The sequence below is a fragment of the Salvelinus fontinalis genome, chromosome 22, assembly GCF_029448725.1.
Source record: "Salvelinus fontinalis isolate EN_2023a chromosome 22, ASM2944872v1, whole genome shotgun sequence".
NCBI classification, from domain to species: Eukaryota; Metazoa; Chordata; class Actinopteri; order Salmoniformes; family Salmonidae; genus Salvelinus; species Salvelinus fontinalis.
In genome coordinates, this window is record NC_074686.1 from 1,138,320 (window position 1) to 1,210,408 (window position 72,089).

Consider the following 72,089-nt stretch of genomic DNA (forward strand, 5'->3'; position numbering starts at 1 on the left):
GCAAGCAATGCAGGTGTAGAAGCACGGTGGCTAGGAAAAAATACCTGAAAGGCCAAAACCTAGGAAGAAACCTAGAGAGGAACCAGGCTATTAGGGGTGGCCAGTCCTCTTCTGGCTGTGCCGGGTGGAGATTATAACAGAACATGGCCAAGATGTTCAAATGTTCATAAATGACCAGCATGGTCAAATAATAATAATCACAGTAGTTGTTGAGGTTGCAGCACCTCAGGAGTAAATGTCAGTTGGCTTTTCATAGCCGATCATTAAGAGTATCTCTACCGCTCCTGCGGTCTCTAGAGAGTTGAAAACAGCAGGTCTCGGACAGGTAGCACGTCGGGTGAACAGGTCAGGGTTCCACAGCCGCAGAACAGTTGAAACTGGAGCAGCAGCACGGCCAGGTGGACTGGGAACAGCAAGGAGTCATCATGTCAGGTCGCCCTGAGGCATGGTCCTAGGGCTCAGGTCCTCCGAGAGAGAGAAAGAAAGAGAGAATTAGAGAGAGCATACTTAAATTCACACAGGACACCGGATAAGACAGAAGTACTCCAGATATAACAAACTGACCCTAGCCCCCCGACACATAAATGAATGCAGCATAAATACTGGAGGCTGAGACAGGAGGGGTCAGGAGACATTGTGGCCCCATCCGATGATACCCCCGGACAGGGCCAAACAGGAAGGATATAACCCCACCCACTTTGCCAAGGCACAGCCCCCACACCACTAGAGGGATATCTTCAACCACCAACTTACCATCCTGAGACAAGGCCGAGTATAGCCCACAAAGATCTCCGCCACGGCACAACCCAAGGGGGGGCGCCAACCCAGACAGGAAGATCACGTCAGTGACTCAACCCACTCAAGTGACGCACCCCTTCTAGGGACGGCATGAAAGAGCACCAGTAAGCCAGTGACCCAGCCCCTGTAATAGGGTTAGAGGCAGAGAATCCCAGTGGAGAGAGGGGAACCGGCCAGGCAGAGACAGCAAGGGTGGTTCGTTGCTCCAGAGCCTTTCCGTTCACCTTCACACTCCTGGGCCAGACTACACTCAATCATAGGACCTACTGAAGAGATGAGTCTTCAATAAAGACTTAAAGGTTGAGACCGAGTCTGCGTCTCTCACATGGGTAGGCAGACCATTCCATAAAAATTGAGATCTATAGGAGAAAGCCCTGCCTCCAGCTGTTTGCTTAGAAATTCTAGGGACAATTAGGAGGCCTGCGTCTTGTGACCGTAGCGTACGTGTAGGTATGTACGGCAGGACCAACTCGGAAAGATAAGAGGCTTATTTGAACTTTCGTTTGTGACGGAGACTTGTAAAAGTGTGCTTTAAACAATGTATATTTCTTGATACATTTCAAACAAGGACTAGTTGTGGAGAAGATTGTGATCAGCTCTTGGCAGAATGCATTGCTTGATTACCGTGAGAGTGATAAGCAAAATATCGTTAGCGAACTGCAGCACCCCAAATGATTCGTTCTCGATGTCGAATTTGTTGAGAAAAGGATGTGTGTATGTATTTGTTCTACAAAGATGTGTCCATCATAACATTCAATAGTCAATTAATTGCATTCATTCTTGAACAATGCTATCAATAATCAGTTGTAAACATGTAGTTTTCTTCTATATGCTGTCTGCAGCATGATCTATTTTCCTGCGAGCATATATGACAAAACGCTCTTGGTCGGAGCACTTGTCTGGGAGCTATAGAAACGTGTACTAATCCCAAAGAAGACTTCATAGCGGTCAGCCTATGGAAAGCCAAAAGGTTCAAATCGTCTTACACTTGTAATTATCACTTTTCAGTTGCTCATTTCAAGTGTCAAATGTTTTTTTTTTTTTTACACGTGTTTTTTTTCACCTGTCCAGTGTGCATATCACCCATATCACCAGTTACAGGTGATTCGTATGCTTGTTATGATAATTTTTCACAAGCTTTTTTCAGTGCACATTTGCAGGTGATGTCTAGATTCTCGCTCCAGAGACTGGGTAGATGGGGACCCCTGGGGATGGGGAAACGCTGGGTGACACCCCGCAGCTGAACAAAGGGGGCGTCACAACATCCAGCCAATATGGGGAAGAGGGCCAGAGGGCTGAGGCTGACCCAGGGAGGGGGGCCGACACCCTGAGAGAGGTGCCTACCACCGTCCATGGCCACCAGGGGGCACCAGTACATCCAGCCAGCTCCCTGCACCAGGAAGATGTGGGATGAGGTCGACCGAGGGAGAGGGGCCGTCCCACAGAGAGGGGCCCGACCCCCACCCACGCAACCAGGGGGCGCCAATAGATCCACCCAGCTCCCTTCCCCAAGGAGGTTGCCTGACCCACGCCAGCGGCCACCAGAGGGCGCCACTACATTCAGCCAGCTCTCTGCCCCAGGGATATGGGGGGAGAGGGCCAGAGACTGCTGATGCCGACCCAGGGAGGGGGCCGACCCCCACCCAGGACCACCAGGGTGAACACATCCACCTAGCTCCCTGCACTAGAGAGATTGGGGGAGAGAGCCAGAGAGGGATGAGGCCGACCCAGGGAGAGGGGGGCCAACACCCGGAGAGTGGGAACGACCCCCACACACGGCCACCAGGGGATGGCACTACATCTAGCCAGCTCCCTGCCCCAGGGAATGGGGGGAGAGGGCCGGAGAGTGCTGGGGCCAACCCAGTAAGGGCGGCTAACTCCCGGAGAGGGGGCCCAACCCATGGCCACAACGGGGCTTCACTCCATCTAGCTAGCTCCTTGCTCTAGCTATAGGCCTCAGCCTGCCCTCCACACAACAGAGGCCCCAAAAGGGTGACAGAGCAGGCAACCTCCACAGACGACCATTTGGAACGCTCCGTCGCACCTTTTGCATAGTGTGTAGAGCCCTCAACCCTAAACCTCTTTTCAATGCAATTTCAAAGTATGATTATGTTGAAAATAGATTGTTGTAACAACCTGTTAGTCAGGTTAAGTCATTTTATTGCAGTTGAAGTTTTACCCTAATTTCAATGTTTACAACGCTGGTTGAAATGAGATGAACACCGCCCTGGTTAATAACTTTTTGCAAATCCAAATGTGTTTTCAACGTGATTCCACACATTAGGTTGAGAATGACGTTGAAACAACGTTGATTCAACCAGTGTGTGCTCAGTGGGATGGAACTGGTTGGCGACCATCTTGGAAGTTGTGTACGCTATGATTAAATCAGTAATAGCTAGGCATTATTGTTTAGATTTTGCCTAGCTCCATGTAAAATTTGGTGCACTCATTATAAAGGCATTTTGTGAAAATGGGTTACCTGTACCTCTTTGCTGGATGTAATGCCTTCTTATGGGATTGAACATAGGGTGCAATGACATTGAATTTCTAAATGTTAACACAAGTTATAGAATCATATTGCAAAACTGTGAATGCTTCTAGAACATTTTCTAATTGTTTAAATGTAATCAATTCAGTTCCTCCACATTTAAATTAATGTCGGCTAACTTGGAAATGGGCAGCTGTGACTGATTTTACACTAAATCTATGATTCTATGAAACTTTTCCAATGGGTCTTGTTCTGTGGAAAATGTGGTGTAGTTATCATCTAGGGTATCATGTGATAATGAAGCACATCCCAATACTGCCCATTCTGTCTCAATATACCCCAAAATGCATACAGGTATGACCTTTGGCCCGCCCAAGGTGGGCCCATCGAGATGTCATTAACATTCCAATTATTTCAAACCTTATTATATACCTCAAGTTAATAACATATCAATTGCCTTATATTTCCCATTCTCAGTCCTGTTGGCCCAAATAACCAATGCCAGTGACAACCACATTTAGCTACCTCCTATAAGTGGTTATCATACCAAAATACAACCCACTGACATGGACCTTAGTGAAAATCGCCATTAGACTTTGCCACATCAAAGTGGAAAAAGGTGTGAAATTTGTCCCTCTGGTCCATGGATTAATTTGGGATACATACAGTGTTTTCAATCATTGTGTAATGGGCTGCTGTTTCTCCTAGTGTGTTTTTCTTAGCAAATTTTTATTGTGTTAATTCAGAATGTATATTTTTTTTTACTGTGAGCAATAAAACCAAATTCTGTTGTCATTGATATCAGAAAAGTGTTCTACAGATTGTAGCTGGTCTCCCGGGTGGCGCAGTGGTCTAGGGCACTGCATCGCAGTGCTAGTTGCGCCACCAGAGTCTCTGGGTTCGCGCCCAGGCTGGGCTAGGTTCGCGCCCAGGCTCTGTCGCAGCCGGCCGCAACCGGGAGGTCCTTGGGGCGACGCACAATTGGCCTAGCGTCGTCCGGGTTAGGGAGGGTTTGGCCGGTAGGGATATTCTTGTCTCAGTATGTAAAAAAAAAAAATGTAATAAAATGTATGCACTCTACTGTAAGTCGCTCTGGATAAGAGCGTCTGCTAAATGACTAAAATGTAAATGTGAAATGTAGCTGAGGGTCTGACAGACTCCCTGTGATGACAAACAAATGCAATTCTAGAGCTCAATGCCACGATTAGATTCAATCTTTTTTCATTTCTATTGTTTGGATATCAACAATTTTGCCTTTGAAGTAACAAGATCCAACATTTATGCATTCTTTTATAGAAACACCAGTCTCAACGTCAACAGTGAAGAGGCAACTCCGGGATGCTGGCCTTCTAGGTAGAGTTGCAAAGAAAAAGCTATATCTCAGACTAGCCATTAAAAAGAAAAGATTAAGATTGGAAAAAGAACACAGACACTGGACAGAGGAACTCTGCCTAGAAGGCCAGCATCGCCTCTTCACTGTGGATGTTGAGACTGGTGTTTTGTGGGTACTATTTAAAGAAGCTGCCAGTTGAGGACTTGTGAGGTGTCTGTTTCTCAAACTAGACACTAATGTACTTGTCCTCTTGCTCAGTTGTGCACCGGGGCCTCCCACTCCTCTTTCAATTCTGGTTAGAGACAGTTTGCGCTGTTCGGTGAAGGGAGTAGTACACAGCATTGTACGAGATCTTCAGTTACTTGGCAATTTCTCGCATGGAATAGCCTTCATTTCTCAGAACAAGAATAGACTGATGAGTTTCAGAAGACAGGTCTTTGTTTCTGGCCGTTTTGAGCCTGTAATCAAACCCACAAATGTAAGAAATGACACTGGAGAATAGAAGCAGGCACGGACATGCAACAGGACAGGAACAGTGATACAAAGATAGATGACTAACAATGCAACAGCGGGGAACAGAGCTGGGTAACTTACAAATATAGGGGAGGTAATAAACAGGTGATTGAGTGAGTCCAGGTGAGTCCAATAGCACTGAAGCGCGTGATGAGGGAAGGCAGGTGTGCGTAAATGATGGTGGCAGTAGTGCGTAATGCAGGGTAGCCTAGCGCCCTCGACCACCAGGGGGGAAGAGCGGGAGCAGGCGTGACTACAAAATGCTGATGCTCCAGATGCTCAACTAGTCTAAAGTTTTATTGCTTCTTTAATCAGGACAACAGTTTTCAGCAGTACTAACATAATTTCAAAAGGATTGTCTAATGATCAATTAGCCTTTTAAAATGATAAACTTGGATTAGCTAACACAACGTGCCATTGGGACACAGGAGTGACGGTTGCTGATAATGGGCCTCTGTACGCCTATGTAGATATTCCATAAAAAAATCTGCCGTTTCCAGCTACAATAGTAATTTACAACATTAACAATGTCTACACTGTATTTCTGATCAATTTGATGTTATTTTAATAGACATAAAACATGTGCTTTTCTTTCAAAAACAAGGACATTTCGAAGTGACCCCAAACTTTTGAATGGCAGTGTATATGTCCTGAGCAAATTATTCAAGCCATTGCACAAAATAAAAATAGGGAATAGGGAAATTTTTTATTATTCATGGGAGACTAATAAGCCCAAGTGGAAGGCTAGGCCATGACATATGTTATACAATATTTAACATGTGTAAATAAAAAAAGTCAAAATGGGGAAAATAAGTAGTGTGTACACATTGTCACTGGTGTAAAATACCAAATGCACTCAAGTTCAAACGACAAAAAATGTCCTGTAGCACTCTGGTGCACTGCAAATCATGACCCATTCTGTATCTTACACACTGTCAAATGTAAATGGAGTGTGTTAAACGGTTGTTGTTCATACAAGGACATGTATATAGCTAGACATGACCGCCTCAATGACCAGATAGCCATAGAGGTGAGAAATGTAGCCTTACCAACAGCAAACACACCTGATAAATATTCTTGTGTAAGCAAAAGTCGGTTTGATGATGATATGGTTTCCTCTGTATCAAATATTGTTATTGGGGGAAGGGGGGGAGGGGGGGGAGTGCGCTGCTACACTGTTAAATGGAACAGGCCTTTCCTGACCAGCATATGAAATACCATAACCTTGTATCACGCTTGGACAGCCTTGGATATACAGTGGCAAGAAGTAGTACGTGAACCCTATGGAAATACCTGGATTTCTGCATAAATTTGATCTGATCTTCGTCTAGGTCACAGCAATAGACAAACACAGTCTGCTTAAGCTAATAACACACAATAAATTATACATTTTCATGTCTTTATTGAACACACCGTGGAAACATTCACAGTGCAGGGTGGCACAAGTATGTGAACCCTTCGATTTAATAACTGGTTGACCCTTCTTTGGCAGCAATAACCTCTACCAAACATTTTCTGTAGTTGAGGATCAGACCTGCACAACAGTCAGGAGGAATTTTGGACCATTCCTCTTTACAAAACTGTTTCAGTTCAGCAATATTCTTGGGATGTCTGGTGTGAACTGCTCTCGAGGTCATGCCACAGCATATCAATCGGGTTGAGGTCAGGACTATGACTGGGCCACTCCAGAAGGCGTATTTTCTGGTGTTGAAGCCATTCTGTTCTTGATTTACTTCTGTGTTTTGGGTCGTTGTCCTGTTCCATCTCCCAACGTCTGTTGAGCTTCAATTGGCGGACAGATAGCCTAACATTCTCCTGCTAAATGTCATGATAAACTTGGGAATTCATTTTTCTGTCGGTGATAACAAGCTGTCCAGGCACTGAGGCAGCAAAGCAGCCCCAAACCATGATGCTCCCTCCACCATAATTTACAGTTGGGATGAGGCTTTGATGTTGGTGTGCAGTGACTTTTTTTCTCCACGCATAGTGTTATGTGTTCCTTCCAAACAACTGAGCTGTAGTTTCATCTGTCGTTTTAGAACATTTGTCAGTAGCGCTGTGGAACATCCAGGTGCAATCCAGGTGCAACAGTGCTAAACTTTCTCCATTTATATTTAATTTGTCTTACTGTGGATTGATGAAAATCAAGGCTTTTAGAGATATTTTTGTAACCCTTTCCAGCTTTATGCAAGTCAACAATTCTTAGATCTGAGATCTCTTTTGTTTGAGGCATGGTTCACATCAGGCAATTCTTCTCGTGAATATAAATTTTTGTGAGTGTGTTTTATAGGGCAAGGCAGTTCTAAAGAACATCTCCAATCTCATCTCATTGATTAGACTCCAGGTTAGCTGATTCCTGACTACAATTAGCTTTTGTTGAAGTCATCAGCCTAGGTCTTTACATACTTTTTCCAACCTACACTGTGAATGTTTAAACGATGTATTCAATATAGACAATAAAAATACAATAATTTGTGTGTTGTTAGTTTAAGCACACTACGTTTGTCTATTGTTGTGACTTAGATAAAGATCAGATCAAATTTGATGACCAATCTATGCAGAAATCCAGGTAATTCCTGTAACGTTCGTCTTGTGGTGCATGAACGGACCAAGGCGCAGCGGGTGATGAATACATACTGAATTTATTTACAACAATGCGAAAACTCTAACGAACACTAGAACAAACTACAAAACAATAAACGAAGTCAACAGACTTGAAACAAATGAACTTACATATAGACGAAGAACGCACGAAACAGGAACAGACTACCTAAAACGAACGAACAAACGAAACAGTCCCATGTGGTATACACTGACACAGGAACAATCACCCACAAACAAACAGTATGAACAACCTACCTTAATATGGCTCTCAATCAGAGGAAACATAAAACACCTGACCTCTAATTGAGAACCATACCAGGCAAACCATTAACCCAACATAGAAAACACATAACAGACTACCCACCCCAACTCACGCCCTGACCAACTAAACACATACCAAACAGAAAACAGGTCAGGAACGTGACAGAACCCCCCCCTCAAGGTGCGAACTCCGGGCGCACCCCTAAAACTCAAGGGGAGGGTCTGGGTGGGCATCTGTCCGCGGTGGCGGCTCCGGCGGTGGACGAGGACACCACTCCACCACTGTCTTTGTCCACCTCCTTAGCGTCCCTTGAGTGGCGACCCTCGCCCCCGACCATGGTCCAGGAACCTTCACCAACGCCTCTCCTAAATAGAGGAGACAACTCAGGACAGAGAGGTAGCTCAGGACAAAGAGGTAGCTCAGGACAGAAGGACAACTCTGGACTAGTGGCAGCTCCGGACTGGGTGGCAGCTCCGGACTGGGTGGCAGCTCCGGACTGTAGGGCAGCTCCGGACTGTAGGGCAGTTCATGACTGGAAGGCGGCTCATGACTGGAAGGCGGCTCATGACTGGAAGGCGGCTCATGACTGGAAGGCGGCTCATGACTGGAAGGCGGCTCATGACTGGAGGGCGGCTCATGACTGGAGGGCGGCTCATGACTGGAGGGCGGCTCATGACTGGAGGGCGGCTCATGACTGTAGGGCGGCTCTGGCAGCTCCTGACTGGCTGGCGGCTCTGGCAGCTCCTGACTGGCTGGCGGCTCTGGCAGCTCCTGACTGGCTGGCGGCTCTGGCAGCTCCTGACTGGCTGGCGGCTCTGGCAGCTCCTGACTGGCTGGCGGCTCTGGCAGCTCCTGACTGGCTGGCGGCTCTGGCAGCTCCTGACTGACCGACGGCTCTAGCGGCTCGTGGCAGACGGATGGCTCAGATGGCGCTGGGCAGACGGATGGCTCAGACGGCGCTGGGCAGACGGATGGCTCAGACGGCGCTGGGCAGACGGATGGCTCAGACGGCGCTGGGCAGACGGATGGCTCAGACGGCGCTGGGCAGACGGATGGCTCAGACGGCGCTGGGCAGACGGATGGCTCAGACGGCGCTGGGCAGACGGATGGCTCAGACGGCGCTGGGCAGACGGATGGCTCAGATGGCGCTGGGCAGACGGATGGCTCAGACGGCGCTGGGCAGACGGATGGCTCAGACGGCGCTGGGCAGACGAGCAGTACAGGCGGCGTTGGGCAGACGGCCGACTCTGACCTGCTGAGGCGCACAGTAGGCCTGGTGCCGGAACTGGTGGTACCGGACTGGAGACACGCACCTCAAGGCTAGTGCAGGGAGCAGGAACAGGGCACACTGGACTCTCGATGCGCACTTTAGGCCTGGTGCGTGGTACCGGAACTGGAGGTACCGGGCTGAGGGCACGCACCTCAGGGCGAGTGCGGGGAGAAGGAACAGTGCGTACAGGGCTCTGGAGACGCACAGGAGGCTTGGTGCGTGGTGCCGGAACTGGTGGTACCGGGCTGGAGACACGCACCATAGGGCTAGTGCGTGGAGGAGGAACAGGGCTCTGGAGACGCACTGGAAGCTTGGTGCGTAGTGCCGGAACTGGAGGTACTGGGCTGGGGCGGGAAGGTGGCGCCGGATATACCGGACCGTGCAGGCGTACTGGCTCCCTTGAGCACTGAGCCTGCCCAACCTTACCTGGTTGAATGCTCCCCGTAGCCTGTCCAGTGCGGGTAGGTGGAATAACCCGCACTGGGCTGTGTTGGCGAACCGGGGACACCATGCGTAAGGCTGGTGCCATGTACACCGGCCCGAGGAGACGTACTGGAGGCCAGATATGTAGAGCCGGCTTCATGGCACTTGGTTCAATGCTCACTCTAGCCCGCCCAGTGCGGGAAGGTGGAATAACCCGCACCGGGCTATGCACCCATACAGGAGACACCGTGCGCTCTTCCGCATAACACGGTGTCTGCCCGTACTCCCGCTCCCCACGGTAAGCATGGGAAGTGGGCGCAGGTTTCCTACCTGCCCTCGCCACACTACCCTTTAGCCCCCCCAGGACATTTTTGGGTGAGCCTCTCGGGCTTCCGTGCTAGACGTGTCCCCTCATAACGCCGGTTCCTCTCTCCGGTTTCCTCCGCTCTCCGAGCTGCCTCCAGCTGTTCCCATGGGAGGCGATCCTTTCCAGCCAGGATCTCCTCCCATGTGTAGCAACCCTTGCCGTCCAAAACATCCTCCCATGTCCATTCCTCCTTCGTGCGCTGTCTCTCTCTCCCGTTACACCGCTGCTTGATCCTTTGTTGGTGGGTGATTCTGTAACGTTCGTCTTGTGGTGCATGAACGGACCAAGGCGCAGCGGGTGATGAATACATACTGAATTTATTTACAACAATACGAAAACACTAACGAACACTAGAACAAACTACAAAACAATAAACGAAGTCAACAGACTTGAAACAAATGAACTTACATATAGAAGAAGAACGCATGAACAGGAACAGACTACCTAAAACGAACGAACAAACGAAACAGTCCCATGTGGTATACACTGACACAGGAACAATCACCCACAAACAAACAGTGAGAACAACCTACCTTAATATGGCTCTCAATCAGAGGAAACATAAAACACCTGACCTCTAATTGAGAACCATACCAGGCAAATCATTAACTCAACATAGAAAACACATAACATAGACTACCCACCCCAACTCACGCCCTGACCAACTAAACACATACCAAACAGAAAACAGGTCAGGAACGTGACAATTCCAAAGGGTTCACATACTTTTTCTTGCCACTGTGCAAGTTGCATGTCACTGATATAGTTGATGTCACTGATATTTTTTAAAATGTTATTTAACCTTAATTTAACGAGGCAAGTCAGTTAAGAACAAATTCTGGTTTACAATGACGGTCTACATTGGCCAAACCCGAACGACACTGGGCCAATTATGTGCCACCCTATGGGACTCCCAATCACGGCCGGTTGTGATACAGCCTGGAATAAAACCAGGGTGTCTGTAGTGACGCCTCTAGCACTGAGATGCAGTGCCTTAGATCGCTGTGCCACCCAGGAGTACATAGGCTTACGGTATGTGGCCTTCTGATTGAGGCCTGTCTAAGAGTAGAGCAAATGCAACTGGTGAAGTACTGCTCTGTTTTAGCTGTTATATAATCTTAAATTAAATGTGTGAATGTGTGTGTGGTTTAAGTGAGGGATCAACAGCGTGGCTGTATTGATTGTTTGGCTTTATTGAAGAAATCTCACAATGAAAGCAGTATGTGTGTTCCCTCCGATACAGCATGTCAGAGGTTGGCAAACCTGGCCCTGGAGTGCTGCAGGCACTTCATGTTTTTGATTAACCGACCTGGAAGACCAGGTGTGTTGAATTAAGGCAATAACTGAACTGATCAATTAGCTCTGTAGCTCAGGGTTTGGGGTAGAACAATGGGGATGGGGAACGAGAAACAAGGGTTAGGGGAAAGACTGTGGCGAGCAGAGGCAAATAGGCCAAACGCTTTATACAAAGAGACATGGCCAAATAATTTATAGCAAGTTGTGATGCCTTGAGGAAGCTTCTGTCTACCTTTTACACTCAACAATGTCTATGTGTTTATGCATATACATGAAAGGCGTGTTGTGGTATTCATATAATTACCTGATAGTTGTCTGTCCACCAAGATCCCACACCAGGTTCTTGTAAGTCAGATACTCCACACTGAAGCCGATTGCTGTACAACACAATGACAGAGATGAAACACCTTGAGCTATGAGCACGTCACAGAAAGGAATGCCATTTAAACCTCTTCGGGCTAGGTGGGACGCTAGCGCCCCAAATCGACAACATCCGGTGAAATTGCAGAGCGCGAAATTCAAAATACAAAAAACGTAATATTAAATATCTACTAATAATATGCATATCTTAGTTTCTGGGCATGAGTAGCAGGCAGTTTAGTTTGGGCACGTTTTTCATTCAATTTCCGAATGCTGCCCCCTATCCTAAGAGAGGGTCTGATCTACTACCATATTACAGATATATGTTCAATTCTGTCAGGTGTACACTTACTGTTTAGGTGTTGAACCTAAATGAAATTCTCAACAGAACTTTACCAATCTGGGCTTTATACAAGAGTGGCCAGACAGATGCCACCCTTGAGAAAAAGGGACTAGTACTACAGTGGTTTATGTTCATTTAAAACTGTATTGTACGGTCCTGCTATCCAGAATTTGCCCCGTCTATCAAGGTCCATTCAGATAAGCATTATTCTCAAGGTGAAGGCTTTTGTTGGCTTTTGTGGGCGTGTACCAGAACCTCTCATGTTGTACTAATAAGGGAATAAGGTGCCAATTGAGGACGCACCCTCAGTCCTCCCTACCAAATCAACAGAGCCCCAGGACACTGCTGTATGGAGGATCCACAGACAGGTCAAACAGGTTCCTGTTTTCTATCATATTTTTTGCAGAGTACAAGAAGCACTTGTCCCTCCTACTGCACAAAGTAACTCACTATATAGCCCTATATGACCTATAATAGTGTTTGTGACAATCTTTCATAGAGTATATGTGAGGGACGTAGAAATGTATTGTATAGAAGGGCCATCACCTTTTGAAAAGCAATGTTGGATGGATGCCAGTCAGATGGCTAATGAACTTGGAGTAGTAGTGGTTTGATGAAATATTTAAGTAATTGTCGATTTTTTTTGTTTTGTTTCAGCACTTTGTGTAATTCACACACTATCTGATCTGTTCAATTGTGTGTCTATATTGTTAAGGTTAGGGTTCAGTTTAGGCATTAACCCTCAAAATCTTAAGGTTAGGCATTAAGTCCAAAGGGTTAAGGTAAGGGTTAATGTCAGAGTTGTGTGTATAGGTGGCAGGGAAGTCAGGCGCAGGAGAGTCTAAATGGAGTGTAATGGAGTCTATTTAACCTTTCACGAGTATCTACCCCGGGTCCGGGATCACCCCCCACCCCCCCCACACTGAGTAGCATAGCCTAGCATAGCGTCACAATTAAATAGTAGCATCTAAATATCATTAAATCACAAGTTCAAGACACCTAATGAAAGATACAGATCTTGTGAATAAAGCCACCTTTTCAGATTTTTAAAATGTTTTACAGGGAAGAAAAAATATGTAAATCTATTAGCTAACCACGTTAGCAAAAGACACCACTTTTCTAACTCCATCAGTTTCTTACTCCATCAGGTGCTATCACCAATTCGGCTAAACTAAGATATTGATAGCCACTAACCAAGAAAAAAACTCATCAGATGACAGTCTGATAACATATTTATGGTATAGGATAGGTTTTGTTAGAAAAATGTGCATATTTCAGGTAGATATCATAGTTTACAATTGCACCCACCGTCACAAATGGACTAGAATAAATACATAGAGCAACGTGTTTACCTAATTACTAATCATCAAACATTTCGTAAAAATACACAGCATACACTAATCGAAAGACACAGATCCTGTGAATACAGACAATATTTCAGATTTTCTAAGTGTCTTACAGCGAAAACACAATAAATCGTTATATTAGCATACCACATATGCAAACGTTACCAGAGCATTGATTCTAGCCAAAGAGAGCGATAACGTAAACATCGCCAAAATATATAAATTTTTTCACTAATCTTCTCAGAATTCTTCAGATGACACTCCTGTAACATCACATTACAACATACATATACAGTTTGTTCGAAAATGTGCATATTTAGCCACCAAAATCATGGTTAGACAATGACAAAAGTTGCCCAGCTGGTCAGACAATGTCGTGCGCCATATTAGACAGTGATCTAGTCGTATACATAAATACTCATAAACGTGACAAAAAAATATAGGGTGGACAGCGATTGATAGACAATTTAATTCTTTGTTGCCTCCCGGGTGGCGCAGTGGTCTAGGGCACTGCATCGCAGTGCTAGCTGCGCCACCAGAGTCTCTGGGTTAGCGCCCAGGCTCTGTCGCAGCCGGCCGCAACCGGGAGGTCCGTGGGGCGACGCACAATTGGCATAGCGTCGTCCGGGTTAGGGTTAGGGAGGGTTTGGCCGGTAGGGATATCCTTGTCTCAGTATGTAAAATGTAATAAAATGTATGCACCCTATTGTAAGTCGCTCTGGATAAGAGCGTCTGCTAAATGACAAAAATGTAAATGTAAATGTAAATTCTTAATACAATCGCTGATTTACATTTTTTAAATTATCCTTACTTTTCAATACAGTTTGCGCCAAGCGAAGCTACGTCAAACAAAATGGCGTCATAAGCGATTAACATTTCTCGACAGAAACACGATTTATCATAATAAATTGTTCCTACTTTGAGCTGTTCTTCCATCAGAATCTTGGGCAAAGAATCCTTTCTTGGGTCTAATCGTCTTTTGGTCGAAAGCTGTCCTCTTGCCATGTAGAAATGCCCATTGCGTTCGGCATGAACTGGAACCGTGCCCAGAGATTCACAGTGTCTCAGAAATAAATGTCCCAAAATCGCACTAAACGGATATAAATTGCTATAAAACGGTTTAAATTAACTACCTTATGATGTTTTTAACTCCTATAACGAGTAGAAACATGACCGGAGAAATATAACTGGCTACACTAATGCTAGGAAAAAGAGCAGGTCGGTGTCCACCGCGCGCCCGACGCATCTGGAAAAGAGTTCCTACCTACACGTGTTTTTGTTTTATAGGGGCTGTGATTGCGCAATCGATACCATTCAAATCGTCATCACGTAAAGGCATCCAGGGGAAGACGTAAGCAGTGTCCGTATCCTGATAGCGTTCACAGTGGCCTTTAAACTGACTCCAGATCAGGGGCCAAAATGTGTGAAATCTGACTCCATGTCAGGGAAATTGCTGTAGAATGAGTTCTGTTCCACTCAGAGACAAAATTCCAACGCCTATAGAAACTAGAGAGTGTTTTCTATCCAATAATAGTAATAATATGCATATTGTACAAGCAAGAATTTAGTAGGAAGCCGTTTAATCTGTAATGCAATTATGCTAATGTGAAAACAGCACCCCCTGTAGTCGCAAGAAGTTAATAGCAGTCCACTAAACATACTCCAAACACTAAAACGTACATCAAATACAAAAGTGGGTACAAGGACCCGTCGCACACCTATATATATATATATATATATATATATATATATATATATATATATATATATATATATATATATATATAACACTGACATAAAAACAATCTCTGACAAAGACATGAGGGGAAACAGAGGGTTAAATACACAACAAGTAATGAATGAGATTGAAACCAGGTGTGTAGGAAGACAAGACAAAACCAATGGAAAATGAAAAATGGATCAATGATGGCTAGAAGACCGGTGACGTCGACCGCCGAACACCGCCCGAACAAGGAGAGGCAACAACTTCGGCAGAAGTCGTGACAGTTAAGGTTTAGGATAGGCTTAAAACAAAAATCTCAAAAACAACCTTTGACACCAAAGGCAGACGCCTATGCCTACCCACCATCCCTGTCTACAATGCCTAAGCAAAACCAAAAACCCCTTAAATTTAACAGCGCTCACTGTAGCCTCTAGTGGCCAGTTTCCATGCCATATCAGATATTGATGGATGTTGAATATTTACTTGTATCACAGGGTGACCTGGCTGGTAATTATACAGCATCACATTGCTTTGCCTTCTGGGAAGGTTAGTGAAATACATGGCAAGGATGATTGGTTGCGTCCAAATGGCAAACTATTTATTTTAAAGTGTACAACTTTGGGCCTTGGTCAAAAGGCACGTTTCCTTTGAAGGGAAATGTGCCTTTTGGGACGTAGACATTTACTTGCTGATACTACTGTACAAGGTGTCATCTCTGTAATAATGATGGCAATGGGCGATCATAGAGATGCAAAACCATCGTCAACATCAGCTTTATCTATGGCATCATGGGGTAATGGATGACCATTGATATTTCGTGAGAGGAATTAACACTTTTGATACCCAATTCCCTATATAGTGCACTACCTATGCCCTGGTCAAAAGTATTTCACTATGTAAGGAATAGGGTGCCATTTGGGACTTAGACTTAGTTGACCATGACGCTTAGTAATACTCCCATATGGGTCCATAGATAGGACAGTCTGTCTATGTGCAGTGGAAACTTACTTGCTCACTATTTTCACAAATCAACACTTTTTCAATTTTCATGTCAATCTTGCTGAGGTGTCTTTTTTCTTAATATCTCTGAATATGCTTGGAAGACGAGGAAAGGGGTTGGGTTAGCTTGATACTTGAGCACAAACTGAAACTGCAGACCATGTGATGAGTAGAGGGAATTTGGGGGAAGATGTAAACTGAAACTGCATTCAAACCGAGCTTTTAGCACATCAAAACTACTGATCTATAATCTCTAGATCTAGATGTAAAATACCAATAACACCAGATGATACCAGCTGGAGAGTTGTGGAGATATAAGGGATGTCTGACCTGCTCGCTAAGCCTCTGATTAAAATGAATGGCTATTTATCTTCAGAAAGGAGAAGGAACACTGTAACTGACTGGACTGGTTGAACTTTGATCTCTATCGGACTTCTTCCACTGACTGGGTTGTTCTTGATACATTTTTATTTCACCTTTTGGTTTATTTCAATGAAACATGATAATTACATGCGTTAAGACGTATTCCGTGTAAGACGATTTGAACCTTTTGGCTTTCCCTACCATCCAGCAGGTCAAAGAACAGCTGCACATAACGAGTCACTCAGAAAAACGAATCGTGACTCTCGGAGAGGCGAGAGGACGCAGGACGCAGGTGAATACAAATCTAATTGATAAAAGGCCTATCTTTAAAAGTTCAGACAATCACAGTCCTATCTCAACCAAAACTACAAGGAAAAATGATGCATCCATGACAAAGTGAGTACAGCAATCTTGTTATAATAGGCGATTGTATATGCTTCCTTAACGCAGTTTCTGATCGCATTTAGGCAACCACTGCCATTGTGGTAACAAGAGCAAGCAAATTAAGGGCAAGTAGGCTACAAGCCAACTTTTGGTTAACAATTCCTTTTAACTCCCGTGATTGAGGTGCAACAATTTAATTGATATTCTGTTTACATTAAGATATCTATATTATTTATATGATTATTATTTACACCGGAAGATTTGTGCATTTATTTATGTTAGCTATCATAGGGGAACAGATGCACGTTTTAAACGCCACTTAACGGTTAATCGCCATGTTTTCTTGCTAATATTATTATTAATTAACCTGGACAAACAATTTGGCACAGACACAAAGTCAAAATTGCCGTGTCGTAAAAATGTATGGAAACAAAAATGACTTTTTGGTCATAGTTTAATGTTAGCAGTGTTAGGGTTAAAGTTGAGTTTAAAATCACATTTTAGAAGATAAATTGTAGAAATAGGCAGGGTTTGTGGATGTGGTAACTAGTGACAACCTTTTGGAGTGTTGATTTATGATGGTCTGTAATGCTGTTGCAGGTCATTTCTATTTTTCTAATGGGTAAGTAACTCTTTTGGAGATTATTTTTCACTGATCTCTCTGCCTGTCCATTGTGTTGATCCTGTCATTGCAACAATGTATCAAGTCATTACCAGTTAATTTAGCCTATGCTGTATTTTACATTCAGCAAGCAAGAGCGCGGTTACTTCTTGCCTCGAATAGGCTAGCAGTAATAAAAAATCAAAATAAGTGACCAACAATTTGTAGCATAGTTTCTTTTCAGAGTCATGGAGTTTTATAGAGGAATAGCTGAAAGGCCATGTCACGTTCCTGACCTATTTCTGTTAGTTTGTTGTATGTGTTAGTTGGTCAGGACGTGAGTTTGGGTGGGCATTCTATGTTTTCTGTTTCTATGTTGGTTTATGGGTTGCCTGGTATGGCTCTTAATTAGAGGCAGGTGTTTGGCGTTCCTCTAATTAAGAGTCATATTTAGGTAGGTTGTTTCACAGTGTTCGTTGTGGGTGGTTGTCTCCTGTGTCAGTGTTTTGTCGCACCATACGGGACTGTTCGGTTTGTTTGTTCATCGTCATTTATGTGTAGGCTATTTTCCCTGTTCGTGCGTTCTTCGTGTTATGTGAGTCCGTCGTCCAGGTCTGTCTACTCCGTTTGTTATCTTGTTAGTTTTAGTCAAGTTCGTGTTTTCGTTAATAAATTATCTGTTCACAACCCGCTGTGCCTTGGTTCCATCACTACTCCTCCTTTTCGGTTGAAGAGGAGGAGGACCACCGTTACAGAACCACCCACCAATCCAGAATCAAGCAGCGGTGTAAACGGAGTAAGGGACAGCGCAAGAAGGAGGAATGGACTTGGGACGATGTATTGGACGGTAAAGGTTGCTACACATGGGAGGAGATCCTGGCTGGAAGGGTTCGCCTCCCATGGGAACAGCTGGAGGCACTGAGGAGAGCAGAGGCAACCGGAGAAGGGAACCGGAGTTATGAGGGGAGCACGGAAGCCCGAAAAGCCTGTGAGTACCACCCAAAAATTTCTTGGGGGGGCGGGGGCTAAGAGGTAGTGGGCCAAGGGCAGGTAGGAGACCTGCGCCACTTCCCAGGCTAACCGTGGAGAGCGGGAGTACGGGCAGACGCCGTGTTACGCAGTAGAGCGCACGGTGTCTCCTGTACGAGTGCATAGCCCAGTGCGGGTTATTCCACCTCCCCGCACTGGTGGGGCTAGATTGAGCATTGAGCCAAGTGCCATGAAGCCGGCTCTACATATCTGGCCACCAGTACGTCTCCTTGGGCCGGCTTACATGGCACCAGCCTTACGCATGGTGTCCCCGTTTCGCCTACATAGCCCGGTGCGGGTTATTCCACCTCCCCGCACTGGTCGGGCGACAGGGAGCATTCAACCAGGTAAGGTTGGGCAGGCTCGGTGCTCAAGGGAGCCAGTACGCCTGCACGGTCCGGTATTTCCGGCACTACCTCCCCGCCCCAGCCCAGTACCACCAGTGCCTACACCACGCACCAGGCTTCCAGTGCGTTTCCAGAGCCCTGTTCCTCCTCCACGCACTCTCTCTATGGTGCGTGTCTCCAGCCCGGTGCCTCCAGTTCCGGCACCACGCACTAAGCCACCTGTGCGTCTCCAGAGCCCTGTACACACTGTTCCTTCTCCCCGTACTCGTCCTGATGTGCGTGCACTCAGCCCGGTGCCACCAGTGCCGGTACCATGCACCAGGAATATAGCACGCTTTGAGAGTCCAGTGTGCCCTGTCCCTGCTCCCCGCACTAGGCTTGAAGTGCATGTCCCCAGTCCGGTGCCTCCAGTTCCGGCACCACGCACCAGGCCTACAGTGCGTCTCAGGCGGCCAGAGTCTGCCGTCTGCCCAACAGCGCATGAACTGCCTGTCTGCCATGAGCCTGCAAAGCTGCCCGTCTGCCATGAGCCTACAGAGCCTTCTGCCAGACAGGAGCAGCCAAAGCCTTCCGCCAGACAGGAGCAGTCTGAGCCATCCGTCTCCGCAGCGCCGTCTGAGCCATCCGTCTCCGCAGCGCCGTCTGAGCCATCCGTCTCCGCAGCGCCGTCTGAGCCATCCGTCTCCGCAGCGCCGTCTGAGCCATCCGTCTCCGCAGCGCCGTCTGAGCCATCCGTCTCCGCAGCGCCGTCTGAGCCATCCGTCTCCGCAGCGCCGTCTGAGCCATCCGTCTCCCCAGCGACGTCTGAGCCATCCGTCTCCCCAGCGCCGTCTGAGCCATCCGTCTCCCCAGCGACGTCTGAGCCATCCGTCTCCCCAGCGACGTCTGAGCCATCCGTTTCCCCAGCGCCGTCTGAGCCATCCGTCTGTCCTGAGCCGTCAGAGCCGCCCGTCTGTCCCGAGCCGTCAGAGCCGATAGTCAGTCAGGAGCCGCTAGAGCCAGTAGTCAGTCAGGAGCCGCTAGAGCCAGTCGTCAGTCAGGATCTGCCAGAGCCGCCAACCAGACAGGATCTGCCAGAGCCGCCAACCAGACAGGATCTGCCAGAGCCGCCAACCAGACAGGATCTGCCAGAGCCGCCAACCAGACAGGATCTGCCAGAGCCGCCAACCAGACAGGATCTGCCAGAGCCGCCAGCGAGCCATGAGCGTCCAGAGCCGTCAGCCAGCCATGAGCGTCCAGAGCCGTCAGCCAGTCATGAGCTGTCCCTCAGCCCAGAGCGGCTATTTATTCAGAACTGCCCCTCAGTCCAGAGCTGTCTCTCTGTCCGGAGCTGCCTTTCAGTCCGGAGCTGCCTTTCAGTCCGGAGTTGCCCCTCTATCCTGAGTTGCCCCTCTATCCTGAGTTGCCCCTCTATCCTGAGTTGCCCCTCTATCCTGAGTTGCCCCTCTATCCTGAGTTGCCCCTCTATCCTGAGTTGCCCCTCTATCCTGAGTTGCCCCTCTATCCTGAGTTGCCCCTCTATCCTGAGTTGCCCCTCTATCCTGAGTTGCCCCTCTATCCTGAGTTGCCCCTCTATCCTGAGTTGCCCCTCTATCCTGAGTTGCCCCTCTATCCTGAGTTGCCCCTCTATCCTGAGTTGCCCCTCTATCCTGAGTTGCCCCTCTATCCTGAGTTGCCCCTCTATCCTGAGTTGCCCCTCTATCCTGAGTTGCCCCTCTATCCTGAGTTGCCCCTCTATCCTGAGTTGCCCCTCTATCCTGAGTTGCCCCTCTATCCTGAGTTGCCCCTCTATCCTGAGTTGCCCCTCTATCCTGAGTTGCCCCTCTATCCTGAGTTGCCCCTCTATCCTGAGTTGCCCCTCTATCCTGAGTTGCCCCTCTATCCTGAGTTGCCCCTCTGTCCTGAGTTGCCCCTCTGTCCTGAGTTGCCCCTCTGTCCTGAGTTGCCCCTCTGTCCTGAGTTGCCCCTCTGTCCTGAGTTGCCCCTCTGTCCTGAGTTGCCCCTCTGTCCTGAGTTGCCCCTCTGTCCTGAGTTGCCCCTCTGTCCTGAGTTGCCCCTCTGTCCTGAGTTGCCCCTCTGTCCTGAGTTGCCCCTCTGTCCTGAGTTGCCCCTCTGTCCTGAGTTGCCCCTCTGTCCTGAGTTGCCCCTCTGTCCTGAGTTGCCCCTCTGTCCTGAGTTGCCCCTCTGTCCTGAGTTGCCCCTCTGTCCTGAGTTGCCCCTCTGTCCTGAGTTGCCCCTCTGTCCTGAGTTGCCCCTCTGTCCTGAGTTGCCCCTCTGTCCTGAGTTGCCCCTCTGTCCTGAGTTGCCCCTCTGTCCTGAGTTGCCCCTCTGTCCTGAGTTGCCCCTCTGTCCTGAGTTGCCCCTCTGTCCTGAGTTGCCCCTCTGTCCTGAGTTGCCCCTCTGTCCTGAGTTGCCCCTCTGTCCTGAGTTGCCCCTCTGTCCTGAGTTGCCCCTCTGTCCTGAGTTGCCCCTCTGTCCTGAGTTGCCCCTCTGTCCTGAGTTGCCCCTCTGTCCTGAGTTGCCCCTCTGTCCTGAGTTGCCCCTCTGTCCTGAGTTACCCCTCTGTCCTGAGCTGCCCCTCTGTCCTGAGTTACCCCTCTGTCCTGAGCTATCCCTCTGTCCTGAGCTATCCCTCTGTCCTGAGCTATCCCTCTGTCCTGAGCTATCCCTCTGTCCTGAGCTATCCCTCTGTCCTGAGCTATCCCTCTGTCCCGGTGCTGCCCCTGGTGTCGATGTTACCTAAAAGATTTAGTGGATGTAAGATGAGGATGGTCATTTGTAGGGGGAAATGTAAGCTGGGATTGACTATGGTGGGATGGGTACCTCGCCCTGAGCCTGAGCCACCACTGTGGTCAGATGCCCACCCAGACCCTTCCCTAGACTTTGTGCTGGTGCGCCCGGAGTTCGCACCTTATGTCACGTTCCTGACCTATTTCTGTTAGTTTGTTGTATGTGTTAGTTGGTCAGGACGTGAGTTTGGGTGGGCATTCTATGTTTTCCGTTTTTATGTTGGTTTATGGGTTGCCTGGTATGGCTCTTAATTAGAGGCAGGTGTTTGGCGTTCCTCTAATTAAGAGTCATATTTAGGTAGGTTGTTTCACAGTGTTCGTTGTGGGTGGTTGTCTCCTGTGTCAGTGTTTTGTCGCACCATACAGGACTGTTCGGTTTGTTTGTTCATCGTCATTTATGTGTAGGCTATTTTCCCTGTTCGTGCGTTCTTCGTGTTTATGTGAGTTCGTCGTCCAGGTCTGTCTACACCGTTTGTTGTTTTGTTAGTTTTAGTCAAGTTCGTGTGTTAGTGTTTTCTTTAATAAATTATAGTGATGGAACCCGCTGCGCCTTGGTTCCATCACTACTCCTCCTTTCGGTTGAAGAGGAGGAGGACCACCATTACAGGCCAGCAAAGAGGCAAGCGTGTGTGCGGTATTGCACAGGACAACAGTGAAGTTTGGCTAAAGATGTAGGCTCATTCATAGCCATCATTTTGTAGGCTAAATATAAGGCCTAGTACTGCAGTGAATTTAGAACTACCACTCGTGCTTTGCAAGACGGAACAAATCTCTGCTGGTTTCCAGAGTTTATGCTCTCGAAGTCAAATGGTGTCAGCATTGAACTGCGTCACTCAAATGTATCAATCGTTAAACATCTAGGTGACGGGTTGCGTGTCTTTTCTATTTTAGGTTGTCAATTTTGCAACCTAAAATACTCTCCCTATCAATTTATTTTATAGCCTATATTGTCTTTCTATTATCCTACACAATGTTATTTCTGATATTTTGCAAGGTGTTTAAAACCGTAGGCTACATAGCAGCGCCAGCTAATTTCACTAGAAGAAACAATCAGCTATAGGGATGACAGGTGCAATGTCCGCTTCGCAGGCACGCAGCCACCCTCCACCTTCCCGTGCAGTAGAATTATACACCAATGTTGCTTTTCGACGGTAACACCAGTGTTATACCCTGATGTTACATTAGAGAAATTGTTTTCCAAAGGATTATTTTGGTCCCTGCCAATAATTGTAGCTCTAACTTTTGAATGGTAGGAGCTATCAGCTCTTATGACCTCATCAATGACCCCATCTTTAGAAGGGACAGTGACACAACCACATTTGATTGCAATACAGATCTTATTTTCTACACACACAATTCCTTCCTGATGATTTTCCCCTGATGTTTATGTGAACTTTGCAAAAAATTTCGAATGCATTACAGACACTTTGGGATGCATTTTTTTTTTAATGTTATCAAATTGTGACCCATCTTTCTTCAGGCAGCTTAGTTATGAACCCCCCCACCCCTGGAAATATCACATTTACATAAGTATTCAGACCCTGTACTTTGTTGAAACACCTTTGGCAGCGATTACAGCCTCAAGTCGTCTTGGGTATGATGCTACAAGCTTGGCACACCTGTATTTGGGGAGTTTCTCCTATTATACTCTGCAGATCCTCTCAAGGTCTGTCCGGTTGGATGGCGAGTGTCGCTGCACATATATTTTCAGGTCTCTCCAGAGATGCTAGATTGGATTCAAGTCCGGGCTCTGGCTGGGCCACTCAAGGACATTCAGAGACTTGTCCCGAAGCCACTCCTGGGTTGTCTTGGCTGTGTGCTTAGGGTCTTTGCCCTGTTGGAATTTGAACCATCACCCCAGTCTGAGGTCCTGATCGCTCTGGAGCAGATTTTCATCAAGGATCTCTCTGTGCCTTGCTCCGTTCATCTTTCCTTCTATCCTGACTAGTCTCGCTGTCTCTGCCGCTGAGAAACATCCCCACAGCATGATGCTGCCACCACCATGCTTCACCGTAAGGATGGTGCCAGGTTTCCTCCAGGCGTGATGCTTGGCATTCAGGCCAAAGAGTTCCATCTTGGTTTCATCGGACCACAGAATCTTGTTTCTCATGGTCTGAGAGTCCTTTAGATGCCTTTTGGCAAACTCCAAACGGGCTGTCGTGCTTTTTACTGAGGAGTGGCTTCGGTCTGGCCACTCTCCCATAAAGGCCTGATTGGTGGAGTGCTGCAGAGATGGTTGTACATCTGGAAGGTTCTGCCATCTTCACAGAGGAGCTCTGTTAGAGTGACCATCGGGTTCTTGGTCACCTCCCTGACCAAGGCCTTCCTCCCCCAGATTTCCTAGAGCTGGCCGCCCGGCCAAACTGAGCAGAGTCTTGGTAGTTCCAAACTTCTTCCATTTTAAGAATGATGGAGGCCACTGTGTTCTTGGGGACCTTCAATGCTAATTTTATTGGTACCCTTACCCAGATTTGTGCCTCGACACAATCCTGTCTCGGAGCTCTACAGACAATTCCTTTGACCTCATGACTTGGTTTTTGCTCTGACATGCACTGTCAACCATTATCGCAATGATCCACCAGAGGGCCACAGAATAATACCGGACCTGATAAAACCCTGAGATGACTTGTAAACGGTGTTGTGACTTGACTTTACCATTAATATGAAGACTGTTATTTATCTAATTACCTATATATGTAACATTTTTACGCAATTTAAATTAATAATTTAACAATTAACTAATTTGGATCTGGGGCACCACGAGAGTGGTTCTTTTAGAGTTACCATTTCCCAAATTAAACTCTAAAGATCTTTACATATCACATCTATAAACAGTCAACTTATTAATTTTAACCTCGTATCATATCATCATTCTGAACAGTAGTAACCTCCTTGCATCGGCAAAAGGCCCGAGCCTTGCTTATGATTCAGTACTACACAAATTGGTTTAATAATTTATTTCCTAGGTAATTAAATGTTAACAGAGGATAAACATATACACCTAATATGTTAAAAACAGGTCCGTAGTGGACTGAGAACAATATGGCTGCTTGTTACAAAAGACATGGAGAGGGTGAGAGAGTGACAGAGACACTTAACGTTGGTATATTTAGAAACTACTCTCACTTAAAGTACTCCTATACTTTGCACACAGACTGCCATCCGCTTAGAGTAAGCAATCATGAATGTAAACTCCGCAATAAAAGAAACTTCCTCTCACTGTCAACTGCGTTTATTTTCAACAAATTTAACTATGTAAATATTTGTATGAACATAACAAGATTCGACAACTGAGACATGAACTGAACAAGTTCCACAGACATGTGACTAACAAATGGAATAATGTGCCCCTGAACAAAGGGGGGGGGGGTTCAAAATCAAAAGTAAGTCAGTATCTGGTGTGGCCACCAGCTGCATTAAGTACTGCAGTGCATCTTTTCCTCATGGACTGCACCAGATTTGCCAGTTCTTGCTGTGAGATGCTACCCCACTCTTCCACCAAGGCACCTGCAAGTTCCCAGACATTTCTCGGGGGAATGGCCCTAGCCCTCACAATCCGATCCAACAGGTCCCAGATGTGCTCAGGTCCCAGATCCCAGATTGAGATCCGGGCTCTTTGCTGGCCATGAACACTGACATTCCTGTCTCAAGGGCACATCCAACAGGTGTTTTACCTCTTCTGCTCTGGGATTTGAACTTTCAGTACATATACCATATACCCCTTAAAATATCCCTCGGGGATAATAAGTCATGTCAAACTGTGTAGAATTGCAGGAAATGCATTTTTAAAATGTCCCCAAAAAGTATGGAGGAGTACCATTATAGCTACTGACTGTGTGCAAGACAACAGAGTGGAAAATCAGGTCATGATTTAAGATGGCTATTGTCAAGGTGAGTCTAGCTCAGAAACCAGCTATTCTAGCTATCTAGGTCTACACTTTTTGAAATATATTCCATTGGTTATAGTGCTAGATCTCTATAAATATGCTGCTTGTTAGCCGTTTAATTGATAAAACCAACAGTAGTCTAACATGTAGGCCTAATGTCCTAAAAAATGTTGCAGCATAGGCCTACACAATGATTTCTATAGGCCTATGCAATTATTGCAAATGGCAGACGAACGCTCCTCATATCAAAGCCACAGGCCTACAAATACTTTAGTTGAACGTTGATTAATAATAAGGTACTGCCTCCTCTCCATGATATGGAGCCCCCCATCTATAGGCACGAGCCAGTTAGAGCCAAATATTTCTGTCCAGTCAATGACGTAGCAGTTCATGTCGTTACCATAGCACATTTAATGAAGGCTATTGCTTATCATTATAGCACAGAGTTTCTAAACCCAGAGGTGCAACATCGCAAGACTTCCTGGAATGTTTGCGAAATGGACCAAGCAGACCAGGCTGGGGTTTGAGAAGTCAATGAGAAAAGTGAAACATTCTTAATTAGTTGTTAATTTTCTCAAAATCTAAAAGCACAACCTAGTTTCGACCAGGTCTTTAAATAATAAATAAAAAATGTGGACCCCTTTTTCATGATGTCCAATTGGTAGTTAGTCTTGTCCCATCGCTGCAACTACCGTACAGACTCTGGAGAGGTAAAGGTGCTCTGAAGGTGAAGGTGCGACATGCGTGCTCTGAAACACGACCCTGCCAAGCAACACTGCTTCTTGACATACTGCTCGCTTAACCCGGAGCCAGCCGCACCAATGTGTCGGAGGAAACGCATTCCAACTGGTGACCGTGTCAGCATGCATTCGCGCGGCCCGCCACAGGAGTCGCTAGAGCCCGAAAGGACAAGGACATCCCGGATGACGCTGGGCCAATTGTGCTCCGCCTCATGGGTCTCCCAGTTGCGACCGGCTGCGACACAGCCCGGGATCAAACCCAGATCTGTAGTGACACCTCTAGCACTGCGATGCAGTGCCTTAGACCGCTGCGCCACTCTGGAGGTCCTCAAGCTAATATCTTAAGAAGTTGAACATATTATTACTCCAACCTCATGAAAGTGACAAACTAAAACATTTCAATTTTTCGTCAAAAACAACTTTGTATCGAAGGAGTGCCTTTGACTTGATGGCCTGCACATGCACAGTTCAGCGCGAGACGACCGTTAGACCTGATGACGTGTTTCTGTGCATGAGCTTAGCTAGCCAACATTGCCATGACATTTCCTACAAGTGTGATCGGGAATTTCTATCGGCGAAGCGGTTTCTGCTATCTTCATACTCTACTGTCTTTGATTTTACATTTCATTTAACTATGCAATTTATGCTTTGATGAACAATCAAATGTATTATTGTCTCTCCATGTCTCTTTGTAGATTCCATACTCAACGCCATCCTCACTTCATGACCTAAACTGGTAGGATAGATGACATCTTTGAACTGTGCTGGTCACACAATTGTGCAATTGGCCACAACCTTAGATCTACAAGCAACTATCTTCGCTGAATGTATCATCCTCACTTGAAAAGACTATATTAAGAAGCCTAAACTGCATCTCTATCTCTCTCCACTCTTAACCAGAGTGTATAATGTCTAAAGTGTGTTTACAGATTCTTCCCAATGCCAAGTGCTTATTCGATGAGCCAGTGCAGTTAAAGGTGGACAGGCTGAAACCAAGACAGCAGGTGGATCTGAGGGCAGAAGTAACAGATGACAAAGGCATTGTATTCAGGTCCTCAGCTACCTATGAGGCCAACTCCAGTGGAACGATTGATCTAACAACTGCGTCATCACTAGGTGGCAGCTACACTGGAGTAGAACCTATGGGGCTTTTGTGGTCTCTGAAACCAAACACCTTACACACTAAGTTTGTTAAGAAGGTTGTATCAGCGCCTTGCCTTGTCAATTTCAGTGTACATTCCAAGGATAGTCCAGGGATACTGGCGGAAGTAATCAATGAAAGAAGTCTGCTTGCAGAGGGAGTAAGAAGAATTCCTGTCAATGAGGGGAAGATTCGTGGAGTTCTATTTGTACCCCCTGGTTGGTGTTACTGTTTACCCTTTGGTCTACTATGTAAACTCAGCAAAAAAAGAAATGTCCTCTCACTGTCAACTGCGTTTATTTTCAGCAAACTTAACGTGTAAATATTTGTATGAACATAACAACATCCAACAACTGAGACATGAACTGAACGAGTTCCACAGACATGTGACTAACAGAAATAGAATAATGTGTCCCTGAACAAAGGGGGGGGGGGGGGGGGTCAAAATCAAAAGTAACAGTCAGTATCTGGTGTGGCCACCAGCTGCATTAAGTACTGCAGTGCATCACCTCCTCCTCATGGACTGCACCAGATTTGCCAGTTCTTGCTTTGAGATGTTGCCTCACTCTTCCACCAAGGCACCTGCAAGTTCCCAGACATTTCTGGGGGCGGGCGGGCGGTGGCCCTCACCCTCCGATCCAACAGGTCCCAGACGTGCTCAATGGGATTGCGATCTTCGCTGGCCATGGCAGAACACTGACATTCCTGTCTTGCAGGAACGCACAGAATGAGCAGTATGGCTCGTGGCATTGTCATGCTAGAGGGTCATGTCAGGATGAGCTTGCAGGAAGGGTACCACATGAGGGAGGAGGATGTCTTCCCTGTAACACACAGCGTTGAGATTGCCTGCAATGACAACAAGCTCAGTCCGATGATGCTATGACACACCGCCCCAGACCAGGACGGACCTTCCACCTCCAAATCAATCCTGCTCCAGAGTGCAGGCCTCGGTGTAACGCTCATTCCTTCGACGAGAAACGCAAATCCGACTATCACCCCTGGTGAGATAAAACCGCGACTCGTCAGTGAAGAGCACTTTTTGCCAGTCCTATCTGGGCCAGCGACGGTAGGTTTGTGCCCATAGGCGACGTTGTTGCCGGTGATGTCTGGTGAGGACCTGCCTTACAACAGACCTACAAGCCCTCAGTCCAGCCTGTCTCAGCCTATTGCGGACAGTCTGAGCACTAATGGAGGGATTGTGCGTTCCTGGTGTAACTTGGGCAATTGTGGTTGCCATCCTGTACCTGTCCCGCAGGTGTGATGTTCGGATGCACCGATCCTGTGCAGGTGTTGTTACAAGTGGTCTGCCACTGAGGACGATCAGCTGTCCGTCCTGTCTCCCTGTAGTGCTGTTATAGGCGTCTCACAGTACGGACATTGCAATTTATTGCCCTGGCCACATCTGCAGTCCTCATGCCTCCTTGCAGCATGCCTGAGGCATGTTCATGCAGATGAGCAGGGACCCTGGGCATCTTTCTTTTGGTGTTTTTCAGTAGAAAGGCCTCTCTAGTGTCCTAAGTTTTCTTAAATAACTGACCTTAATTGCCTACCGTCTGTAAGCTGTTAGTGTCTTAACGACCGTTCCACAGGTGCATGTTCATTAATTGTTTATGGTTCATTGAACAAGCATGGAAACAGTGTTTAAACCCGTTACAATGAAGATCTGGGAAGTTATTTGGATTTTTACGAATTATCTTTGAAAGGACAGGGTTCTAAAAAAAGGGACGTTTCTTTTTTTGCTGAGTTTATTAGGAGTTGGTATTTACCATCAATGTGATGTGTGCTGATTTTCAATGTTTTAAAGTGTATATTTCCTTCTTTACAGAAATGGGTCCACACCCAGCTGTTTTAGACCTACATACATTTGGAAGAGGTCTATCTGAAACTAGAGCTTCTCTTCTTGCCAACAGAGGTTTTGTGGTCTTTACAGTGTCATTATATGGGCATGAGGATAATCCTAAAAACGTGACCAAGATCCATCTGGAGTATTTTGAGGAGGCGATTCAGTTCTTGAAAAATCAGCCGCAGGTCAGCATTAAATAATCCTCTGGTTTGATTTTATTTCCATATTACATTTTTGATATTACTTTACAGCACAAATTAAAGGGGTAAGAACACGGCAATAATGTGAAAATGAGTTCTAATTGCTTACAGCTTATTCATTGACTTGTAATTACTTCAATGTTACTTCAAATCACTCGTATTTCATGGAAATAGTGCTACCCGAATGTCTTATGGCCGTTGCTTTATTTGCTGTCCCTTTATCTTTTAAGGTTTGCGGCTCTGGAGTAGGTTTGTTATCACTGTCCAAAAGTGGTGATTTAGCACTGTCCATTGCCACTTTTGTGCCAGGCATCGCCGCTACCGTATGGATCAATGGCTGCAATGCCAATGCCATGATTCCTCTTCACAACAAAGGCACAGTCATACCTCCCCTAATGATTGATACCAAAAGAGTCTTTGGTACCAAGTCAGGGGCCTTAAATGTCAAAGATGTCATTAATGACCCCATGGCAGTGGAGAATCAGGCAACACTCATCCCAATTGAGAGAGCCAATGGATGGTTTCTCTTTGTGGCGGCAGAGGGGGACCAGAACTGGGACAGTTGTTATTTTGCAGATCAGGCAATGCAACAACTGAAGCGTCATGGGAAGGATAATTACGAGTCAGTATTTTACCCTGGGGCAGGACACTACTTAGAGACACCCTACATGCCCTTCTGCCCGTCCAGTATTCATGGTGTTATCGGAAAGCCTGTGGTGTGGGGAGGTGTGCCCAGGTCCCACGCAGCAGCAGAGGTCGACCTTTGGAGGAGGATTCAGGAGTTCTTTAGAACTAACCTGGCAAACGATAGCAACTTGAGTAAAGCCAAGTTATAAAATGTTGAAATGAGAATTGGATAAATGTGTGGCGCTTAATGTTTTGCTGTGTAGTAGAGCTTAACTCATAATGAACATATTTTACATGAGCTTAACTCACAACTTCAAAATGCCTTGATAATCCATGCCTGACACATTGCCCCCCCCCACAAAAAAAACACCTACTACAATGAAACCCTTCCTTTGGAAGAAGGATATCAGGAATATTGGCACAGAGCTGTTGTCCTGCCTTTTATAATGACAAGTTATCCAGACTGTGTTTAAACTGTTTAATTGCAACATGAAGAGAAACACATAATTTAGTTTATGTATATTGTTACGATGGTTTGTGCCTTTTCAGAGTGGATTGGCTGTGAAAGAACAGACATTCATGTATTTAGATGCCAATCCTTTGTTTCTTGCTACTATTGTTCACTTTTCATGAATGTATTACATATAATTGAAGTTACCACTAGCAAGTGGTGTACCAGGGGCAGCAAAGCAACCCCACAGAATGATCACACCTCCCCCGTATTTGATTGAAGGGTGTTCATTTCTTTGAATTCTTAAGTTGGTCTTTGGTAAACATAGGAAGACCCCACCTCTGAAAGAGACAGACAAAACCCTGATTGAACTTATGAAAAAAAAAACACCCAAACAAGCCTGAATCCTGGGGGAAATGTTCTTTGGACTGATGAAACAGAATTAGAACTATTTGGCAATACAAATCAGTGCTAGGTTTCCTGACGACCAATGGAAGCATTCAAAGGGGTTGCTTTGCTGCCTCTGGTACTGGGGGCCTTGCACGTGTGCAAGGCGTCATGAAATCAGAGGAGTATCAAGGTGTTTCGGAGTCCAATGTTAAACCCAGTGTACAAAAAGTGGGTTTCCTTCGAAGGTTGTGGGTCTTCCAGCAGGACAACAACCGCAAACACACATCAAAATGCATGGAATGGTTCAAGAAAAATACACGGAACTGTTCTGGAGTGGCCAGCATTGATCCTGTGTGGCTCAGTTTGTAGATCATGGTGCTGGCAACACCAGGGTTATGGGTTTGAGTAATTTAGCTAGGCAAGTCAGTTAATTAAGAACAAATTCTTATTTACAATTACGGCCTACTCCGGCAATGCTGTGCCAATTGTGCGCCACCCAATCACAGCCAGATGTGACACCTCCTGCACTGAGATGCAGTGCCTTAGGGGAGACCGAGTGAATTGGAGTGGCCAACATTGATTCCCTGTCTGAATCCCATCAAAAACCTATGGCGACATCTGAAAACAGCAGTTGGTCGAAGGCACCCATCAAACATTTCAAAATTGGAGCAGTCTGCAGCTGGTAAGTTTGTCAAACTTCCAGTAGAAAGGTGCAGCAAGCTCATACTACAATAAACATTTGTGGGCAGTTATTTTGACCAAAGGCTGTGTAAAGGCTGTGTTAGCTCTTTGATGGGAATACTTTTGTCCATTAAGTCCATGCCATTTTCTTTTTCTTTTCTAAATTTTTCTTTTCTAAATTGTATACTTAAGTTTCAAAAATAAAAAGTGTTTCTACAATGCTGAAAATCCAATAAAAAGGTGTTGAGGCCAACATAAAAATATATATATTTAAGAAAAGTGCAAGGGTGTCAATATATTTCACCGGAATGTAATTTGAAAAAGTTGGGATATGTTTTACATATTGGCTTTATTTATCTGCATGGACTGGCTCTGAATACACTGCGATCTGGTAACATATTTTCAATATAAAGGTAGATGTGAATGAGGGAAACTTGAGTCCATCTATGTAACTCACTTCCTAATAATGCATTTCAAAAGTTTGCAAGATTGTAATGAACTTAACATTGGTCAATCATATTCTTCGGGCTTCTTTTCTATTCCTATGGTACTGCTAAAAGTCAATGTATTGTAAACTGTCCTGGGTTGTCCATAGTAGGCTACATGAATGACTGATCTGGCCATCAGGCTGTATTAAAAACATTGGTAGCACTTTACATAACAACACAAAATAAAGTGGTTATAAGATGGTAACGAGTTCTAGTTACCAAACACAATTTGCTCGGATACCCCTTCATTTCAGTAAAATTGTTGTTGCAGGACAGTTACAACACATACTTTGTGCCATAGTGTACACAAGAACTTTGATACAGAAATGCAATATCTTCTCTAGTAAATTTGATCGTATGCTTGTTCTTACACAGGTAGCCTCTAGAGGGCAGCAATGGCTAGTTCAATGCACAGTAGGCTTTAAATGATAAGATGAAAATACTGTGTTAGGTTCTGTGATATTTTAAATGGCAAGTGGCAACAATGGGTAAATCTCATCCGATAGATGTACAAGGAATGTGTTACCCTTCATTAACCAGTCAATAAATTAGTCACTGTGAACATTTTGTGTTTCTCTGTCATGTTTCTGTCTTCAACTACCAATCTCTGAATACTAACGAACCACATGCACCAATAGGGTTCAACCTGCACCGACATCAAGCGCCATATTAAAAGTAATACAATGTTTGATCTTCATGATTGAAAAAGCAGGATATCCCTAATCTAGAACAACGATGAGGGTAATTCCAAGCACAGTGTTTTATTGAGGACTGCAGTTCGCTGGTCACTTTTCATTCACCTGCCACAACAGACGGGTTGGCTGACAACATCACGAAAATGATGCACGCGCTTCGATGTGGCAGGAAGGCGGGTGGTGTTTTGATTTTGAAGGTTATGATTCTGAGCGGTCAAATAGCTAGCAACAATGACAAGAAGCTGCCATATGGGGAATCGTATAGTGCATTCGGGAAAGTATTCAGACCCCTTCCCTTTTACCACATTTTGTTACGTTACAGCCTCACTCTAAAATGTATTAAAATAATATCCTCAACAATCTACACACAATACCCCATAATGACAAAACAAACAGGTTTTTGGATATGTTTGCAAATGTATAACAAAAACGATCAAATCTACATAAGTAGTCAGACCCAGTATTCAAACATCTCAAGGATGATCAATGGAAACAGAATGCACCGGAGCTCAATTTTGGTTCTCTTAGCAAAGGGTCTGAATAGTTATGTAAATAAGGGTTCTGTTTAAAAAAAATGTAAACACATTTGCAGACATTTTTAAAAACCAGTTTTTACTTTGTTATTATGGCGTGTTGTGTATAGATTGAGGGGGAAAAGCTATTTAATCCATTTTAGAATAAGGCTGTAACATGTGGAAAATGTGGAAAATGTCAAGGGGTCTGAATACTTTCCGAATGCACTGTAGGTGGCTCTTTTCAGCTCGTTATATCTTGTTATTGAGACCATGTCTTATTTTGACTGATGTCATGTCTATGCTAATATGGATACCATTTGCTAGCGAGCTAAACAACAACTGCAGCAATGTATTTAAGAGACACGTGCTCATTGTGCAAACGTATTTATGTTTTCAATACACATTTGGAGACTAAATAGTGTACATGTTGTCAACACTCAAAGCCAACCCTGTCTGTTTTGCCCCATAGTTGTGCACACACCGGTTTTGTTGTTAAACAACTAACCCATCTATAGCACAGAGAACTAGATGCACAGTGAATACAAACTAAGTATTAAGGATAGTATACAGTGCCTTCGGGGAGTATTCAGACCCCTTGACTTTTTCCACGTTTTGTTACGATTTTAGAATAAGACTGTAATGTATTAAATACATTTTTTCCTCATCAATCAGTACCCCATAATGACAAAAGAAAACCGTTTTTTAGAAATGTATTAACATTTTAAAAAACATACCTTTGTTATGAGACTTGAAATTGAGCTCAGGTGCATACTGTTTACATTGATCGTCCTTGAGGTGTTTCTACAACTTGATTGGAGTCCACATGTGGTAAATTCAGTTGATTGGCCATGATTTGGAAAGGCACACACCTGTCTATATAACGTCCCACAGTTGACAGTGCATGTCAGAGCCAAAACCAAGCCATGAGGTTGAAGGAATTGTCCGTAGATCTCAGTGACCGTGTCAAGGCACAGATGTGGGGAAGAGTACCAAAAAATATATGCAGTATTGAAGAACACAGTGGCCTCCATCAATCTTAAATGAAAGAACTTTAGAGTTACCAAGACTCTACCCAGAGCTGGCCGCCCGGCCAAACTGAGCAATCGGGGGAGAAGGGCCTTGGATGGGGAGGTGACCAAGAACCCGATGGTCACTCTGACAGAGCTCTAGAGTTCCTCTGTGGAGATGGGAGAACCTTACAGATGGACAATCATCTCTGCAGTACTCCACCAATCAGGCCTTTATGGTAGTGGCCAGACGGAAGCCACTCAGTAAAAGGCACATGACAGCCCACTTGGAGTTTGCCAAAAGGCACCTAAAGACTCTCAGACCATGAGAAACAAGATTCTCTGGTTTGATGAAACCAAGATTGAACTCTTTGGCCTGAATGCCTAGCGTCACGTCTGGAGGAAACCGGACATCATCCCTACGGTGAAGCATGGTGGTGGCAGCATCATGCTGTGGGGATGTTTTTCAGCAGCAGGGATTGGGAGACTAGTCAGGATCGAGGCATAGATGAACGGAGCAAGGTACAGAGAGATCCTTGATGAAAACCTGCTCCACTGCTCTCAGGACCCCAGGCTGGGGCAAAGGTTCACCTTTCATCAGGACAACGCCCCTAAGCACACAGCCAAGAAAACACAGGAGTGGCTTGGGACAAGTCTCTGAATGTCCTTGAGTGGCCCAGCAAGAGCCCGGACTTTAACCCAATCGAACATCGCTGTTGATACCTGAAAATAGCTATGCAGCGACGCTCCCCATCCAATCTGACAGAGCTTGAGAGGATCTGCAGAGAGGAATGGGAGAAACTCCCCAAATACAGCTGTGCCAAGATTGTAGCGTCATACCCAAGAAGCGGTTTCTGCTATCTTCATACTCTACTGTCTTTGATTTATAAATTTCATTTAACTATGCAATTTGTGCTTTGATGAACAATCAAATGTATTATTGTCTCGCCATGTCTCTTTGTAGATTCCATACTCAACGCCATCCTCACTTCATGACCTAAACTGGTAGGATAGATGACATCTTTGAACTGTGCTGGTCACACAATTGTGCAATTGGCCACAACCTTAGATCTACAAGCAACTATCTTCGCTGAATGTATCATCCTCACTTGAAAAGACTACATTAAGAAGCCTAAACTGCATCTCTATCTCTCTCCACTCTTAACCAGAGTGTATAATGTCTAAAGTGTGTTTACAGATTCTTCCCAATGCCAAGTGCTTATTCGATGAGCCAGTGCAGTTAAAGGTGGACAGGCTGAAACCAAGACAGCAGGTGGATCTGAGGGCAGAAGTAACAGATGACAAAGGCATTGTATTCAGGTCCTCAGCTACCTATGAGGCCAACTCCAGTGGAACGATTGATCTAACAACTGCGTCATCACTAGGTGGCAGCTACACTGGAGTAGAACCTATGGGGCTTTTGTGGTCTCTGAAACCAAACACCTTACACACTAAGTTTGTTAAGAAGGTTGTATCAGCGCCTTGCCTTGTCAATTTCAGTGTACATTCCAAGGATAGTCCAGGGATACTGGCGGAAGTAATCAATGAAAGAAGTCTGCTTGCAGAGGGAGTAAGAAGAATTCCTGTCAATGAGGGGAAGATTCGTGGAGTTCTATTTGTACCCCCTGGTTGGTGTTACTGTTTACCCTTTGGTCTACTATGTAAACTCAGCAAAAAAAGAAATGTCCTCTCACTGTCAACTGCGTTTATTTTCAGCAAACTTAACGTGTAAATATTTGTATGAACATAACAACATCCAACAACTGAGACATGAACTGAACGAGTTCCACAGACATGTGACTAACAGAAATAGAATAATGTGTCCCTGAACAAAGGGGGGGGGGGGGGGGGGGTCAAAATCAAAAGTAACAGTCAGTATCTGGTGTGGCCACCAGCTGCATTAAGTACTGCAGTGCATCACCTCCTCCTCATGGACTGCACCAGATTTGCCAGTTCTTGCTTTGAGATGTTGCCTCACTCTTCCACCAAGGCACCTGCAAGTTCCCAGACATTTCTGGGGGCGGGCGGGCGGTGGCCCTCACCCTCCGATCCAACAGGTCCCAGACGTGCTCAATGGGATTGCGATCTTCGCTGGCCATGGCAGAACACTGACATTCCTGTCTTGCAGGAACGCACAGAATGAGCAGTATGGCTCGTGGCATTGTCATGCTAGAGGGTCATGTCAGGATGAGCTTGCAGGAAGGGTACCACATGAGGGAGGAGGATGTCTTCCCTGTAACACACAGCGTTGAGATTGCCTGCAATGACAACAAGCTCAGTCCGATGATGCTATGACACACCGCCCCAGACCAGGACGGACCTTCCACCTCCAAATCAATCCTGCTCCAGAGTGCAGGCCTCGGTGTAACGCTCATTCCTTCGACGAGAAACGCAAATCCGACTATCACCCCTGGTGAGATAAAACCGCGACTCGTCAGTGAAGAGCACTTTTTGCCAGTCCTATCTGGGCCAGCGACGGTAGGTTTGTGCCCATAGGCGACGTTGTTGCCGGTGATGTCTGGTGAGGACCTGCCTTACAACAGACCTACAAGCCCTCAGTCCAGCCTGTCTCAGCCTATTGCGGACAGTCTGAGCACTAATGGAGGGATTGTGCGTTCCTGGTGTAACTTGGGCAATTGTGGTTGCCATCCTGTACCTGTCCCGCAGGTGTGATGTTCGGATGCACCGATCCTGTGCAGGTGTTGTTACAAGTGGTCTGCCACTGAGGACGATCAGCTGTCCGTCCTGTCTCCCTGTAGTGCTGTTATAGGCGTCTCACAGTACGGACATTGCAATTTATTGCCCTGGCCACATCTGCAGTCCTCATGCCTCCTTGCAGCATGCCTGAGGCATGTTCATGCAGATGAGCAGGGACCCTGGGCATCTTTCTTTTGGTGTTTTTCAGTAGAAAGGCCTCTCTAGTGTCCTAAGTTTTCTTAAATAACTGACCTTAATTGCCTACCGTCTGTAAGCTGTTAGTGTCTTAACGACCGTTCCACAGGTGCATGTTCATTAATTGTTTATGGTTCATTGAACAAGCATGGAAACAGTGTTTAAACCCGTTACAATGAAGATCTGGGAAGTTATTTGGATTTTTACGAATTATCTTTGAAAGGACAGGGTTCTAAAAAAAGGGACGTTTCTTTTTTTGCTGAGTTTATTAGGAGTTGGTATTTACCATCAATGTGATGTGTGCTGATTTTCAATGTTTTAAAGTGTATATTTCCTTCTTTACAGAAATGGGTCCACACCCAGCTGTTTTAGACCTACATACATTTGGAAGAGGTCTATCTGAAACTAGAGCTTCTCTTCTTGCCAACAGAGGTTTTGTGGTCTTTACAGTGTCATTATATGGGCATGAGGATAATCCTAAAAACGTGACCAAGATCCATCTGGAGTATTTTGAGGAGGCGATTCAGTTCTTGAAAAATCAGCCGCAGGTCAGCATTAAATAATCCTCTGGTTTGATTTTATTTCCATATTACATTTTTGATATTACTTTACAGCACAAATTAAAGGGGTAAGAACACGGCAATAATGTGAAAATGAGTTCTAATTGCTTACAGCTTATTCATTGACTTGTAATTACTTCAATGTTACTTCAAATCACTCGTATTTCATGGAAATAGTGCTACCCGAATGTCTTATGGCCGTTGCTTTATTTGCTGTCCCTTTATCTTTTAAGGTTTGCGGCTCTGGAGTAGGTTTGTTATCACTGTCCAAAAGTGGTGATTTAGCACTGTCCATTGCCACTTTTGTGCCAGGCATCGCCGCTACCGTATGGATCAATGGCTGCAATGCCAATGCCATGATTCCTCTTCACAACAAAGGCACAGTCATACCTCCCCTAATGATTGATACCAAAAGAGTCTTTGCTACCAAGTCAGGGGCCTTAAATGTCAAATATGTCATTAATGACCCCATGGCAGTGGAGAATCAGGCAACACTCATCCCAATTGAGAGAGCCAATGGAAGGTTTCTCTTTGTGGCGGCAGAGGGGGACCAGAACTGGGACAGTTGTTATTTTGCAGATCAGGCAATGCAACAACTGAAGCGTCATGGGAAGGATAATTACGAGTCAGTATTTTACCCTGGGGCAGGACACTACTTAGAGACACCCTACATGCCCTTCTGCCCGTCCAGTATTCATGGTGTTATCGGAAAGCCTGTGGTGTGGGGAGGTGTGCCCAGGTCCCACGCAGCAGCAGAGGTCGACCTTTGGAGGAGGATTCAGGAGTTCTTTAGAACTAACCTGGCAAACGATAGCAACTTGAGTAAAGCCAAGTTATAAAATGTTGAAATGAGAATTGGATAAATGTGTGGCGCTTAATGTTTTGCTGTGTAGTAGAGCTTAACTCATAATGAACATATTTTACATGAGCTTAACTCACAACTTCAAAATGCCTTGATAATCCATGCCTGACACATTGCCCCCCCCCACAAAAAAAACACCTACTACAATGAAACCCTTCCTTTGGAAGAAGGATATCAGGAATATTGGCACAGAGCTGTTGTCCTGCCTTTTATAATGACAAGTTATCCAGACTGTGTTTAAACTGTTTAATTGCAACATGAAGAGAAACACATAATTTAGTTTATGTATATTGTTATGATGGTTTGTGCCTTTTCAGAGTGGATTGGCTGTGAAAGAACAGACATTCATGTATTTAGATGCCAATCCTTTGTTTCTTGCTACTATTGTTCACTTTTCATGAATGTATTACATATAATTGAAGTTACCACTAGCAAGTGGTGTACCAGGGGCAGCAAAGCAACCCCACAGAATGATCACACCTCCCCCGTATTTGATTGAAGGGTGTTCATTTCTTTGAATTCTTAAGTTGGTCTTTGGTAAACATAGGAAGACCCCACCTCTGAAAGAGACAGACAAAACCCTGATTGAACTTATGAAAAAAAAAACACCCAAACAAGCCTGAATCCTGGGGGAAATGTTCTTTGGACTGATGAAACAGAATTAGAACTATTTGGCAATACAAATCAGTGCTAGGTTTCCTGACGACCAATTGAAGCATTCAAAGGGGTTGCTCTGCTGCCTCTGGTACTGGGGGCCTTGCACGTGTGCAAGGCGTCATGAAATCAGAAGAGTATCAAGGTGTTTCGGAGTCCAATGTTAAACCCAGTGTACAAAAAGTGGGTCTCCTTCGAAGGTTGTGGGTCTTCCAGCAGGACAACGACCGCAAACACACATCAAAATGCATGGAATGGTTCAAGAAAAATACACGGAACTGTTCTGGAGTGGCCAGCATTGATCCCGTGTGGCTCAGTTTGTAGATCATGGTGCTGGCAACACCAGGGTTATGGGTTTGAGTAATTTAGCTAGGCAAGTCAGTTAATTAAGAACAAATTCTTATTTACAATTACGGCCTACTCCGGCAATGCTGTGCCAATTGTGCGCCACCCAATCACAGCCAGATGTGACACCTCCTGCACTGAGATGCAGTGCCTTAGGGGAGCCCGAGTGAATTGGAGTGGCCAACATAGATTCCCTGTCTGAATCCCATCAAAAACCTATGGCGACATCTGAAAACAGCAGTTGGTCGAAGGCACCCATCAAACATTTCAGAATTGGAGCAGTCTGCAGCTGGTAAGTTTGTCAAACTTCCAGTAGAAAGGTGCAGCAAGCTCATACTACCATAAACATTTGTGGGCAGTTATTTTGACCAAAGGCTGTGTAAAGGCTGTGTTAGCTCTTTGATGGGAATACTTTTGTCCATTAAGTCCATGCCATTTTCTTTTTCTTTTCTAAATTTTTATTTTCTAAATTGTATACTTAAGTTTCAAAAATAAAAAGTGTTTCTACAAAATCCAATAAAAAGGTGTTGAGGCCAACATAAAAAAATATATATATTTAAGAAAAGTGCAAGGGTGTCAATATATTTCACCGGAATGTAATTTGAAAAAGCTATTCAAAGTTGGGATATGTTTTACATATTGGCTTTATTTATCTGCATGGACTGGCTCTGAATACACTGTGATCTGGTAACATATTTTCAATATAAAGGTAGATGTGAATGAGGGAAACTTGAGTCCATCTATGTAACTCACTTCCTAATAATGCATTTCAAAAGTTTGCAAGATTGTAATGAACTTAACATTGGTCAATCATATTCTTCGGGCTTCTTTTCTATTCCTATGGTACTGCTAAAAGTCAATGTATTGTAAACTGTCCTGGGTTGTCCATAGTAGGCTACATGAATGACTGATCTGGCCATCAGGCTGTATTAAAAACATTGGTAGCACTTTACATAACAACACAAAATAAAGTGGTTATAAGATGGTAACGAGTTCTAGTTACCAAACACAATTTGCTCGGATACCCCTTCATTTCAGTAAAATTGTTGTTGCAGGACAGTTACAACACATACTTTGTGCCATAGTGTACACAAGAACTTTGATACAGAAATGCAATATCTTCTCTAGTAAATTTGATCGTATGCTTGTTCTTACACAGGTAGCCTCTAGAGGGCAGCAATGGATAGTTCAATGCACAGTAGGCTTTAAATGATAAGATGAAAATACTGTGTTAGGTTCTGTGATATTTTAAATGGCAAGTGGCAACAATGGGTAAATCTCATTCGATAGATGTACAAGGAATGTGTTACCCTTCATTAACCAGTAAATAAATTAGTCACTGTGAACATTTTGTGTTTCTCTGTCATGTTTCTGTCTTCAACTACCAATCTCTGAATACTAACGAACCACATGCACCAATAGGGTTCAACCTGCACCGACATCAAGCGCCATATTAAAAGTAATACAATGTTTGATCTTCATGATTGAAAAAGCAGGATATCCCTAATCTAGAACAACGATGAGGGTAATTCCAAGCACAGTGTTTTATTGAGGACTGCAGTTCGCTGGTCACTTTTCATTCACCTGCCACAACAGACGGGTTGGCTGACAACATCACGAAAATGATGCACGCGCTTCGATGTGGCAGGAAGGCGGGTGGTGTTTTGATTTTGAAGGTTATGATTCTGAGCGGTCAAATAGCTAGCAACAATGACAAGAAGCTGCCATATGGGGAATCGTATAGTGCATTCGGGAAAGTATTCAGACCCCTTCCCTTTTACCACATTTTGTTACGTTACAGCCTCACTCTAAAATGTATTAAAATAATATCCTCAACAATCTACACACAATACCCCATAATGACAAAACAAACAGGTTTTTGGATATGTTTGCAAATGTATAACAAAAACGATCAAATCTACATAAGTAGTCAGACCCAGTATTCAAACATCTCAAGGATGATCAATGGAAACAGAATGCACCGGAGCTCAATTTTGGTTCTCTTAGCAAAGGGTCTGAATAGTTATGTAAATAAGGGTTCTGTTTAAAAAAAATGTAAACACGTTTGCAGACATTTTTAAAAAACAGTTTTTACTTTGTTATTATGGTGTGTTGTGTATAGATTGAGGGGGAAAAGCTATTTAATCCATTTTAAAATAAGGCTGTAACATTAAAAAAATGTGGAAAATGTCAAGGGGTCTGAATACTTTCCGAATGCACTGTAGGTGGCTCGTTTCAGCTCGTTATATCTTGTTATTGAGACCATGTCTTGTTTTGACTGATGTCATGTCTATGCTAATTTGGATACCATTTGCTAGCGAGCTAAACAACAACTGCAGCAAAGTATTTAAGAGACACGTGCTCATTGTGCAAACGTATTTATGTTTTCAATACACATTTGGAGACTAAATAGTGTACATGTTGTCAACACTCAAAGCCAACCCTGTCTGTTTTGCCCCATAGTTGTGCACACACCGGTTTTGTTGTTAAACAACTAACCCATCTATAGCACAGAGAACTAGATGCACAGTGAATACAAACTAAGTATTAAGGATAGTATACAGTGCCTTCGGGGAGTATTCAGACCCCTTGACTTTTTCCACGTTTTGTTACGATTTTAGAATAAGACTGTAATGTATTAAATACATTTTTTCCTCATCAATCAGTACCCCATAATGACAAAAGAAAACCGTTTTTTAGAAATGTATTAACATTTTAAAAAACATACCTTTGTTATGAGACTTGAAATTGAGCTCAGGTGCATACTGTTTACATTGATCGTCCTTGAGGTGTTTCTACAACTTGATTGGAGTCCACCTGTGGTAAATTCAGTTTATTGGACATGATTTGGAAAGGCACACACCTGTCTATATAACGTCCCACAGTTAACAGTGCATGTCAGAGCTAAAACCAAGCCATGAGGTTGAAGGAATTGTCCGTAGATCTCAGTGACCGTGTCAAGGCACAGATGTGGGGAAGAGTACCAAAAAATATCTGCAGCATTGAAGAACACAGTGGCCTCCATCAATCTTAAATGAAAGAAGTTTAGAGTTACCAAGACTCTACCTAGAGCTGGCCGCCCGGCCAAACTGAACAATCGGGGGAGAAGGGCCTTGGATGGGGAGGTGACCAAGAACCCGATGGTCACTCTGACAGAGCTCTAGAGTTCCTCTGTGGAGATGGGAGAACCTTACAGATGGACAACCATCTCTGCAGTACTCCACCAATCAGGCCTTTATGGTAGTGGCCAGACGGAAGCCACTCAGTAAAAGGCACATGACAGCCCACTTGGAGTTTGCCAAAAGGCACCTAAAGACTCTCAGACCATGAGAAACAAGATTCTCTGGTCTGATGAAACCAAGATTGAACTCTTTGGCCTGAATGCCAAGCGTCACGTCTGGAGGAAACCTGACATCATCCCTACGGTGAAGCATGGTGGTGGCAGCATCATGCTGTGGGGATGTTTTTCAGCAGCAGGGATTGGGAGACTAGTCAGGATCGAGGCATAGATGAACGGAGCAAGGTACAGAGAGATCCTTGATGAAAACCTGCTCCAGTGCTCAGGACCCCAGACTGGGGCGAAGGTTCACCTTTCAACAGGACAACGCCCCTAAGCACACAGCCAAGACAACACAGGAGTGGCTTGGGACAAGTCTCTGAATGTCCTTGAGTGGCCCAGCAAGAGCCCGGACTTTAACCCAATCGAACATCCCCGTCTGAGGCCTTGAAAATAGCTATGCAGCGACGCTCCCCATCCAACCTGACAGAGCTTGAGAGGATCTGCAGAGAGGAATGGGAGAAATTCCCCAAATACAGCTGTGCCAAGCTTGTAGCGTCATACCCAAGAAGACTCGAGTCTGTAATCGCTGCCAAAGGTGCTTCAACAAAGTACTGAGTGAAAGGGTCTGAATACTTATGTAAATGTGATATTTGTTTTTAATTTTTAATAAATTGGCCAAAAATTCGAAACAGTTTTTTATTTTTCAATTATGGGGTATTGTGTGTAGATTGAGGGGGGGAAATAATTTAATGAATTGTAGAATAAGGCACTGTATGATAAGATACCTAAGTCTCAACATCTGGAGTTCTTTGGCACTGATTTAGTTAACAGTTTACTGTAGACAGGACAGCAGTTACACCATAGGTTTATGATACACCACTTTGGAAAATATGGATAATGGGAAAACAAAATATTTTAGATATCACAGAGGGAGATTTCTATAAAAACGTTTTGGAAGGCTACAATCTCCTGGGTGGTGATGGTGTAAGTCAGCCATTATGAGCCACTGCTGAGATGCTGAGTGTGGTTAGTTGTAAGGTTGGGCAGTTTGACTCCAAATGTAGAAAAAGTATCTGTAGCCACACAGAGATACTGTATCTGTGACTCATCCTGGTCTAGACCTCTGTGTTATCATTACAAATCTGTATCTCTAAGGCTGCATTTACACAGGCAGCCCAATTCTGATGTTTTTCCAGTAATTGATCTTTTGACCAGTCAGATCAGATATTTTCCCAAAAGTTGGGCCAAGATCAGGATTGGGCTGCTTGTGTAAACGCAGCCTAACAGGTGCAGTAAAATAGGATTATCACTAATATCCAAATCTGTAACTCTATACGTGTGTAGGTCGGTGGAAATCCCCATCAACTGAGGACGAGTGACCATTTATAATTCGGCGGAAATGATCCAATCATTATGATGAAGACATGATGTTGTAATAATAATATACTACATTCATCAATCTGACTCCAACATTTCGTAAATAAATGCAGCAGGCACTGTGTGTCTCTGGAGAAGTCTAGTCAAGGTAGCAAACCTTGCGTCACCACTTAGTATGACTATAATGAACATGTGTTTATCTTGCACCATTATTAAGGGACTAGATACAAATAGCAAATCTTGGCAACCAATGTTCTAGCATTCATTTATTGAGGCAAGCCGATCAGAGATGTCAAGTTGCTACTCAAGCATGTGCAGTAGTATAATTAACATCTACCAGTAGATACACTCAATTCTAAGCTTTATAGTCAGTCAAATAATAACTCTGTAAAACAAGGAATGCATTCACTCAATTCAACTAATATACTTTATTTGTCATGAACTAAATAATTAACACTCAAACAATTAGTGTACATGACGTACATGATACATTACAGACCACTCAGAGTAAATGACTATCATCAATAGGTTAAGACTTAACGTGGTTACATGTCTTCAATTCAGAATAATCTCTAAGAGAACAAAACGATGTGCGTGATACACACAGGAGCTTGGTAGCAAGTTCTCAAAGTATGAACAAATTCACTGTCCATTTAACCAAATTCAACACACCCAGAAACCTAATCAACTCAATTTAAATGACAGGAGCGCACCCCTATGCCACTCCTCTTTGAACTATCCGCCAACCAATGAACAAAACACAGTTTCCCTGTAACAATACAGTACAATAAAACACATCAAAATGCATAGCTCTTTATGAACTCTTGAAACAATTTGTTGTAGTAGAAGAATGAGACAAGGTGATACTCGCGACTTGCAGGCACCGAGGGCCAGCGGGATGACTCAATCACAATTTATTACAATGTTTGGATGGCTGATTGCCACAGATAAGGTATGTTTGACCCCTGTGATAGTCCACAGATGGTCAGCCATCCAAACAATGTAATGAATCATGTTTGAGTCATCTCGCTGGGCCTCGGTGCCTGCTAGTCGCAAGTATCAACTTCTCTCATTCTTCCACTACAGGTGCAGTATAATAACATTATTATCACATATATCAAAATCTGTAAGTCTACAGGTGCAGTAAAATAATGTTCTCACTGATATCCAAATTTGTAACTCTACAAGTGTAATAAAATAACATTTATCACAATTATAATTTGGCACAGTGATGGAAAATGACCTCTTCATTGTAAATATACACTCACTGGACAGTTTAGTAGGTATACCCATCTATTTACAGATTGGACCCCTTTTTCTCCAGAACAGCCTGAATTCTTTGGGCCATTCTACAGGGTGTGTAACGATTGTCGTAATATTCTGCCTCCTCCTTGGACGAGGAGAGGAGAGAGGGATCGGAAGACCAAAATGCAGCGGGTTGTGAATACATAACGATTTATTAACACAAAGACGAAACACGAAAACAAACACTTGGAAGGATTACAAAATAACAAACCGACCTAAACAGACTTAAACTTAAGAACTTACATGTAACACGAAGAACGCACGGACAGGGAAAACAGACTACACAAAAACCGAACGAACAAACATACCGAAACAGTCCCGTGTGGCGCAACATACACAAACACGGAAGACAACCACCCACAACAAACAATGTGAAACAACCTACCTTAATATGACTCTCAATTAGAGGAAACGCCAAACACCTGCCTCTAATTGAGAGCCATACCAGGCAACCCATTAACCCAACATAGAAAACACATAACATAGACTACCCACCCAAATTCACGCCCTGACCAATTAAACACATACCAAAACAACAGAAAACAGGTCAGGAACGTGACAGGGTGTCAGAAACGTTCCACAGGGATGTTGGTCCATGCTGATGCAATGGCATCACGCCGTTGCTGCAGATTCATCTCTGAAGTTGGAGACTTTTATCTCCCTCAACAACTTTAAAAATCTGCTATCCTAGCAGCTAACCGATCGCTGCAGCTGTACATAGTCCATCTGTAAACTACCCACCCAATTTACCTACCTCACCCCCATACTGCTTTTATTTATTTACTTTTCTGCTCTTTTGCACACCAGTATCTCTTCTTGCACATGATCATCTGATGATTTATCACTCCAGTGTTAATCTGCTAAATTGTAATTATTCGATTTATTGCCTACCTCATGCCTTTTGCACACATTGTATATAGATTCTTTTTTTTCTACCATGTTATTGACTTGTTTATTGTTTACTCCATGTGTAACTGTGTTGTTGTCTGTTCACACTGCTATGCTTTATCTTGGCCAGGTCGCAGTTGCAAATGAGAACTTGTTCTCAACTAGCCTACCTGGTTAAATAAAGGTGAAATAAAAAAATAAAAAAACATTTATGCTGCGAACAGCCTGGTGCTCTATTGGGTTGAAATCTGGGGACTACGCAAGCCACTCAAGTAAACTGAACTCGCTGTCATGTTCCAGGATATTTTTTTCCACTCCTAAATTGTCCAGTGTTGGAGATCGTGTGCCCACTGGAGCGGCTTCTTTTTTTTTGCTGATAGGAGTGAAACCCGGTGTGGTCGTCTGCTGCAATAGCCCATCCGTGACAAGGATCGTCAAGTGCATTCCAAGATGCTATTCTGCAACCTGGTATGAGAAAATTTTGTATTATTATCCATTTATATGATATGTTTCGTATGGTATGTATTAATTTGTGGATGTCCATCACCCATTTTGTACGATATGTTATGAATTTCAATTCGTATTATATGTTACTAATTTGCTAAACGTACAATATTTTACGCATTATAGCTAGGTGGCTAACATTAGCTAACTGGCTAAAGTTAGCTAGGATAGGGGTTAGGGTTAAGTTTAGGAGTTAGGTTAAAGGTTAAGGGTTAGGGGAAGGGTTAGCTAACATGCTAAGTAGTTGCAAGTAGCTAAAAAGTATGAAGTAGTTGAAAAGTTGCTAATTAGCTAAAATGCTAAAGTTGTCCCTGATGAGATTCAAACTCTCAACATTTCAGTTGCTAGATGTTTGCGTTGTACGCCTGCCCATCCACTGCTACCAACCACCCTACTTTCATTTTTGCCTTAAGTAACCATCTGTCTCATGTAACCACACCAAACGTAACATATCGTACTAACTTCAGTATCCCGGATTTACATTTACTATGTTACGTTTAGTCTATGTGTTCTGCACACCACTGTTGTATTGTGCATTTATTTGTCTTTTTGTAGTCAGCTTGCACGATTCTTGCCATTCTCCTTCGACCTCTCTCACCAACGAGCTATTTTCACCCACAGGACTGCCACTGACTGGATATTTGTTGTTTGTCCCTCCATTCTTCTAAACCCTAGACACTGTCGTGTGTAAAAAGCACAGGAGGGCGGCCATTTCTGAGATACTGGACCCAGCACCGAAGATCATACCACGCTCAAAGTCACTAGGTCACTAGTTTTGCCCAATCTAACTTTCAGTCAAACAGTAACTGAGTGCCTCGATGCCTGTCTGCATGTTTTATATACCAAGCCACTGTCACGTGACTCACTTTCTGTAGGAACGATCCATTTTCATGAACGGGGTGATGTACCTAATAAATTGGCCAGTGACTGTACACCTTGTGTTAGATGTAGGTTATGCATGAAACAGTCTTTGTTTTCCCATGATACTGTTTCAACATTGGGACTTTCCATATATCGAGCCATACATCCAGTTGCCTATGATCAGAGGTATTATCAGAATCCATCGAGAGCATCCTGACTGGTTGCATCACTGCCTGGTATGGCAACTGCTCAGCCTCTGACCGCAAGGCACCACAGAGGGTAGTGCGAACGGCCCAGTACATCACTGGGGCCCAGCTTCCTGCCATCCAGGACCTCGATACCAGGCAGTGTCAGAGGAAGGCCCTAAAAATTGTCAAAGACTCCAGCCACCCTAGTTAGAGTGTTCTCTCTGCTACCACACGGCAAGCGGTACCGGAGTGCCAAGTCGAGGTCCAAGAGGCTTCTAAACAGATTCTACCCCCAAGCCATAAGACTCCTGAACATCTAGTCAAATGGCTACCCAGACTCTTTGCATTGCCCCCCCTCTCTTTACACCACTGCAACTCTGTTATCTAGGCATAGTCACTTTAATAACTACCTACATTTACATGCTACCTCAACAAACTGGTGCACCCGCACATTGACTCTGTATCAGTACCCCCCCCTGTATACAGTCTCGCTATTGTTATTTTACTGCCGCTCTTTAATTACTTGTTACTTTTATCTCTTATCCATACTTTAAAAAAAAACTGCATTGTTGTTAGGGGCTCGTAATTAAGCATTTCACTGTAAAGTGTTGTATTCGGCACATGTGACTAATAAAATTTGATTTGAATCCAGAGAGTATATGAAAATTAATATCTGTTACATAATACATGTAAAATGTGGAGGTATAAGGAAAAGTATACCAATATAATGTTGATTTTGCAAATACGGGTTTTTGAAAATGAAAACTCTTGAAACTGCTTTTTGTCTAACTGAATATTTTTCTTCACTCTGTCTAGAAACAATATCTAATAGTGGCTGAGACCATACTATTTAAGAATATATAGATTTTTTTTTAGTTTACACAAATACCTGAGTGGAAATGTCCTTACCACCATGTCATGAAGTTTACTATTTTAGTTGAAAAGGAAAATACAGAAATTGTGCCTAAGATATTTTATATAACATTTCATGTGATTTTTTTGTTTTAAATCCTGTTTTTTAAAAACTATTTAGAGGTTTTCTTAATTATATGTATTCATCATTGTCATGTCTAAATGTCCATATACCTTGATGATACTCAGAAACATGTATTTACCACATCAAAATCTGAAAATGTGACATAATTCCTAAAATAATCTTAAGGACAAGCATATAAGGTTCACATAATAGGAAAATTCATCATTATCAATTGTAATTTAATACACCTGGGGCAGCAGGTTAGAGCGTTGGGCCTGTAACCAAAAGGTTGCTGGATCGAATCCCTGAGCTGACAAGGTAAAAATCTGTCGTTCTGCCCCTGAACAAGGCAGTTACCCACTGTCCCTAGGCTGTCATTTGTTCTTAACTGACTTGCCTAGTAAAAAAAGAAAATAACCCCCCCCCCCCCCCCCCCACCTGTGCTGGAAATTCACCACCAGGGACACCTGAAGTCAATCTTAAAATGAATCCCTCTTTATTATCAGCAAGCTGGAGAGGTTATAACACACTCTGTTTGTTATACACGGCTATGCATTTGCGTAATTTAGCGTAATTAATGAATCCCTACCGGTGGCTCGCACATGTGACTGACCAGTACCTCACGAGGCTTTCTCTTTCTCCAAGTTGAGACCTTGAGACTGAGATACATTGCTTGTTCCCATAGCAATATTCTGGACATATTGCCAAATTGAGAAACAGTGGTAGTGAGTATTCCTCCATACACGATCAGTCAGTCATCTGCATGAACATTTCCAATTAGTTATTCGAAAGTAGCATTGATTGGATACATAATCATAACATTTCCCTCACATTCCCTTTTATCACCCTGTGATAATTATTGTTACATTTTAATGTAAGCATTAGATTATGGCTTCTATCAAAGGAGGGTCTATCAAAATATTTATATTAAAGTCAACTAAATCCGTACACTGAACCAGACACTCCATCCTCACAAGCTCTTCACTCTGGGTTTTACAATCTAAAATACACACACATACACAAGTTTAGGCTTGACTAAATCGCTTACATAGTTACATAATTGCTTACATAGTTCTTACCACCATCGGGTTGCAGCTACATCTGTTCTGCACCAACTGTCAAAACAGACTAGTCAAAACAGAAAACAAATCCGCTTGGGCCTTCTAAACTTGTCAATCAAAAACAACCTCCAATTCTCACTCATCGTCTTTATCTACAGGGGGAAAAGGGAGCTCATCCAGTGTCGGCCGCTCATCAGTCTCACCATCCTCTTGAGGAGCATTAAACATAATGGCTGCCGAAACCTTCTCAATTAGGGAGGCACAAATAGCCTTACAACATATTAGACAGACTAAGCAAAAAACACCTGCTCCAACCCATTGGGCAATCCGGGATCCTCAACTCCCAAACACAGATTTCAACCCAGTTGCAAGCGTCCACTTGGGCTGTGGGGAATTGTTCTCAACCACAGTGGCAATGTATTCGGCGAGATCGGTAACATTAGAGTACCGATCTGGGACAAAAGTAAACATTCATCTCCAATTATTGGACAAGTGCTCCCTTGACCTGCCAAAATATAGTCAAGAGCCTCTCTGTTTTGCAGAGCCAATTTACGCAATTCTGTCAGTTCGTCATTCAATTGTTCCAGGGCATTTTGAGTAGCATTGCCAATTTTCTCCACGAGTTTAGCGATATCACGCATTTGATCTAGGGCACATACAACTCCATATCCTGGAAAAAACACACACCAAAGAACCTGGAGGCAGGTGCCGGAGTGTGAGTGACATCAGCCAGAGACCTCTTATCTCTCCTCATTCTAGGAGGTATGCAGACTCTAAACAGAGCCTTCAGACTCTTATCATTGTTCGGAACGGTTCTCGTAGCTGTTACCACAAACCCAACAGTACAACTACCTCCCCAGTTCAGGGGCAGGCTATAGTAAGCCATTTTCCCACACAGCTAATAGGTGCCATTTGGGGCTCCTCTCAAAGGAGTAAGAACATTATAGACTGAAATATCATAAGTAACATTACCAGGTTCCCCGGTGTCGGCATTGTGAACAGCTAACTTACAGGTATTGACCCGTTGTAATACATTATACAATTACATTGTACTTCACCCAAATGATTACTTCCTTCTCCTCTAATACACCAAGGGGTTGTCATCACTCCTGCTACTGAGATGGGTGGGAGTGAGGTATTATCTGGCCTGGCAAACGACGTTGGGCCTATGTGGTTATATAATGCAGAAAAAGTCATGGGGTAAGGGTCACGTGGCATCTCTTCCAAGAATGGCAGGTCCGTTTGTATAGCCAGATTTACCCCTATGGGAACACCCACAAGTGGTAAATCTGCTCCTACCTTAACTGGCCCCAACCCAAACACCTAACACTCTTTTTGTCCAGATGTAAGATTAGCAACCATTTCTGCTCTAGAGAGGAACAGATTTCCCTCATGGTTATGAGGGTTTCCAATAAGGGGATAACCTACTGTTACTTATTAACACTCCTGTACTAATGCAGAGGAGGGCCACGCCACCACCGGAACTGGCGAAGTCCCATCTTCTCCTGGATCGGGAACTCGTCTGCAGTGGATTCAGGTATCTCTCTCAGCAACCTTTTCCGCAGTGGGGGTGGTCAGAAGAACTTGGTACGGCCTTCTCCAACGGGGGTCCTGACAACTCTTTCTCCTGAGGTCTTTGACCACCACAAAATCACCTGGGCTCAAACAGTGCTCAGCCCCACCTGCCAAGTTCGGCAAAGACGCCTTCACTCGAGGAAAGAGTCTTGAGAACACGGTTGAGTATTGTGTCACCCTTAACAGTGTCTTCCTCCATTCCTTGCAGGGACAACCTGTTCTGGGCAAAAGGGGCATTTGTCATTTTTTGGGGGGTTACCCTGCAAGTCGGGTGTGGGGCTACACCAATGCTATGATTACTGTATATATGTGATAATCTTTGTATGTTTGCATTGCGCAATGATGGAAAAGTACTGGGTAATGGAGATGTACTGCTTTGGTTCTCAGGCTATACCAAGGTTCCTGTGTCTGTGTCATCTATCTGGAAGACTGACTATTGAAGGAAACTTACATCACCCCATGCAAAGGACCACCCAACATTTGGCGAGCTTGCCAGGAGTGAGTGACCACTGCGTCTGGATGATCTTCGTCCCACTGTGCAGCGCATCTAATTATAAGGTAAGCAGACGCCTGTTTAACCAAAAGTCTGAAATTAGAAAAAGCACTGTGTGGTTGATGACTCTTTCCAGTATGTAAGTGGCACCTCACTCATGGGGTTGATAATTACAGGAACAGTCGATACCTACATTTATGTACAAGCCCGTAATATATATGATGTATATGTAATAAATGACACAGAATCCAAGGTGTAATAGTTAGAAATTCCTGAGGGTCTAATGGAACCTTGTGTGAGGAACTTAGTTATAGATTGGGATGAACCAAGTCAGTACTGAGGTACTGGGTGACAAGTGATTGAAAGTGTTATATGCACATGGGGGAAGGCACAGGTTTTTAAAGAATTGTTGTGTATGGTGTTCTTACCTGGGGGAAGACACTGGTTTTATGTACGGCGTTCTTACCTGAGGGAAGACACTGGTTTTATGTATAGTGTTCTTACCTGAGGGAAGACACTGGTTTTATGGATCGTGACCTTACCTGAGGGAAGACACTGGTTTTATGTATGGTGTTCTTACCTGAGGGAAGACACTGGATTTATGGATGGTGACCTTACCTGATGGAAGACACTGGTTTTATGTATGGTGTCCTTACCTGAGGGAAGACACTGGATTTATGTATGGTGACCTTACCTGGGGGAAGACACTGGATTTATGTATGGTGACCTTACCTGGGGGAAGACACTGGATTTATGTATGGTGACCTTACCTGAGGGAAGACATTGGTTTTATGTAGGGTGTTCTTACCTGAGGGAAGGCATTGGTTTTGTTTTGATATATGTATAATTGGTGGGATTATAGATTTGGTGTGGGACAATTGTTCTATGAGTTGTATCAAGAATTTCTATGTATTGAAATAAATCTAGACTGGTATAGACAAGTCTTTAAGACTAGTACAAGAAGGGATACATTTGCGAATTGCGTATTGGGAAAGACATGTTGTGAGTTTACTCTTCCAATACATCCACAAGAGAGGAGACAGGGAGACCCCCATACTGAAGTTTTTAATAATAACCAATTGTGGTTATTTACCACACATACGTGGAACCATTTACAGTAGCGTGGTTAGTGAATAAATGTAGTGGAAGTAAAGAAGAAGAGGGGTGAGAGAAAATAAAACTGCATTGGGTATATCATCCTATGTTAGGTTCTACTACCCGTATACGGGATAGAACTGGGTTTTTCTACAGTACCATACAGATAAGTCATTCAGTCCACATTACACAGAACCTGATTAAAACAAAATCACAGAGCACCATGACAGATTCAACCAAAGGCAGTGCAGAGACAGTGGGTCCCACACCAATGAAGGCTGGGCCTGACCTCTGACACTGTCCTGACCTCTGACACTGCCCTGACTGATGCTGACTTGGAGATTTTCGTTGACGGTTCTGCATATATAGATCAAACTACAGGGAAGAAACAAGCAGGGTTTGGTATTGTGACAGTGGATAGAACCACTCACATACAACAACCATTACCAGATGCTTTCTCAGCTCAACAGGCCGAACTTTTCGCGCTAACCGCTGCCTGTAAAATGGGAGAAGGGAAAAGGGTTACAATTTTCTCTGATTCTGCTTATGCAATAGGGGTTCGTTTCTCCTGGTGTGGTGTCTGCAGGAGTAGGGGTTTTCACAATGCTTGTGGAAGTCCTATTCATAACAGAACTCTGGTTTTAGATCTCTTGGAGGCTACGATGCTGCCCTCTGCTTTGGTTATTGTGAAGGTTGCTGCTCACACCGGGGGGAAAGATTTTGTGAGTATGGGTAATGCCATGGCAGATGAGGCTGCTAAATTGGCTGCCTCAAAGTGTCATAGCCACTCCACGTTCTTCTCTGCTACTGTTGGGAAGACACTGATGATTTTGCATTTAAACAGGCTTTGGATGTTGGTTCTCATTTGGCATGGCAACAGCGGGGTTTTAAACTTGACCCTGTTTCTAGAATTTGTGGCCCATGGTATGGCCCATTTGTCAAGGGGGGATATGATAGAGGCATTTTCTTTTGGAATGGTTTTGTCCAAATTTGACTCAGAATGTGAAACAGTTTCTGTTTCAATGTGCTACTTGCATGCAATTTAACCTGTTTGGGCTGCAAGCCCGACACTGGTACAATTATGACAACATCCAGCTCAGCTGCAGGGCGCGAAATTCAAAATCTATTTTTTAAAAATATTTAACTTTCACACATTAAAAAGTCCAATACAGCATTTGAAAGATAAACATCTTGTCAATCCAGCCAACATGTCCGATTTTTTTAATGTTTTACAGAGAAAACACCACATATATTTATGTTAGCTCACCACCAAATAAAAAAGAGGACAGACAAGTAGGAGCAGCACAAGTAGGATTCAAGTATTATGCACAAGCCAACCTAAATAACCTAGAACCAACCTAAACAACCTAGAAAAAACTACCTCAGATGACAGTCCTATAACATGTTACACAATAAATCTATGTTTTGTTCATAAAATGTGCATATTTTAGCTATAAATCAGTTTTACATTACTGCTCCCATCATAGCTACATCATAGCTACAGTCTGAAATCACACGGGAGTAGCCAGAGAAAATACAGACACCAACGTCAACTACTAATTACACCTCATAAAACATTTCAGAAAAACATATGGTGGATAGCTAATGAAAGACAAATATCGTGTGAATAGAGCCAATATTTCCGATTTTTTAAGTGTTTTACAGCGAAAACACAATGTATCGTTATATTAGCTTACAACATTAGCTAGCATACGGCAGCATTGATTCTAGTCAAGCGCTAGCATAGCACAGTTCGACAGATATATGAAAAAGCATCCCAAATTGGGTCCTTATCTTTGTTGATATTCCATCAGAATGTTGCAACGGGGTCCATTGTCCAGTACAGTCTTTAGTTGGGTTCCAGAACGAACTATTTCCCTCTTGGTTTAGCAAGCACAATGGCCGTGCGGCGCTAACCTCTCCTTCTTCAAAAAATTCTTCCAAAGCATCACGTCTAAAGTCCAGAATAAATTGCAATAATATAATTAAAGTATACTGAAAACATACTTAAGAATGATTTTGTGACATGTATCAAATAATATCGTAGCCAGAGGTCATATTCACCTTTAACGAGCGTATTCCAGGAGCCGAGTCCAGGTTCTACCTCGCGCCCAGAAAAAGAATTGAACTGCGCAGGTCTCACTAGATGATGTTGTGTTCAGCCCCTGGAAGAGATATTCGACTCCTTTCTTCTCTCACTTCCGCATTACACCCAGATGAAGGCGTGTGACGTGTTTCTACGGTCCTAAGTGACATGACCTTTTATAGACAAGGTCTTAAAGAGAGACATAGCATTTTGGAAATCTCAATTCTGGATAGGAAATGGGCTGTAAAAATAGTTCTGTTCAACTTAGAGAAATAATTCAAACGTTTTTAGAAACTATAGACTGTTTTCTATCCAATAGTAGTAAATATATGCATATTGTAAGATCAAAAATTTCTTAAGAGGCCGTTTGAAAATGTGCGCATATTTTCCAGTTTTTTCAATATTCACCCTGCAGCCATATTAACATTGCCAAAGGAACACCTCTGAAACCAGGTCATTTCCCTACGCCAAGAGGACCATTTGTCGATTTTGCCATGGATTTTATAGATCTTGCAGAAAGATAAGAAATGAAAAGGTACTGTTTAGTCCTCATTGACAGGTTCCCTAGGTGGGGGGAGGCATTTCCCACCACACACTGTGATGCTAAGACAGTAGCAAAGCCACTAGTGAGGGAGATAATACCTCGATTTGGGTTTCCTGAGGTTTTATCTGCAGACAATGGTACCCACTTCACTGGTGATGTAGTGAAGCAGGTAGCCATAATGATGGGAGTGGACCAGAAGTTTGTGTCCATCTACCACCCCCAGAGTAACGGGGTTACCGAAAGAGCTAACCAATCCATTAAACAAGGGTTAGCTAAGGCATGCCACTCCACCAAGAAATCTTGGGGGGATTGTTTACCACTGGTGTTAATGAAAATGCGCAGAAGTGTTAAAGGCCTGGGATGTACACCACATGAAATGTTGACAGGAAGACCCATGAATGTTCCCGCACACAGACCCATGGCTGACAGACAAATAGACCTCACTCTAGCTGAAGTAGAACATGAAAGAGCTAACTACTATTGTCAGATCTCTCCACTCTCACTCTAGGAAAGCTCAGGGGGAGGTACCAGGTGAGGACCCCGACTACCTGCCTGTGGAGATTGGAGACTGGGTCAAAATCCGGGTCCACAGGAGAAAATGGAACCAGCCAAGATGGATGGGGCCATTAAGGTAACCATGGCAACACCAACGGCGGTCAGAGTTCAGGAAAGGTCCGGCTGGCACCACCTGTCCCACTGCCAGAAGGTGTTCAGCCCACAGGAGATGATGGAGCCAGACACAACCTGAAGCAAGAGGCAGAAGCAGATGTGAGTCGAGACCAAAGACTTGAAAAAGATGAAGGGCAAGACCAAAACACTGAAGAGACAACTTTTTTTGATGATCAGCAAGGTTATGTTGTAAATAAACGAGAGGGAAGACGACAGCATGTGGTCGTTGGTGTTTAACTGTGTTGGCTCTATCCACACTACTTGTTTGTGTGGGTGAAGCCGGACCTGTCAACACGTGGGTAAAGTTTGTTCGAGACTTAGGTAGAAAAGTGTCCCCAAATGGGACTGCAGCGTTAATTTTCTCTAAACCCAAATCCATGAGAGAGTTGTTTGGTTCAATGAGTAGATCAATGGCAGAGACAGATCAAGCCTGTGGAATGTTGTATTTTATGAGGAGGGCAAAAGACAAGCAGAGCCAGCGTAATTGTATCCTAGGACTCTTTTATGGACATGATCTAATTGATCAGGGTAATAAGAACGTATCGAAAGGGACTGGGGGATACAAGATCTGGGGAGGGTGTTTGACAAATGGGAATCCAGAAGCTGTTGATAAAATATGGACTGTAACTCGTGGGTTTTGGCCACTGCATAATCCCCAGGATGATGATAATTGGAAGATAGTTAGGAAAAGGCTTGTGTACTCACCCAACGATGTATGGTTGGAGTGAAAACCTGGGGACCACTGTGGCTGAACCAATTTTAGAGAATCTGAAGGAAGAACGTGTTCCGCCATTATGTATCTGTAACAATGGCTCTTTGGCTGTGGGTGTAACAGTCCATTGTAGATCTTATGCAGGCTACCTCCCGAAAGAGGAAGAGCGCAGGCCAAATTTTAGTACACCCCATGGGTGGCATTTAATGGATGTCTCATATTTAATTACTAGAGTGACCTATCTTGCTCTAAACGATGGCATGGGATCACACTGGTGGTTTATGTGGATTTGCAGCGGTAGAGGTTATCTGGTAATTCCAAATAGCTAGCGCGGGTCTTGTTTCCTCGGTGAAACTATCTTAGTTGTAGCAGCTCCAGTCTCGCCCTCCGTCAGCTCCATGACCCGCTCCAGGACCTACTCCAGGACGATGTCTTGAAAGATGCCCTAACTTCCCACAGTTTTAGCACCACCAGTCTCGCCCTCCGTCAGCTCCAGAAGTGGCCCCTCGGCTTCTACCTCTTCCTCCTTGGTTTCCTCGGTTGCCACCATTTTCCCAATGTCCTCTTCCTCCTCCAGAGTAATACATCAGCTGTGCCTTCTTCAGGGTCTTTCTGTATTGGTGATATATGGCTTTTATGTCAGACAGTGGTTTCGTTTCCCATGTAATACAAGTTGTAGTTACAGCTGTTTTCAGATCTTGTCTTGGGCCTGTCACCACAGCATGGCACAATAGGCTACTGTATGAGTCTTGATCAGGCGTCAGACCTGAGTGTTGGAGGAAGACTCTCTCCATTCTTTCAATGTGGTCACTCAATTTCTCATCAGTTCCCTATTTGGTGGAATGGATTTTCTGCCAGACTGTGCGAAAGCAGTGTGGAAAGCAGCCTTTATATTGGTAAAATTTTTATCCAGCTGGTCACCACGATCATCAACTGGTACATCGCGGTCCCACATGTGTTTATGGTCCTTCCATTTAAATTTCAAGCAGCGACTTAGTATTTCTTAAATTTCTCTGGTGCTGGGGTTGTACTTGGAGATGATTGCTTTTACCTCTTCCTCAAACCTCAAAGCATCTTTTTCTGGGTCAATGACTTTGCCCACTATTGCTTTTATTTCGTCAGCATCCCACGGTTTCTCCATTTCCAACATCCCACCTCCATTGGGGTTGGGGTAGCGTATTATTGGAAACATTCCCTCAACCGTCTTTTTGGAGGTTTTCTTTCTGTTCTTCTGCTGGTCTTTTCTGCCTTGTCCTTCATTGCTGTCCTCGCTGCTGCTCCTTTGATCTTAATCGTGGCTACTTCCTTCTTCATTCCTCCTGCTTGCACTTCTTAATTTGCTTCTTGTTTCTCTACTTTCCACTTGTCTCGTACGTTTCTCAAGTTCTTTCCTGAGCTCCTCCTCTTCACTCTTCCTCTCCTCTGTTCCTCTCTGCTCGTTCGCTTTGGTCCTTGTTTTTGCTGTTAGCTTTCTGTCTTCAGCTCCAGCACCAGCACATGCAGCCCCTCCAAAAGCTCCCAATCCCGCAGCTCCTCTACCTGGCACAGGCCCAACCCCAACTGGGGTAAGAGGGGGTGGGAGGCCACCATCTCCGTGTGGTGGTGGGGGATACAAGGTGGTTCCCCATGCAAGGGTTCCCCTCAGAGAAAGGCCAGCCAGGCTTCTTCTTTTTCTATATTCCTCTTTCCTCTCCAGTTCCACTTGCTTTACCATCAGTCCTCTTACAGCTTTATCCTTAGCATTTTCTGCTTCTCTCTCCCACTTTCTGAAATCATACCACTTCACTTTAACCTTCTTGTGTTTTCTTTCTTTACTTTCAAGTTGGCCTCTCAAAGACTCCAGTCTTTCTGTGCTCAGTGTCCCATCAATGGGGAAATGTCCATCTGTCCATTTTGTCCAGTCCTCTGTTTGGTTCAGTACCCCCCTACCATTTTTTTTGCCATTACACTACACAGCCCTTTTGGTTCCCAGCACGGATCCTCCATCCTACTCTTACTATTCCCCTTTCCCATACTCAAAAACCTTTGTTGAACTCTTTAGAAAATAACTTCCAGCGTAACATGTCATCTCACACAACTCTCACACCGGGGCTAACCCCTTATTCAGTTAATTAGTCAAGCACACAATACTCTCATCCTCAGTCACATACTCAGTAATCTCCCGTCTCACCCATCATTACCTCCTATGCACACATACTGTATTTATATTCTGCGGTTCCTCTATAGTCTCCATAGTTGCCATAGTCTCTACAGTATCAATGGTCCCTGAGCATCAATAGTCCCAATAGCATCCATAGTCCCTATAGGTATAGCATCTATGGGTCCTACAGCATCTATAGTCCCTCAGCATCTAAAGTCCTTCAGCATTCACAGTATCAATAGTTTATATACAGTGGCAATAAAAAAGTGTGTGAACCCTTTGGAAATACTTGGATTTAATAACTGGTTGACCCTCCTTTGGCAGCAATAACCTCAACCAAACGTTTTCTGTAATTGCAGATCAGACCTGCACAACGGTCAGGGGGAATTTTGGACCATTCCTCTTTACAAAACTGTTTCAGTTCAGCAATATTCTTGAGATGTCTGGTGTGAACTGCTTTCTTGAGGTCATGCCACAGCATATCAATCGGGTTGAGGTCAGGACTCTGACTGGGCCACTCCAGAAGGTGTATATTTTCTTCTGATGAAGCCATTCTGTTGTTGATTTACTTCTGTGTTTTGGGTCGTTGTCCTGTTGCATCACCCAACTTCTGTTGAACCCAACTTCTGGCATAAAGATAGCCTAACATTTCTCCTGCAAAATGTCTTGATAAACTTGGGAATTCATTTTCCCGTTGATGAGGCAGCAAAGCAGCCCCAAACCATGATGCTCCCTCCATCATCCAGTTGGGATGATGTTGATGTTGGTGTGCTGTGCCTTTTTTTCTCCGCGCATAGTGTTGCGTGTTCCTTCCAAGCAACTCAACTGTAGTTTAATCTGTCCACAGAATATTTTGCCAGTAGTGCTGTGAAACATCCAGGTGCACTTTTGCAAACTTCAGACATGCAGCTGTGTTTTTTTTAACATCAGTGGCTTCTTCCAAGGTGTCCTCCCATGAACACCATTCACGTTTAGTGTTTTACATATTGCAGACTCGTCAACAGAGATGTTAGCATGTTCCAGAGATTTCTGTAAATCTTTAGCTGACACTCTAGGATACTTCTTAGCATCATTGAGTATTCTGCACTGTGTTCTTGCAGTCGTCTTTGCAGGATGGCCATTCCTAGGGAGAGTAGCAACAGTGCTGAACTTTCTCCATTTATAAATCATTTTTCTTACCTTGGACTGATGAACATCAAGGCTTTTAGAGATACTTTTGTAACTCTTTCCAGCTTTATGCAAGTCAACAATTTTTAATCTTAGATCTTCGAAGATCTCTTTGTTCAAGGGCATGGTTCACATCAGGCAATGCTTCTTGTGAATAGCAAACTCCAATTTTGTGAATGTTTTTTTATAGGGCAAGGCAGCTCTAACCAACATCTCAAATCTCGTATAATTGATTGGACCCCAGGTTAGCTGACTCCAATTAGCTTTTGAAGAAGTCATTAGCCTAGGTGTTCACATACTTTTCCCAACCTACACTGAATGTTTAAATGATGTATTCAATATAGACAATAAAAACACAATAACTTGTGTGTTATTAGTTTAAGCACACTATGTTTGTCTATTGTTGTGACTTAGATGAAGATCAGATCAAATTTGATGACCAGTTTATGCAGAAATCCAGGTAATTCCAAAGGGTTCACATACTTTTTCTTGCCACTGTATTCATAAATGCTATGATCTCCATAGTCTTGCCGCTTCCCATACATATAGAATAGCACCTAGTGCACTTTATGCTACTAGCAGGGCAGAATTTGACAAACTGACCTGTTGGAAAGGTGGCATCCTATGATGGTGCCAGGTGGGACGGCAGGGTAGCCTAGTGGTTAGAGCGTTGGACTAGTAACCGCAAGGTGACAAGGTACAAATCTGTCATTCTGCCCCTGAACAAGGCAGTTAACCCACTGTTCCTAGTCTGTCATTGAAAATTAGAATTTGTTCTGAACTGACTTGCCTAGTTAAATAAAGGTAAAAACAAAAAAAAGTCACTAAGCTCTTCAGTATGGGCCATTCCACTGCCAATCTTTGTCTATGGAGATTGCATGGCTGTGTGCTCGAGATTATACACCTTTCAGCAACGGGTGTGGCTGAAATACCCGGTGTTGCTAAAAATAGCCGAATCCACTAATTTGAAGGGGAATACTTTTGTATATATGGTGTATGCCCTTGCCTCTCCTTGGTTTATTTAGTGGGCATCTTATAGTAAACTTAAAATAATTTAAGTCAGTAACCATAGTAAGTCACATAAATATACATCAAAATCATCAATCATCCATACAATAATACAAAATGTGTTAGATTTCAACTTAACCATGATCATATATGTAATTTCTGTGTCTTTTCAAGTCTTAAGGTAAGTAAAAATGTATGAACTAATACATTTTGTCATTACCACCAGATTCTGTCCTTAAGTGGTGGGAATGACATTTTTATAGTATTTGGTCATAAATAGCAGGAATTCTCCAGTTGAACAGCTAGCATACAATGTATCCCAAATACACAAAATTAAAACTTACTTTCAAAATCTAACATAATTTGATGAAATTATAGCCTATTTGGCATTGACGTACAATAAAAATATTAACTTCTCAAGTCATATTTACCTTTTTTTTCTCTATAATTTCCCGGCATCAAAATTTGAATCTCTCTCCATGATATCCACGTTTTCCACTGTCACTATTCATATCCATGGTAACCAAGTACCCAAACTTTAGAAAAAACGTTATCATGTATTTAGCTTATCATGGTGATAATGACTTGGAGACGACTGTATTTTGTGTTAAACATTTTTACAAACGGCGGTATGCACATCTAATATGTATATTTGAATATTTTTTTAAACAGGTGCGTTAAATATGTTCTAATTATCAAGACTTTTGTAAGTGTAATTACATACCAGATGGTCAAAAGCCTGTTTGTGATACAAGACAAAAACAGTGCAAAACAGTGAAATCCAGACATGAGATGCTTAATAAAATAAAATAAATAAAAATCTGTTAATTTTAGTCTTTACTAATGGATGTGGAAAAAAAGTTCTGTATTAGCAAAATCACACATTGTAGAGATACATTCCAGCTAAGACTGTAAGAGGAGGAATGTTGGAAAGATTTACACAAGCAATAAGAGGTGTGACACAACGAGACAAAGACAACCAGGCAGTGGAAGGCAATGGATGTCTAGAAGTGAGGATTAGGGAAGGGTGGGTGGGTGTATGAGTAGAGGAACATGCAAAAAGAGAGAGAGAGAAGGTCAGACAGAAAGAGGGGGAGTGTAGAGGTGTGGGTGTTTGTGTGTGTCTGGGTGTCGCTCTCACAGCGGGGTGTAGTCTAAAAGTGGGTGTCGTCTAAAATACTAGTTTGAGAGAGAGAGGAGGGGGGAGAGGTATGATGTAGGCAGAGAAGGCTGATGTTGCAAAGAGGCTAAAAATTACCAAGCAAATGGGGTGCCTCTATTAGGATGTCAAGGAACATTCATTTATATTTATTTTTCTCCCAAAAATGTAGTTAACATGACTTAATCATTGAGAATAATCTATTTCAGGAAATACCCATTTCATTCCAAGGATCGATATTCAGAAGAACAACAAACTCCCCTCAATTGAATTATCAAATTAGTAATGAATAAATATCTATAATTTAGTTCATGTCATTATTAATTCCTGCCAGCGTTTACTTAGCCCAAGATCTATAACATGGAAACAGAAAAAAAGTACTTTAAGCAACAAAGTCAGTTTCTTAAAAATGTATATAGCGGAAATAAAACATGTTTATTTCATCATCCTCCTTAGCGAAATTAACAATGACATATTTATTTTAGAACTCCCTGCCCCTCTCTGTCCACATAATGTTTTTTCTCCATTTATTCGTACTGCTCTGTTTCAGCTAATGCTATATACGGTGCATTTGGAAAGTATTCAGACCCATTGACTTTTTCCACATTTTATTACATTACAGCCTTATTCTAAAAGTGATTCAATTGTTTGTTCCCTTCATCAGTCTGCACACAATACCCCATAATGACAAAGCAAAAACAGTTTTTTAAAAATACATTTTTGCAAATCTATTAGGTTTCAGAAGGGGGGAAGGAGAAAAGTAGTTGAGTGTCATCCGCATAGCAATGATAGGAGAGACAATGTGAGGATGTGACAGAGCCGAGTGACTTGGTGTATAGAGAGAAGAGGAGCGGGCCTAGAACCAAACCCTGGGGGACACCAGTCGTGAGTGTACGTGGTGCAGACAAATCCTCTCCACATCACCTGGTAGGAGCGGCTTGCCAAGTAGTATACAATCCAAAAGTGTGCAGAGCCTGAGACAGCCAGCACTGAGAGGATGAAGAGGAGAATCTGATGGTTCATGGTGTTGAAGGCAGCAGATAGATCTAGGAAGATAAGAACAGAGGATAGAGATTTAGCTTTGGCAGTGCGGAGAGCCTCGTGACACAGAAAAGAGCAGTCCCAGTTGAGTGACCTGTCTTGAAGCCTGACTGGTTGGGGTGAAGAAGATCGTTCTGAGAGAGATAGAGAGAGAGTTGGTCAGAGACAGCACGCTCAAGTGTTTTGGAAAGAAAAGAAAGAAGGTATACCAGTCTGTAGTTTTTGATGTCAGAGAAGTTGAGTGTTGGTTTGATGAGGAGGGGAGCGACTCGGGACATTTTGAAGTCAGATGGGACGCAGCCAGTGGTCAGGGATGAGTTGGTGAGGATTGGGAGAAGGTCTCCAGAGATGGTCTGGAGAAGGGAGGAGAGGATGGGGTTGAGTAGGCAGGTTTATGGGTGACCGGGCCTCACTAGTTGCAGGATTTTACCTGGAGAGAGCGAGGAGACAGAGGTCAAGGAGTAGGGTAGTTCTGTGTGAGTGGGACCAATGGAGCCAATAGGCTGAGTGAATGAGAAGCGGATGTCATCGCCCTTCTTTTCAAAGTGGTTGACAAAGTCGTTCATGAAGAGGGAGGACGGAGGGGGAGAGGGTGGAGGATTAAGGAGGGAGGAGAAGGTTGAAAAGAGTGTCCTATGGTTAGAGGCAGACGGTTGACATTGAGAGTGGTAGAAAGTGGCTTTAGCAGTGAATACAGAGGAAGACAAGGAAGAGAGGAGGGAGGAAAAAGATGATAGGTCCTCCGGAAGTTTAGTTATTTTAGCTATTCCTCTCGGCTGCTCTCGGCTGCTATTCTGTAAGCTCGCAATGAGTCTCTCAGCCACAGAACACGAGGGGAGGGCCGAGCCGGCTGGGGGGAAAAGGGGACAGTGCGAGTCATAGGATGCAGAAAAGGAGGAAAGTAGGGTTGAAGAGGCAGAATCAGAAGACAGGAGGGAGAAGGATTTAGCAGAAGGAAGAGATGATAGGATAGAAGAGGAGAGAGTAGTAGGAAAGAGAGAGTGAAGACTGCAACGGCACATGGCTATCTGGGTAGGGGCTGAATGGCTAGGGTTGGAGGAAAGGGAGACAGTCCCCTCCTGTACTCCCTGTTCACCCACGACTGCATGGCCAGGCACGACTCCAACACCATCATTACGTTTTCAGACGACACAACAGTGGTAGGCCTGATCACCGACAACAACGAGACAGCCTATAGGGAGGAGGTCAGAGACCTGGCCGGGTGGTGCCAGAATAACAACCTATCCCTCAACGTAACCAAGACTAAGGAGATGATTGTGAACTACAGGAAAAGGAGGACCGAGCACGCCCCCATTCTCATCGACGGGGCTGTAGTGGAGCAGGTTGAGAGCTTCAAGTTCCTTGGTGTCTACATCAACAACAAACTAGAATGGTCCAAACAAACCAAGACAGTCGTGAAGAGGGCACAACAAAGCCTATTCCCCCTCAGGAAACTATAAAGATTTGGCATGGGTCCTAAGATCCTCAAAAGGTTCTACAGCTGCAACATCCTGACTGGTTGCATCACTGCCTGGTATGGCAACTGCTCGGCCTCTGACCGCAAGGCACTACAGAGGGGAATGCGTACGGCCCAGTACATCACTGGGGCTAAGCTGCCTGCCATCCAGGACCTCTACACCAGGCGGTGTCAGAGGAAGGCCCTAAAAATTGTCAAAGACCCCAGCCACCCCAGTCATAGACTGTTCTCTCATGGCAAGCGGTACCGGAGTGCCAAGTCTAGGACAAAAAGGCTTCTCAATAGTTTTACCCCCAAGCCATAAGACTTCTGAACAGGTAATCAAATGGCTACCCGGACTATTTGCATTGTGCTCCCTCCAACCCCGCTTTTTACGCTGCTGCTACTCTCTGTTTATCATATATGCATAGTCACTTTAACTATACATTCATGTACATACTACCTCAATTGGGCTGACCAACCAGTGCTCCCGCACATTGGCTAACCGGGCTATCTGCATTGTGTCCTGCCACCCAACAGCCGCCAACCCTTCTTTTACACTACTGCTACTCTCTGTTCATCATATATGCATAGTCACTTTAACCATATCTACATGTACATACTACCTCAATCAGCCTGCCTAACCGGTGTCTGTATGTAGCCTCGCTACTTTTATAGCCTCGCTACTGTATATATCCTGTCTTTTTACTGTTGTTTTATTTCTTTACTTACCTATTATTCACCTAATGCCTTTTTGCACTATTGGTTAGAGCCTGTAAGTAAGCATTTCACTGTAAGGTCTACACCTGTTGTATTCGGCGCACGAGACAAATAAACTTTGATTTGAGATGACAACAATGTTAAGCTTGAGTGGACAAGTGACAGTGACATCATGGAATTCAAATGAGGAGATGGACAGGTGAGAGAGGGAGAAAAGATAAAATATCCACTTAGGAGAAATGAGTAGCTCACCGCGACTATCAGATGCTTTTGTTGTTTTGTTTCTTTTTATATTCTTCTTTGAGTTTCTACATTTTTCCCCTGCACTGTTTTACTGACTGATGGATTCCCATCTCGGCTAATGTATCCAATATTATTTTGAAGATCTTTCCATTCCTGGTGGAAGAATCCAGTTGCCTCTGGATGCTGGAGTCTGCGTAGATGCTCAGAAGCACTTGGACATCTCCAACGAACCAATTTGCTGCTTTCATTATTCGATTTTAGCTTTAGAGTTATTCGTTAGTGTAGTTGTATTAACCACATATGCAACACTGGGATGGGCTGAGGGAAGCTGAGGGTTGGAATGTGGAACTGGAGACAAGTGGGAGTGGAGTTGCTGGGCGGGGATAGAATAACAGTCAAAGATAAAAGTCAAAAATAAAACATGACAAAAAGTCAGTTTGAATGACACTGAGGGGCAGTGTTGGTACAGTTAATGTCGGTTTGCCTGAGGCTGATGCCGTGCAGGTGTTTGTACAAATGCAATATACACACTCTCTCATTCAAATGCACACATGTGCACATACATGGACACATACACATAAATAGTGCCATAAATGCACTCACACATATTCAGTTGGCCTTGCTGTTTTGATTTTTGTTGTCCTTGATGTCTTTTGTTTTATTTGTGCATTGTTGTTTTCTGTTTTCCTTTGTCTTTCTCTTTTTTCTCTTTTGTTCATTTTATTGGTCGTTGGTGCATTGAGGGGGGTCTTGGGGGTGTGGAATGGAATTATAATTTTTTTTCTGAGAGGGTGTCTATGGGGGGGGGGGGGTCTTGGATGGTTGAGGGGCAGCTCTTGGGGAACTGTGGGGGGGCTCTTGGAGGGCTGATGGGAGATCTGTCGACGTGCCCTTGAGCAGGGCGTTGAACCTGGTTGCTTCTGTTTGTCACTCCGGATGGGAGTCTGCTAAATGACTAATGTGATGTAGTTGTTGAGCGGCTTCACTGCAATTAGATTGTATGTTTTCAATAAATTCAATAAAAAACACTGTGAGATCATTGCGTGAGACCAATCATTGAGTATGGCCATTTGTAACCGCACCCACCGGTCTAATTGGTTTGAGGTCAGTAACAGATATCAATCTCGGCTGAATATCCCTCTTGGTTCCAGGAATCAAGTGGGCCATGGGCAAATGGAAATTAAATAGGAACCGTGATATTCACGACATGACCTGCAGGGGAAAAGCGCCATTAGAGACCTCCACTGACGCTCCTCTGAAACCAGTCTAGGAGACGTACATGTTAGGGCCTTTAGGGCTGGTGGTGTGTGGGTTGTTTTGGCAGTTGGCCTATTGGGATTGAGAGAGCTTGAAAGAGAGACACAGTTGCATTCTATGGACAAGGAATCTGTATTTTCTGTCAATATGTATGATCAAGCATCCTGTCTCTAAATACACAGACGTACAATAAAGGTACTCTGGGCTTCTCCCATCATTCTCCTGAATGATGGGAAAACAGAATAACAGAATAACTGGATTTTGGATGATGTCCCAGATTATTGGAAACTTTTAAAAATGAAAGTAAACTGCGCTGTTAGCTAGGATTTATCCATTTCAAACCAGCCCTGTACGTGTTGGGGATGATACATCTATTTTTAGGATCGACCCGGCACTTTGTCTTGATTTCCGTCCTTGGCAGGATCCTTACGGAGTCCTTTAAACATAATATTTTATGGCTGCGGTCGAAGCTTTTGACGGCTCTTTATGTAGAACAACACTCTGCCATCTGGGGCCAGCTCAATCCGAGTGTATAAATGAGCATATTAAAGCAGCACTTGTTGATGAAAGGTGTGTGAATGGAGTCTGTGGACTAAGTATTGATGGATCCAGTCAGGGAGGAACTCAAAACGCCTTGATTTCCATGGCCTTAGTTTGAGCCTTGTGCTCAGACTGGACCTGGAGACTGCTCTGTTGATCAAACAGGTGCAGGCTAAGTCTCAATTGGCACCCTATTCCCTATTATAGTGCAAAACTTTTGACCAGTGCCCATTTCACTATATAGGAAATAGGGTGCCACTTTATACATCCGGCGCCGACAGAGATGGCCGCCTCGCCTAGCGAGTATTATTGTATTACACTGTTACCCCAGGAAATCTTAAGTCTTATTACATACAGCCGGGAGGAACTATTGGATTGTCACGCCCTGACCATAGATTGCTTTGTATGTTTCTATTTTTTGTTTGGTCAGGGTGTGATGTGGGTGGGCATTCTATGTTTGTATGTCTATGTTGTCTATTTATTTGTGTTTGGCCGTGTGTGGTTCTCAATCAGAGGCAGCTGTCTATCGTTGTCTCTGATTGAGAACCATATTTAGGTACCCTGTTTTCCCACTTTGAGTTGTGGGTGATTATTTTCTGTTTAGTGTTTTTCATCACCTTACAGGACTGTTCGTTTGTCGTTTTTGTTGTTTTGTTCAGTGTTCAGTTGTTTTATTAAAATAATGAACACTTACCATGCTGCACCTTGGTTCTCCTCTCCTTCTCCGGTCGACGAACGTTACATGGATATAAGAGCAACGTCAACTTACCAGGAATACGACTTTCCCGAAGCGGATCCTCTGTTTGGTCCAACACCCAGGACAATGGATCGGATCCCAGCAGGCGACCAAAAACAACGGCGCCGCAGAAGGGACAGACTGAGCGATCTTCTGGTCAGGCTCCATAGACGGGCAAATTGCCCACTGCTCCCGAGTTTACTACTAGCCAATGTCCAGTCTCTTGACAACAAGGTAGATGAAATCCGAGCAAGGGTTGCCTTCCAGAGAGACATCAGAGATTGTAACATTCTCTGTTTCACGTAAACATGGCTCACTTGGGATATGTTATCAGAGTCGGTACAGCCACCTGGTTTCTTCACGCATCGCGCCGACAGAAACAAACATCTCTCTGGTAAGATGAAGGGCGGGGGTGTATGCCTTATGATTAACGAGTCGTGGTGTGATCATAACAACATACAGGAACTCAAGTCCTTTTGTTCACCTGACCTAGAATTCCTTACAATCAAATGCCGTCCGCATTATCTGCCAAGAGAATTCTCTTCGATTATAGTCACAGTCATGTACATCCCCCCCAAGCAGACACCTCGACGGCCCTGAAAGAACTTCATTGGACTTTATGAAAACTGGAAACAACATATCCTGAGGCTGCATTTATTGTAGCTGGGGATTTTAAAAAGGCTAATCTGAAAACAAGGCTCCCTAAATTTTATCAGCATATCGAATGCGCGACCCGGGCTGGAAAAATTCTGGATCATTGTTACTCTAACTTCTGCGATGCATACAAAGCCCTCCCTCTCCCTCCTTTCAGCCAATCTGACCACGACTCCATTTTGTTGCTCCCAGCCTATAGACAGAAACTAAAACAGGAAACGTCCATGCTCAGGTCTGTTCAATGCTGGTCCAACCAATCTGATTCCACGCTTCAAGATTGGTTCGATCACGTGGACTGGGATATGTTCTGGATAGCATCGAACAACAACATTGATGTATATGCTGATTCGGTGAGCAAGTTTATTAGCAAGTGTATCGGTGATGTTGTACCCACGACGACAATTAAAACCTTCCCCAACCAGAAACCGTGAATTGATGGCAGCATTTGCGCAAAACTGAAAGCGCGAACCACTGCTTTTAATCAGGGCAAGGCGACCGAAAACATGACCGAATACAAACAGTGTAGCTATTCCCTCTGCAAGGCAATCAACCAAGCTAAGGGTCAGCATAGAGACAAAGTAGAGTCGCGATTCCACGGCTCAGACACAAGAGTTATGTGGCAGGGTCTACAGTCAAATCACGGACCACAAAAAGAAAACCAGCCCCGTCGCGGACCCCGATGTCTCGCTCCCAGACAAACCAAACAACTTCTTTGCTCGCTTTGAGGACAATACAGTGCCACCGACACGGCCGCTACCAAAACCTGCGGACTCTCCTTCACCGCAGCCAACGTGAGTAAAACATTTAAACGTGTTAACCCTCGCAAGGCTGCTGGCCCAGACGGCATCCCTAGCCACTTCCTCAGAGCATGTGCAGACCAGCTGGGTAGTGTGTTAACGGACATATTCAATCAATCCCTATCCCAGTCTGCTGTTCCCACATGCTTCAAGAGGGCCACCATTGTTCCTTTCCCCAAGAAAGCTAAGGTAACTGAGCTAAACGACTATCGCCCCGAAGCACTCACTTCCGTCATCATGAAGTGTTTTGAGAGAATTGTCAAGGATCCTCCACCCTATCTGACACCCTAGACCCACTCCAATTTGCTTACTGCCCCAATAGGTCTACAGACGACGCAATCGCAATCACACTGCACACTGCCCTAACCCATCTGTCCAAGAGCAATACCTATGTAATAATGCTGTTCATCGACTACAGCTCAGCATTTAACACCATAGTTCCCTCCAAACTCGTCATTAAGCTCTGGGTCTCGACCCCGCCCTGTGCCACTGGGTCCTGGACTTTCTGACGGGCCGCCCCCAGGTGGTGAGGGTAGGAAACAACATCTCCACCCCGCTAATTCTCAACACTGGGGCCCCACAAGGGTGCGTTCTCAGCCCTCTCCTGTACTCCCTGTTCACCCATGACTTCGTGGCCATGCACGCCTCCAACTCAATCATTAAGTTTGCAGACGACGCTACAGTGGTAGGCTTGATTACCAACAACGACGAGACGGCCTACAGGGAGGAGATGAGGGCCCTTGGAGTGTGGTGTCAGGAAAATAACCTCACACTCAACATCAACAAAACAAAGGAGATGATCGTGGACTTCAGGAAACAGCGGAGGGAGCACCCGCCCTATCCACATGGACGGGACAGTAGTGGAGAAGATGGAAAGTTTTAAGTTCCTCGGCGTATACATCACGGACAAACTGAAATGGTCCACCTACACAGACAGCGTGGTGAAGAAGGCGCAACAGCGCCTGGTACAGCAACTGCTCCGCCCACAACCGCAAGGCTCTCCAGAGGGTAGTGAGGTCTGCACAACGCATCACCGGGGGCCTTCCAGGACACCTACACCACCCGATGTCACAGGAAGGCCAAAAAGATCATCAAGGACAACAACCATCCGAACCACTGCCTGTTCACCCTGCTATCATCCAGAAGGCGAGATCAGTGCAGGTGCATCAAAGCTGGGACCGAGAGACTGAAAAACAGCTTCTATCTCAAGGCCATCAGACTGTTAAACAGCCATCACTAACATTGAGTGGCTGCTGCCAACATACTGACTCAAATCTCGAGCCACTTTAATAATTAAAAATAGGATGTAATAAATGTATCACTAGTCACTTTAAACAATGCCACTTTATATAATGTTTACATACCCTACATTACTCATATCATAGGTATATACTGTACTCTATACCATCTACTGCATCTTGTCTATGCCGTTCGGCCATCGCTCATCCATATATTTATATGTACATATTCTTATTCATTCCTTTACACTTGTGTGTATATGGTAGTTGTTGTGAAATGGTTAGATTACTTGTTAGATATTACTGCATGGTCGGAACTAGAAGCACACGCATTTCACTACACTCGCATTAACATCTGCTAACCATGTGTACAGTATGTGACCAATAAAATTTGATTAGATTTTCAAATTTTTGACGCAGCCCAATCTTCCTAAGTATCCTCTCAATTGAAATCTCTTCACACCAAAGAACACTTCCGAAATGACAGTAGGCTAATCAATGGGAAGGGCTTATTAAAATCCTTAAGAGTCTATTGACTCTACGACCACCACAAGGGTCACAGGACTCGTCTGAATGTAACCTGGTACCTGTTTAAAAAATGAATGGAAGTTTGGAAATGTTTTTTTGCCCCACCCCCCAGTAAGGGGTTAAATGTGTCCAAGAAACGACAAAGTTCCCTATATCTCCTAGATACAGGACAGAT

At 44.2% G+C, this 72,089-nt stretch overlaps 2 protein-coding genes across 4 annotated transcripts; both read left to right on the forward strand.

The window, feature by feature from the left end:
- Window positions 1-16,731: 16,731 nt before the first annotated feature.
- On the forward strand, window positions 16,732-32,648 carry LOC129819529 (acyl-coenzyme A thioesterase 1-like). Of its 3 annotated transcripts, none has more exons than XM_055875865.1 (4): window positions 16,732-16,780; window positions 26,961-27,624; window positions 29,232-29,434; window positions 29,680-32,648. In XM_055875865.1, the coding sequence occupies exons 2-4, from the start codon at window positions 27,174-27,176 to the stop codon at window positions 30,283-30,285; spliced, it is 1,260 nt and encodes a 419-aa protein (XP_055731840.1). In that variant the 5' UTR covers window positions 16,732-16,780; window positions 26,961-27,173; the 3' UTR covers window positions 30,286-32,648. The 3 variants fall into 3 exon arrangements, with proteins under 3 accessions (XP_055731840.1, XP_055731839.1, XP_055731841.1); XM_055875864.1 differs by having other exon boundaries at window positions 16,745-16,884; XM_055875866.1 differs by lacking the exon at window positions 16,732-16,780 and having other exon boundaries at window positions 21,564-27,624.
- A 2,786-nt stretch (window positions 32,649-35,434) lies between these two features.
- On the forward strand, window positions 35,435-40,962 carry LOC129819530 (acyl-coenzyme A thioesterase 1-like). Its single transcript, XM_055875868.1, has 3 exons — window positions 35,435-35,931; window positions 37,541-37,743; window positions 37,989-40,962. The coding sequence occupies exons 1-3, from the start codon at window positions 35,481-35,483 to the stop codon at window positions 38,592-38,594; spliced, it is 1,260 nt and encodes a 419-aa protein (XP_055731843.1). The 5' UTR covers window positions 35,435-35,480; the 3' UTR covers window positions 38,595-40,962.
- Window positions 40,963-72,089: the final 31,127 nt, after the last annotated feature.

Bases quoted from the DNA above. Each gene is read 5' to 3' on its own strand.
- LOC129819529 (XM_055875865.1), top strand. From the start codon at position 27,174: ATGTCTAAAGTGTGTTTACAGATTCTTCCCAATGCCAAGTGCTTATTC. The intron at 27,625-29,231 runs GTTGGTGTTACT...CCTTCTTTACAG, and splicing joins AGTTCTATTTGTACCCCCTG to AAATGGGTCCACACCCAGCT. The intron at 29,435-29,679 runs GTCAGCATTAAA...TTATCTTTTAAG, and splicing joins TCTTGAAAAATCAGCCGCAG to GTTTGCGGCTCTGGAGTAGG.
- LOC129819530 (XM_055875868.1), top strand. From the start codon at position 35,481: ATGTCTAAAGTGTGTTTACAGATTCTTCCCAATGCCAAGTGCTTATTC. The intron at 35,932-37,540 runs GTTGGTGTTACT...CCTTCTTTACAG, and splicing joins AGTTCTATTTGTACCCCCTG to AAATGGGTCCACACCCAGCT. The intron at 37,744-37,988 runs GTCAGCATTAAA...TTATCTTTTAAG, and splicing joins TCTTGAAAAATCAGCCGCAG to GTTTGCGGCTCTGGAGTAGG.